Source organism: Felis catus, chromosome C2 (genome assembly GCF_018350175.1).
Source record: "Felis catus isolate Fca126 chromosome C2, F.catus_Fca126_mat1.0, whole genome shotgun sequence".
NCBI classification, from domain to species: domain Eukaryota; kingdom Metazoa; phylum Chordata; class Mammalia; order Carnivora; family Felidae; genus Felis; species Felis catus.
The window spans coordinates 5,751,292-5,823,176 of record NC_058376.1 but is presented as its reverse complement, the minus strand read 5'-3'; the positions used below and the strand labels follow the sequence as shown (position 1 = coordinate 5,823,176).

General features: G+C 45.9%; 1 protein-coding gene across 1 annotated transcript; it reads right to left on the bottom strand.

Moving 5' to 3' along the window:
• Nucleotides 1-21,764: 21,764 nt before the first annotated feature.
• Nucleotides 21,765-45,022, bottom strand: LOC123379855 (Down syndrome cell adhesion molecule-like). Its single transcript, XM_045036596.1, has 4 exons — nucleotides 44,836-45,022; nucleotides 38,436-38,633; nucleotides 36,807-37,109; nucleotides 21,765-24,335 (listed from the first exon to the last, which is right to left on the bottom strand). Exons 2-4 carry the CDS (start codon nucleotides 38,482-38,484, stop codon nucleotides 23,983-23,985), a joined length of 705 nt encoding a protein of 234 aa, XP_044892531.1. The 5' UTR covers nucleotides 38,485-38,633; nucleotides 44,836-45,022; the 3' UTR covers nucleotides 21,765-23,982.
• Between the last annotated feature and the right edge of the window lie 26,863 nt (nucleotides 45,023-71,885).

Sequence of the window (71,885 nt, the reverse complement as noted above, 5' to 3'; positions counted from 1 at the left end):
TGGGTTGGGGAGAGGAAGGGGAGGTGACACAGTAGCTGTGTTCATGATGGAGCCCATGGTCTCCTCTCCCCACCCTGAGGAAAGCCTGTGGGGGAGCAGTGGGTAGAGTTGGTATGGTGAAGTCAGTAGGCTCCTCAGGAAAGGGAGGGAAGCTTCCAGGTGAATCTCCTGACTGGTTGCAGAGGGTCATCCTCAAGTGAACTACACGGTGTCTATGTCCATCATCAGCCTTGAATGGAAACACACTATCTACTTAAACTGTCTTCTCACAGAAATCCCATAAGGCTATTAGGGCTGATGCCCTCAAGGTAAATATGAGGAAACATACCACACATTGTATTTTCTTGTACACTCTCCATCTGTCCTCATACTGAGACAGAGATAACTGCCTCTTGGTTAGGCTGACCTTCGTGGTCTTTCCTCCTGGACACTTAATTCAGCACTAAGTTTAATCTGTTTTTATCCTCTTTTAGCTGTCAAGTGTATTTGTCTTGTTTCCTTCACAAGATGATGAAATATTGGAAGTTGAGGATCATATCTTCTAAGACTTATATTCTCCTTTTAGTTGATTAGAAAATGCTGAAAATTTAGTGGGTACTATAAAAATATTTCTCAATTGACTGGAGAAAGCAGCCCATACTAGTTTTAGAAGCTTGGATTAATTAGGTAATTCCTTTAGCCCTTTTTTATTGGCAACTCTAATGTGCTTGAAAAGATCTGGTTGATGGAACCCTCCAACTCCTTCATTTCATTCTATGGGCAAATGAATGACCTTTGGCAGATCGAACCAAGGGCAGACCCCATTGGTAGGGGAGATTCTCACAGGGGAGATTCCCTGGCCCATATATTCTGAGATCCAGAACCTGCAAGTGGTAGCTGGGGTCTTTTGTTCTGCAACCCCCTTAATCTCTCTGGAAAAGGATCTCTCATCAGTGCCTTATAGAGATGTCCAAGGGAATGGCTGAGAAGAACACAACCATACTATGGAAAATGTATACATAATTTAACAAGCAGGAAATGTAAGCTATGGCATGTGGATAAAACCCTATGCAGTCACAAGAACGGTCTGGTTCTGGTACTGAGCACAAACATGTTCTCCCCAAAGCACTAGCGGAACCCGAGCAACTTTGTCACTGCTCCCCTCTCCACTCCTCTGGTTCTGTGGTGACCCACCCTGCTTCTCTTTCTGGCCTTTCACTGAACTACATTGGATGAGTAGCTACTTGTGTTCTGGCTGATATAAAAATGGCAGCAAAGTCTTCATCTAGCTAAGAATTATGACTTAAGATATTAACTTAAAAATACAGAATTTTCATGAATTACACCCCCACCACCATTTGTGCTAAGGCAGAGGTGCCTTGAAGAAACTGGAAGAGGCACAATCCACCCCCCTCCCCTGCCCCGTGCAGGTTCCTTATAACTGGCTGCCGTTCTAGACAACTCCTTCCCAGGAATGGCTCTTGTTTTCTCCTCATTTTAGTGATTGGGTTCTGTAATCCACTCTGGTTTGGGGGCAAAGGCGAAAGCTGGAATCAGCTAGACGTGGATTCCCATCTCTATGATTGCTTATTAGCAGTGTGTCAACTCATCTTTGGCCAACTCATCTGACCTCACAATGCTTTCACATGATTTCTGCCACTGATCCCTTTGCATATGGGTTCTGAATTAGAGGGCATACGGGTCCTGAATTAGCAAATGTCTCAACCTGCACAGCCCAAGAGTAGGGGAGGGGACCAAGATCGCTCTTGTTTAAGTTTTGTGCCCTCTGATGGTGACTCACATTTGCACAGCAAACCAAAAAGGTTGTGCTGCTCTATCTGATGCACACGTAAGGGTAATACTGATGCCCATGATAGGAAACCCTGACATTTGTACACCCAATATTTTCACATGTACCATTAATTGGATTCTTTTTTATTACTAATGAGTTTTTCTAATTGTATTTCATAACGATTCCACAAAAATATTCTTACGAACATTTATGAACTTATACTTACTCTTCACTAGAGTTTGAAGGAAGGGGGGATGAGGTATCCCAGTGACCTCTCATTGTACTCACGATGCCATGAGCCTTGCCTTTGTGGTGAGTCTGGTGTGAAGAATGACTGGGGCACCTTGAATGACGAGGGCAAAGAGTGCTGAGAAGTTAGAAGGGGAAACTGAAGGCATGGCAGCCTTTGGGAGAGCTTCATCCATCTAAGACCCAAAGTAAAAAGGGAAAAAGAAAGAACATTTAAAAACTCCTCATTAAACTGGAAGCATTTAAACAAAGCAAGTTTCAGTCTTTCACAAATTGCCCATTTGGGTCTCAACCTAAGACCATCCTTTGGAAATATCAACTTGAACAGTTACTTGAAAATCATGAAACATCAGCAGGGAAACTTTAATTAAAAATAGCTGTTGCTTACTACTCTGAGAGAATTTTCCTCTTATGGGACGGTCTTTAAACTGCTTACCGCATCAACTTTGCTCTCATTCTAACGATAAGACTTTAAAACCCCCAGAAAAACAACAGCAACGCGATAGCCTTGACTGATGCGGGGGGCTGTGTCTGTGAATAGTCTCTTCTGCAAAGGAGAGCTGGTCACCCCACGAGGCTGTGCATCTCTGCCAAGTGAGGGGTGGGTGGCATCTCCATAGTGCATCAGCCCTGCTCCCCTGGAACCTTTGATCATACATTCCTCCCTCGATAAAATTGTGAATATCTTTTCTATCAGCTGTGGGCTCTTTGCTAAATAGGCACTGTTTTTCCTCGTTGATGAAGTTGTCAATTCTCTTCAAGGTTGAAGAGAACCCTATGAGTTCATAAATAGACCTAAGCCTAGTTGGCTAATTTCTATCGTCCAAATCCTGAAAATGCTCCTTCAGCAAATAACACCCTACTGTCTTCAAAGAGCCTATAGGGCAGCTTGTTTTACTTGAGTTAACCCTTGCTTTGCCGCGGATCTTATTGCACAGCTCTCCTGCGAAGGGTCCCGGCCGGCAGCTCCAATGCAATCCTTGCCCCTCAGCCCAGGCACCCGTGTGGTGGCCAGGAGGCGAGCTGTGGAGTCTCAAGTTGCTGCAGCTCTCCGTACCTGTGTCAGGTACGTACCTCCGTACCTCCGTACCTCCACAAAATGAAGATTCCTGCCTCATAGGGTTATCAGGAGGATCACATGGAGTAACACCTAGGAAGCGCTTTCTTGGTGCCCGGCACACGCGAAGGACTCAACCTGAAATAGCTGTTTTATGGTTATTTTTAATCCACAAGCCTTTACTGAGACCCTACGATGCACCAGGCACTGGTCTAGACCTCTTGGGATGCCAAGAGGAAATGATGAGTCCCTTGATGTTAGAAGCATACAGTACGAAAGCAGCAAGACAAATACATTGACCATGAGAGTTTGGGGGTGATCCTGACTTCGATGGAGGTTCCCCAGGGTATTTGGGAGCATCTGCCCGGGTGTGGGCTCAGGGGGTGACACCTGCAGGGGATTCTGATGGCTGGGTCAGAGTTGGACATAGCAAAGCATTCCCATGGACAGGAGGAGCTTGAGCAAAGGCCCTAAGGCATGGAGAGGTCTGGAGTCACTGGCTCAGGGTGGGGAGTGGGCAGGTCAGATCAGAGGGACCTCAGGGAGCATGCCCAGGGGGCAATGAAAAGCCACCGAGAAGCTATTTGATGATATTTCTATCTCAGGATGATGGGTTTTCCAGGAATGTGGGGGAGGGACTGGATCCCAGTGGCTTTTTGGGAGCATCACCCCGTGGAGAGAATGAGCACCTCTTGGGTGTGTAGAGAAGGGGCTCCCACAGGGGCAGCTGGGTGCACAGGAGGAGACACAGTGACAGCAGGTTGAGCCTGGAGGGGACAGCACTGGCAGCTACTGAAGGCGGGAGCCGAGGTGACTGGAGGAGAGAAGGGGGGCGCAGGGACACTGGGACTGGCAGGCGGCACGGAGTGAGGGCCACTCCACCTGTGGTGGGGGCTGGGAGCAAGAATACCTCTGATGGGCATGAGATGTGTGGCTGCCTGACATCCCATCTTCTGTTCTTTATGGTCTCTGGCCGTGGGCAAACCACTGTTTGCAAGCCTCAGTTTTCTCACCCTGAAAATGGGGCTAGTAACACCTTCCTCTGGAGCCGTGTGCACATCAAACAAGGGGACAAGTGTGCCCAGCCGGGAGCCCGAGCCTTGGTCCGGAGGTCCAGACCGAACATATGGCAGGTGTCGTCAGAAGAGTCTGAGGCCACGCAAATAAGGAGGGGTCTGATTTGAAGTCTTACCAGGTGGAGTTCTGGTTCCTATGAAGATGGGTGCTGGGCCTCGCACCCAGGAAAAGGATTTGAATGGATCCCAAGGGCGTTCTTATCCTGTCCGAGTCTCAGAACTAGTTGCTATGAAAGTCACCCAGATAAAGCTCAGTGTCTGGGCTCAGGGAGCTGGGAGCCGGGAGCGGGGGGCGGAGCCCAGGGCAGGATCAGAGAAGTCTGGTGGTGACACTGAACCTCACTGCAGCTTTCTTACTTCACCACCTCAGGCAGGTTTCTCACCTTCCCCCAGTCGTGTTTGCTCACCTGGAAAATGGGGATGAGAACGCTTGCTTTGTGGGAGGAGTAGGGGAGACATATGGCTAGAGATTGCAGGCAGGGGAAATGCAAGGTAACCACAAGTAGATCCGCAGCACAGAATCAGGAGCACTGTCGGGGAGGGATGAGGTGTTTTGGAGGTTTCCAGGAGAAGGGTCCCATTTTCAGCTGAGATAATCAGGGGAACCTTCTCCGGAGGAAGGATATGGCACTTCCTCCAGTCTTGGGGGGAAGGGCAGGGATTGTGTGGTGGCTTCACCACCTGGTTGTGACCAAGCGTCAGCTACCTTTCCCAGGATCCAGCTCTGTGCATAGGGTGGAGTTAGGGTGGGCCACAGGGCCTTTGCACAGGTTTTGAAGGTGCAGGTAAAGCTGCAGCCATTATCCTTCAGCCCTTGGGAGGTCAGTGCACAGAGTCCAGGCACGATCATTGCTTGTACACATTGTCCTCATCTGCTGACTCAGCTGTGGTGGCTTCCGTGGAACGGAAGGGGGAGGGCGTGACTCCATGACCAAGAAGGCCAGCTTCCCCTGAAGGGCACCTTGCCACCTGCTCCTGACGTTCAAGGTGCGGATTGGGACACAGCCTATGCTATGTGTGCCCTGCCACCTGGCAAACCACTGGTGGCAGGTTTCAGTTCTCTGCCAGCCCGCAGGATATTCAAACAAGCCAGCCACATCCTCCTGATCCTGCAAAGCCTGCTCCCACAGTCCTGGCTGTGCACCCTGACTGTGGCCCTCGTGTGGCCCTGCATGGAGCGTGGTGTGAGGGTATGTGACCAGCAAGCTGCTGTGGGTCACACCTGTCCAGTGTCAGGTGCTGTGTGTCTGACCATCCCCTAACCACACGGCCTTAGTCCCTCCCTCACCAGTGGGGCCATGCTCAAAACAGATCCACATGGGTGCCCATCTGTGCTCATGGATTATGGTTCCCGCTCGTGGCTTCCCTTGTCCTTGTTGTCTCCCATCAGATACCCATCCTTCCTGCCTCCACTGCCTTCTTTGTGGACCTTAAGCACCAGCATCAGACACAAACCCCAGAGCTTTGCAGGGACCAGTTTCCAGAACCGCACGAGTCAGTGCATGGGTCCTGTAACTGACTTTCTCCCTGGAGGCCCCTTTCTGCACGTAGCGGAAACAAAAATCTCCCTAATTCACAGTAAACACAGTGAAAGTTCAGGTTCCTCTCCTGCTCCGCTGCTTTTCCGGGGGTGGGGAAGGTTCATTCTAGGGACTAAGACGATGGCATCACTGGGCATCTGCAGACACTGGCCTCTGCAACACGTATGTTCCATGGGTGCTGCTTGGTTCTGGCCGCCCCCCGCCCCTCCCCTCAAGACTGTGACCCCTCCTCTGACACTGCCTGCTACTGAATTTGATTCTGCTCCAGTCTATCAGGGGTGGGGGCTCTGTGAGCCTACTTGTGCCCTTGGCCTCAGCATTCCATGCAGATGTGCACAAGGGCCCCCACGTCTCCTCAACTCCCTGGTCCCCATCATATCAGAGGCTTCCTTGCCTCATCCCCGTGGGGCCAGTCCTGAGGTGGGTTCATGGCTCCTTCCCAGAGACCTTGTACACATCTAATTATTTGCATTTCACTGGCTCTTTTCTGGTTTAAAGAGAGTGTTTTTCCCTCTTACGAGAAGAAAGTATTTTTAAAATTGTTTCATTGTTTTCCTTGGGCATAGCTTGGAAAAACCCTCAGATATTAAGAACTTGACAACTTTCTTTTTTTTTTCCAGCTGATCTGATGACTTTGCTTTGGAGCAATGGCAGCCTCTGGTCCCGACTGGAGAAGGCCATGGGGCCAGTGGGGGATGGGGGCCTGTGGGGGATGGGGCCCGTGGGGGATGGGGCCAGTGGGAGATGGGGGCACCCAGCCCTTCAAAATCCCAGATGGAGGACAAGAGAGGTCCAGAGCCTAAGTGTTCCCCCAAATTCATATGTTGATCCCTAACTCCCACCATAATGATATTTGGAGATGGGGTTTTGGGAGGTAATTAGGTTTAGAGGAAGTCATGAATGTGGAGCTCCATGGTGGGATTAGCACCGTTATAAGAAGAGAAACCAGAGGTCCCTTAGCTCCTCGCCCACGTGCACTCACTGAGGAAGGGCCATGCGAGGACACAGCCAGAAGGCAGCCAGACTCAAGCCAGGAAGAGAGGCCTCACCAGGAATCCAGTCTGTGGGCACCTTGGTCTGGACTTCCAGCCTCCAGGACTGTGAGAAACAATGTCTAAGCTATCTGTGGCATTTTATGGCAACCCAAACAGACCAAGACACCGGTGGGGGCCGTGGGTGGGAGAGGATTCATAGGGAGAGTCCATGGACAGCTGCCCCTCTCCAGGAAGTCAGGAAGGCTGGCCCTTGGGAAGGCCATTGGATGCCATGCTCAAAGGCTATTTAGTGACCTTCATGAGAGCATTTTTGGGAGAATGCCAGAAAGAAAACAAGACTGTAAAGGGTAAGGAAGTGAGCAAGGATTGGGAATGTGGGAATGTTGAGTGTCAGCCACTTCTATGAGATCCTAGTAAATAAAAGTGGAGACAGATGACAGAAGCTTTAGGGCCTGCAGGGGACATTCAGGTCCCAGCAGAAGGACAGAAGCCTGTGTTTAGGACAAGGGACACTTGGGTATTTTGGTATACAGAGGAGAAAGAGACAAATAGAGGGAGAGATCTGTACATTTGGAAAGGAGAAAACTATTTTGGAATATTGGCTACAGTTTTTGCTAACTTGGTGATGTTGGACAAGATACTAAATATCTCTGAGCTTCACTTTCCTCATTGTGTAACTTCTAGGAATGGCAAGTTATGTCACAGGCTTGCTTTGAAAAGTTTTACCATTAGTTTAAAATGACTTTGCATAATACACAGGTACTTTTTATATGTAGGCATACATAAATGGTGCTTACTGGTTGTCAGACCCTACTCTCCACATTTAATGTATATGAACTCACTGAGTTGTATGTACTAAATGTCTTTCAGCCTCATTGTCAAAGCAACACTGTGAGGCAATTACTTTTATTATCTCCATATGATGAATGAGGCACAGAGAGGTTAATGGCTCACCCAAGAACACAGAGCTAATGGTTGGCAGAGACACTGGCTCCTTAATCTACGCTCCTAATCATGCAACATTATCGCATGCCAAATGAGTTTTCTGGGTAAAAATTGATTCCATGGTTGATTGGTAGGCTGAACAGAGAAAGAGAAAGAATGATTACTGGAAAACAGTAGCAAAGGAAGAACAAAAGGATGGGATCAATAGCTCAAGTGGAAAGGCTGACCTTTGAAGAATGAAGGGCAAGAAGAAAAAAAGACAAAGCCACAAGGAGATAGTAACATTGTTTGAGCACCTGTATCCAGCCGCTCCTGAAGCTGGTCAGATCTATCTCCCAACAGAATCTTGTTTTTGCTTAAATCAGGATAGGTTTCATGTTCACTTATTTGCACCTGAGGGATGATAACAGATATGTTTGTGGAATTTGGAGTCTGGTGGTGGAGAAGAGAGGTGGGGTGGGCTGTCTTTGCATGGTAGCAACCCATCCCTGTCTAGCTGTCTCCACTGGTCTCCTAGGTTGTCATAACAAGTTATGCCAACTGGGTGGCTTACATCAACAGACATTGATTCTCTCAAAGCTCTGGAGGCCAGAAGTCTGAAATCAAGGTGTTGGTAAGGCCATGTTCCCTGTGAAGGCTCTGGTGGAGAATCTACTATTTGTTTTTGATGGTGTTGGTGATATCTTTGGTGTTCTTTGGTTTATGGATGCATCATCCCAATCTCTGTCTCCAGCAACACGTGGTTGTTTCCCTGTGTGACAATGTCTAAGAACAGTAGTCACGTTGGAGTAGGGCCCATCCTAATGGATTAGACTTCTTAATTGGAGCCTATTTTGAAATAAAGTCACATTTAGGTATCAGGGTTAGGACTTCAACATATTTTGGGGGAGGACACGCTCTGCCCACTGTCCCCTTACACATGGCCATGCATGGCATATGATTATCTTGATATTGTCTCCTCTTTTCTATCTTTCCACAAGCATTCAGGCAAACTCTGTCTCTCGGATCTCAAGGGAAAAGATGATAATGTCTAGAACAAAGGCCAAATTCTTGACTTGGAGTTCCAAAACTGGCTCTTGAAAGTCACTGTAAAAGATAACACTCTAAAAACCAAGGGATTTTTGATTTGTGAGAGCTGGGTTGTGTTGAAAGACAAAAGGATTTGTGAGTTTTGTTAAGGAAGCTTGGAGGGTGGACTACAGAGAGTATAAAATAAGCTGGATTTCTGGAGAAGACACAGAATACAATGCAAAGGCAGCTTTTCAACTACTTGCAAAGGGAAATAAGGATTGAACAAGCAAGGGGCTCAGGAGGCAATAAGGTTACAACAGATCTGTTCGTCGGTGTCTGAGAACATCTCCGTCCACATTCTGACTCTTCCCAGAGGCAATTTTAAATTCTAACGAGGCAAGAATTGTGCACACAGGTTTGAGGAGCCCAATAAGCATAGTCTGGAAACACTGCAAGCCTCCTAGGATGACCTAAGAAGACCTTATGTAGATGACCTAAGGTTGAGGGAGGCATTTAACCAGACAGATCCCAAGGCAATCTCAAGGTTCCACACATTCCAGGGAGGAGCAGACCCCCAGCTGGACCAGAGTGCCTGTTAAGTCAGAACAGGGCAAACACAGTGGCCGTGGCAGGGACCACGGGGCTCAGCACTGTCTGCATAGAATACTGAAGGCCACGAGTGGCAGCTTCACCGAGACTCAGGTTGCAGCAGAGCTGGAGGCCAACCCTCACCCCAGCCAGCCTGTCTTGAACTGGGTGTGTGTGTTCCTCAGGACACAACTGCTCCCAGAACTTAGGTCGCCACAAAGACACAAAGAAGGGGCAGGAAGGAATCCTTCATTTGGATAAGTACTTACCCTCAACAGGCCGAGTCACAAATTGGAAGTGGTCAATTTCCTTGGATTGAGTTTTAATTTTTAAAAAAAAAATTTTTTTTTTCAACGTTTATTTATTTTTGGGACACAGAGAGACAGAGCATGAACGGGGGAGGGGCAGAGAGAGAGGGAGACACAGAATCTGAAACAGGCTCCAGGCTCTGAGCCATCAGCCCAGAGCCTAACGCGGGGCTCGAACTCACTGACCGCGAGATCGTGACCTGGCTGAAGTCGGACGCTTAACCGACTGTGCCACCCAGGCGCCCCTGAGTTTTAATTTTTAATCACCAATTCAAGTGGAGGCTTCATGCAGTTCTGGAGAATCAGGATGGTTACATCTGTACACGTCTGGCTTCTTAGTGTGTGTAAAGTTACGCTGCATAATTTAGTGGCTGAGGACAACGCAAGGTCACGGCCTCACAGTTTCTTGAATGAGGCTTTGGGGCATGAAGTATCTAGGTTCTCTGCTTTGGGGGTCTCACCAAGCTACAGTAAAGGGGTTTAAGGGCCACGGAGACTGAAGTCTCTTGAGAACGCTCTTCGGGAGAAGAAAGTATTTCCAAGCTTGATCGGGTTATTGGTGGAACACATTTCCTCGTAAGTGCAAGACTGAGGGCTGGCTGTTGGTCAGAGGCTGCCCCCCTTGCGGGGGGTCCCCACAGTCTCCTGCTATGCTATCTTGCCCAGGGACAGTTCACAGCGTGACTCCTCTTGAAGGCCAGGAGGAATGTGAAAGCAAGGTGGCTAGCCAGGTGAAGTCTTATGTGATGTAGTCACAGGAGGGACAGTCACCTTTGCCACATTCTGTGGAAAGAGCGTCACAGGGGATGCCCACACTCAGAGGGAGGGGATTCCACAAAGGCATACATATCAGAAGGCAGGGGTCATGGGGGATCACCTAAGGGTCTCTCTGCTATCGTATGTAAACCTTCCAACTTGCTGTATCCGCTTTGTTGGCTGCATATAGCTTTCATTCCAGCATACGAGTCCAACGGTTCTCAGTGAAGTCTTGCCAATTTCATGAAGTTCTATTAAACTTCATAACTTAAGGTTATAGTAGTTACAGAACGTCTCTGTGGAGATTTACATAGAAGCTGTGTAAATGCTGTCCCACTGTTGAAGGATGGGAAAACTCGGGTGAACAAGACCCTAGAGGCTGTGCAGGAAGGAATGGCTTCCAGGTGGGTGTGAGCTGTTGTCATTTCAGACATCACCAGGGTCCAAATGGATGCTTTTCTGAGGTTATTCAAGTGTTACTCAATGTAATTTGGCTGTGAAAAAAAGCTAAAACATTTGAGAAACAAGAACTTGCTTTTATTACTTTTATTATGTCTAATAAATAAGAAATACATGAGAACATGTAGCTATATGACATTAATGACTATTTAAAAAATTTAAACATGCTTCTTGTAGAGTGATGGAACTTTCTTTTGAAGTTGAATCCATACATGCTGTCATTTATAGATATTTGGTAGACACCCTTTAAGAAGTGGCTTTAATTAGCCCCTCTTTGTCTCCCTCCCCTCCCTTTTGGCAGTCTCTCCTTTCTTCTTTAATATCTGTTAATATAATAGCTTTACGAAACAAACTGGCTCAAACAACAGAAGACATGATATAAAATTGAAAAGTCACTGCATAATTAAACATGTAAACATGATTAGACACAATTACATGTGCGCTCTTGGGCTAGGAATTGATTTCAGCACCATGGACATTCACCTAATCAAAAGCTCCTGGCAAAAGTGTTTGCCTTATGCTGATCTAAACAACTATAACAAAGTGACCCTTCTCAGCCTAAATGTTGAAACAGTGTTTGGAAGTGAGAGGGATGCTTGTTGGGACATTCTCCGTTGACAGGTATGACTCAGCACGCATGGTCTTAAATGGGTCAAAGGAATAGCTAACCACAATTGTTAACATTTATTAATAACTTACACAAAGCAGACACTGTTCCAAGCTTTTTAGATGCATGAACTTGTTTCAAACTCATAACATCCCTGAAAGAGGGTTATTTCCCATGCTTTACATATAATGAAATTGAGACACGGAAAGTAACTGCCCAGAGATTACAAGCTTATCCATGGTAGAGCCCAGAATCGAATCCAGTAGTCTGACTATAGATCTTATACTCGATTTTTAAAATATAATTTATCATCAAATTGGTTTCCACCCAGTGCTCATCCCAACAGGTGCCCTCCCCCTCAATGCCCATCACCCTCTTTCCCCTCTCCCCCACCCCCCATCAACCCTCAGTTTGTTCTCAGTTTTTAAGAGTCTTTTATGGTTCGGCTCCCTCCCTGTCTAACCTTTTTTTTTCCTTCCCCTCCCCCATGGACTTCTGTTAAGTTTCTCAAGATCCACATAGGAGTGAAAACATATGGTATCTGTCTTTCTCTGTATGACTCATTTCACTTAGCATAACACTCTCCAGTTCCATCCACATTGCTACAAAAGGCCAGATTTCATTCTTTCTCATTGTCATGTAGTATTCCATTGTGTATATAAACTACAATTTCTTTGTCCATTCATCAGTTGGTGGACATTTAGGCTCTTTCCATCATTTGGCTATTGTTGAAAGTGCTGCTATCAACATTGGGGTCCAAGTGCCCCTATGCATCAGCCCTCCTGTATCCCTCGGGTAAATTCCTAGCAGTGCTATTGCTGGGTCATAGGGTAGGTCTATTTTTAACTTTTTGAGGAACCTTCACACTGTTTTCCAGAGCGGCTGCACCAGTTTGCATTCCCACCAACAGTGCAAGAGGGTTCCCGTGTCTCCACATCCTCGCCAGCGTCTATAGTCTCCTGATTTGTTCATTTTGGCCACTCTGGCGTGAGGTGGTATCTCAGTGTGGTTTTGATTTGTCTTAATCATTATGTTTTAACTTTCCAGCAGTGTTAGTGCATGTACACAGGTCAGCACAAAAGTCTTTGAAATGACGTAAAGAAAAGTAAGACCTCTTTGAGCTGTTTCATTAAGTCTCAATATTAATTTCTTGATGAAAAATCCTGGTGTGGTATGTGTTCAGGGTTCAGTGGTTTCCATCTGTATAATGGGGCAGGTTCTAATGAAGCCCGTTCTCCTGTATTTATTATTTTTGGTCCAAAGATTAGGTCATATTAACTTTGTGTGAAATGGTGGGTTTTTTTGCCCTCTTTTAAAATATTGTGCTCAACTCAACAACCTCTTGCCCCATGTGTTAGCAACACTGGGTCCATCTTAGCAGGGAGGTGGGAGGATGCATCAGCCACAATGTGGGGCATCACAGAATAAGCCTTAAAAGAAAACCAGACTCAGATTTCTGGAAACGGTGTTAAAGGTTCCACATGTATTGCAAGACCTATAAATATCTCATCTTCTATCTTTGAAAACCTTTACTGCTAGTCCAAATGTTAATCCTCATTCGGTTATAAGCCTGGAAAGGATTTTGTCATCAAAGTTAAAAGATAAAAGTTAAAATTGGGTGCCTCCTAGCTGAGTCCAACCCTGCTGAAGAAACCAATGACTTCTCCTCCTTGACTTCAAAGCCCAACCGATTTACCTATTCCCCCAGCCTGTCAATACAGCTGAAAATATCCTTTGCAGAGTCCCTGCTTTAACAGCGTCCTGCTAGTTCTTCATCTGTGAGAAGGCTTGGGTGGGAAAACTTTCTTTCTTTTTAAAAAATTTTATTTGTTGGGGGGCAAGGGCAGAGGGGAGAGAGAAAGGGAGAGGGAGAGGGAGAGGGAGAGGGAGAGGGAGGGAGAGAGAGAGAGAGAGAGAGAGAGAGAGAGAGAGAGAATCTTAAGTAGGCTCCACACTCAGCGTGGAGCCCAAGCCCATGACTGTGAGATCATGACCTGAGCTGAAGTTGGACACTTAACCTACTTGAGCCACCCAGCTGCCCCCAAGAGGTATTAATACTTGTAATGCTATCTATTCATTTATTCATTTATTGCTCAATATTTATTGAGCATGTATTATATACTAGACACTAGGACAGGTACAAGAGTAGGATGAAGTGGGACCTTACATTAGGTAAGCCTCCCTAGAAATAGAACTTGAGATGTGAGTTTATGTTCAAATGATCTGTTAAAATGCTACCAAAAGAAAGCAGAAAAGGAGTGGGGAGGAAAGTTGGAAAAGAGAAGAAGCAAGGGTGTGATACTGGGCAAAGTCCCAGCTTTAGGCTGGTCTGCATGGAGTTCTGGAGGATGAATTGCAGTTGGGATTTTGCTTCATGTTGAGGCAAGGGAGCTGGGTTTCCTTATTCCTGTCTCGTCAGTTACTGGTTAAGCTCTCTCCAGGGATGTCAATTCCTAGACATATTGGCTCTCTGTTCTTGTAGGAAAGACAACCCCAGGAGCTCAAGAGCTGTGCAATGAAGGAGGTGGTGCCTCTAGGAAAGAGGTCCACAGAAGCTGGAGTGTGGGCACCTGGAAAGATTAAGAAGAATTTTGAGGGGTCTGGGTGGGGAACCAACAGGTCCGTTCAGTCCACCCCATGTTCTGCCTAGATCTTTCTTCTCACATTATGTTCAGTCCAACATGTCCTGGCTACTTCCAGATTGTGGTTGGGTTCAATTGTGGAAAACCCTACAAGAGGAGAGTGAGTGGGACAAGATATAGCCACTGTTGCTGTACTTGGTCCCAAAGCAGAATCTGCTGTTCATTATCTCTTTCATCTGTCATCCATTCTAGATAAACTTCACCATCAGGGATCACTTCTACTGTCCCGGGTGGTTTGCTTAGAGAAGTTGCCAAGACCCTCATCCCAGAGAGGAAGGACCCCCTGCGTGGCTGTATCTATTTAAGACTATGGTTGCTGTAACTGCTCATGCACGGTTAAAAATGGGCATGGGAGCACCAGGAGATACCCCAGTGAGTCAACTGCTTGGTGAACATTGGTGAGTGTCTGCACTCATGACATGGAAATCCTACTTCCTCATGATGATCCAGATCAAATACTCCTTCCAGGATGGTAACACCTTTATTTGCCTGCTGATCTGCTGTTAAAGAGAACCCAAAATGACTAGGCAGTAGCTGTAATTTTAAGTTTAATGTTTTACTGTGTCTTCTGCTGGAAACAGCTCTGCTCTGGTAAGTGGGCCCCTACACCCATAGAACCTAAAGTTGTGGGGAGTAAATCATAATTTCCTTGTGAGTTATTGAGAGTCATGTTCAGTAAGGTTACTCCTGCTTCCCAACTTTGGTCTCTGGATCCATGTATTCTACCACTGGGGACTTAGCACCATATGATGGATGTTGGTTTACGATATGTGCTGCATCCCATATGATAGCACCCCAACCTCAGGGAGCGTTGTGTCCATTGTAGCATCTTGGCTACATCTTCAAGATACTATTATCATACTCTATTGTTACTTATAAATATAGTAGGACAGTAGACCCATCATCATGTGCCCAATGTCACACTTTCTTTTCCATAAGTGGTCTCTTTGTTCCACACATTTTGTTATGCAGGACTCCATATTGGTACATTTAACACTCCATGAGATCTCTGATGTTGTGTCCAACCTTGGCACTGGGGCAGGAAAGGAAAAATGATGTACGTGAATCTTGATCATGATTGCTGCCCTTTGAAAACCAGAGAAGAGTAAGGAAGATGTGAAGTAGAGTATAATTTCAGGCAAAATCCTGGGCTCAGACTTGTGTCTCAGGAAGACTGAAGAATAAGGTACAGATCATCATGTTGGTTTCCCTGCTCATAAGCAAAGGAGCTTCAATTCCACACTCCTGTGCCAGTCATTGGATAAGGCCCTTCATCCAGTGGACATCTTAGGCACTTGTCACTCTCTTCACCTGTGTGTAAAATGACTCCAGCAGCCGAAGGGAGTTCTTCCCAAAAGAGTTACATGTATAGGCACTTGAAGCCAGAGGATTGGCACGGAGGATTTGGTAAAAGGGAAGTGAAGAGTTCTAGATGAAGTGAAGCTAGGGAGAGAGAAAAATCCTAAGCAAACCATTATAATTCAGAGTGGTAAGTGTCATAGCAGAGGCAAAGACAGGTGATTCCAGGGTCACTGAACCTAAGTTTTTTTCTTGAGTTTAACAGTGTGATGAGGGATAAAGGACAATTATGCCCCAGGAAGTGACCTCTCAGCTGAGCTCAGAAAGATGGGCAAAGATTATTCAGGCAAGTAGGATAGGGGATATGACGTTCCAGATAGACAAATAGGCATGTGCAAAGTCACAGGGTGATAGAGTTAGTACAAGTGTTGAAAAAACACTGATAGAAACATTGAATGTGTGTAGAGGGGTGGTGGTGGTGGGGGGGACAAAGGGGTATTGATAGAGATGAATTAGTCTAGTCTAGAAAGACTAAACTTGACAAGAACCAGATCATGAATGACCTTATATGGTCTACTGAAGAGCTTGGATATTTTACTTAAGGCAATGGAAAAATCATGGAAAAGTATTAAGCAATAAATTGCTCAATGAGAATTCATGTTAGGAAGACTAGTTTGGCACTGGTATTGAGAATGAGACTGGAAAGGGTATAATATTGGAGATACCAAGACCCAATCCAGGAAGTCATTTTTATAGTCTATGTGAAGAAAGACCTGAGCCAGAGCAGTTGTGGAGAGACTAAGAAGCACAGGGAAAAGTGCAAAAGAATAAGAGACACGATTAGTGACTGCAGAGGTGAAGAAGAGTCCTGGATGGGATGGTAAAGCCATCATTGGGGTGGAGACTCAGGAGGAGGGGAGTCAGGAGCAATGAGATCGTACACAGCCATAAGTGTTAATGTAGGGTGAGGTTGAGCTTTGCATGGGACATCCAAGTGGAGGTGTCCAGGAGAGTGTTGCATGTGGATTGATAGCTTAGGGCAGAAGTTCAGGTTGGAGATATAAAGATTCACCAGAATGTCGATAATAATTGAAGCTATCATTGTAGATGGGCTACTAAAATTGTCCAGGGTGAGAAATAAATGTATAGGAGTGAGGGTGGACATCTGAGAACATGCACATTTGAAAGGACTTATGGAGAATGAGAAGCTTATCAATGAAATTGAGAAGAATTATCCCAAAGAGTAGAAGAACCAGGAACCAGGAAGAAGACAATTTCTCCAGTGCTGCAGAAGAGGTTGACTGAAAGAAGGGTCATGGGATCAAGCCACAGGGAATCCTTATATGTCCTCAAGGAGGTCACCTTCAGGGGAGAGAGTAGATGGGAGGAAAACAGGTGGTATGGGCGTGTGACCATGGTGTACAATTTTTCAAGATGCTTCATTGTGAAAGAGAGTGGGGACAGGACAGTGCCTGCAGTGGTTGGTGGGTGGAAGGAGAGATTTATTTTTTCTTGATGTGAAAGACTTGAATATCATACAAATGTGAGAGGAGACATGAGTGGGGGAGGGAGGTCTTGGAAAGGTGGGAGGGGTGGAGATCCAGCCTACAGATGGACAGATGAGATGTAGGTAGGAGGGGGACACTTTTACTACTGTCCTGGGAGGATAAGAGTAAGGAAGGGTGTAGGCTCCAAAAAGTTTGGGGGTGTGTGCAGAAAAAGGAAGACTTTTTCTTGGTTGTCTGTTTGCTGGGAGTGAGGGCAGGGGAGAGCATTGGGCTTTAGAGAGGGTCCTGAAGGGTTAGACCAACCCAGTGGACCTAGGACGGCATCAGAAGTGCTGGCTTCCCAGGAGCCTCAGCTACAGACGGCTGGTTTACATTTCCAAGACTGAGAAGTGTGATATCTTGGCAAATGTGAGTCACTGGGGCTGCACCCATGAAGGACAGATACCAGCCTTGTTACCAACAGTGGCAACAACAATAAAAGTCAGTTTTCTGCTGACTCTCACACAAGGGTTATCAGCACAAACTTAGAAATCTGTTAAATATGAGGATACAGATTAACTAAAAAAAGTTTTTATTTTGAAGGACTTGGGAGAAGGTCAGTCTCTTCAACACCAGTATGTGAGATTTTATGCAACATGCAGAGAAATCTCTACTACATAAAACCTTTACAAGTGAAAGTTTCAGTGAAACAGGCATGTTCTCTTGCCTCGTGGCCTAGCAGTCCAAATCACATTTTTTTATTTCCCCTTTCCCCCAGAATAAAGAATACACACACAGTAATTAGCTGAATTTAGGAGTTTATTAAAAAGGTTAAAATTTAGGAGTTTATTAAAAAGGGCCAATGTATATTTAGAGCATTCTTTCACATTCTACAAAACAGCTGCACACCTACTTCATAGGCATCATTTGAAAACATCTACCACGTATGGCTGATGCCTGAGCTGGATGTAGGAGTAAAAAAAAAAAAAGAAAAAAGAAAAAAGAATGCAATACAACTCTCACCTCTCACACACACTTCTAAGGAGCTCGGATATTTACCCAATGAGATTGACACCAAGGAGGATCATCCCCTTGTTGAACTGGAAGGGCCTTGAAGAGCTGATCCAATCAGGTCTGTTTGCAGATGTCCAAACCAGATGGCCAAATACGAGATCTCACGGTGAGTTCCTGGACTTGGTGCTAGAGCTGAGCCTCTCTGCACAGTGTTCTTGCTATTTATACCATGTGCCTTGTCAGCCCCAAATCCTCCTGTTACCCGACATCATTAAACACACAACATGTTTCATATTCGGCAGAATGGGCACATAGGGAGGCAAACAGACAAAGACATCTTGATAACAGTCTTTGACAAGAATGGACATTGGAGAGTTTCCAGTTAGCTCCCTAGCCATTAGAACGTCCCCTTGCTGCCTGCTCTGACAGCCTTTGTTGGATGCTTGGTTTGATACAAAAGACTCTTAACTACTAATGAAAACATCAGCTCCTTGATGTTGAAGGTTAACTCTTGCCACATGATTGGGCTGAGTGTCTTCCACCAAGATCCACTAAGCTAAAGATAATGAAAGAAATGGCGGTTTCAATGGAACAGGGGTGTTCTCTTGCCATGGGGCCAAGTGGTCAGAAAAACAGGTAGTGTTGGGCTAACAGTACATCTTTACCTGGCTGGTGCTTTGCTCTGCATATGCAGAGTGCACGTCTTCGGACTGTCATCAGATTCCCTTCCTGGTCAATGGCAGAGCAACCTCCTACCTTGGATGGGAAAATAGACATTGGAGGGTTGCTGATGTGGTGTCTAGGATGTGTCCTACTTGTGTGTCATTGAGTATGGGCACAGTGGTTGATGGAACATTGTGCTCTTACTCAGGTCAAGGTCTTTTTTTCACATTACCTGGGGTTGAGTGCTGGGTCAGCATGCTGGCACCATTACTACTCCATCTTAGAAGTTGAATCTTTGTAAGACACTTAACATTTTAGATCTAGAAACAGAAAGAATCTTTTTAATAGTTTGTTAAATACTTTTCCATGCAGTGTCAAGAAGAGGTCCCCCCTCTTTTTTTGAGGCATTCAGCCCTTAGGGGAACCTCAGAGAATGAGAGACTGAAGCAACGCGAATTAACTCTTTGCAAACAGAACTTTGTGCCCACACACAGCATTGTTGGAAATGGCTGCCTTTCCTCCGATTGCGATGCCCAGGTGGTCATGGTAACGCCCTTGGTGGTGGTTTGGCCTTGGGCCCCCTGCTGTCTCAAGGACACTTCTGAGCACCTTCCCTTCAATACACACATGAATGTAAATCCCAGTTGTTTTTCTCTCCACGGAAGGGTTCTTTGAGGCAGAACACAACCCTCTGTGGGGAGGCACGATGCCAGTGATAATAAACACTGCCTTTTCTTCTTACAGTTGGCTTGAAGTTTCTGGAACACAAAGAGCTTTCCAGCTTTGCCAAGCTTGTCTTGGGAGATGAAACAGGCACTCCTTGCCATGTGCTCAAAGTTACTTTTCCCCAGCCTTTTCCCTTTCTTTCTGAAGGTGAGAGATTGTGAAAAGCAAAACAATTATAACAACAACATTCTCATCAAATTGTAAAAAGTTTGTGAGTCAGTGGATCACACCCAGAAGCCTAACCTGCAAGGGTCCTGCTAGGGAGTTGAGGAGGGGGCTGGTGCTGCCCACATCTGGTTTGCTATTATCAAGACGTGTAGAGAGTCTCAGATTTGTATCACACTTAAAAGCTAATAGCTTGGTCTGCCACAGTTCCATGGCAGAGGACTCCAGTCTCCTAAGTCAGAGACTCAGTGTGGTATTACTCACAGCACAGAGAAGGTCATGAGTGCCACGACCCCATCAGTTCTCTTGTGCCCTCAAGGCCCATGGGGTGATACAGAGGAGCCAGGTAGACTGTGCACACAGTAGGTTTGGGTCACAGTCGAGGAACCATGAAGTTAAGAAGCACCAAACATTCCTTTTCCATTTCAACAAATAATCATAGGATGCCTACAATGGACCAGGTGCTGATCTAGGAATGAAGAACACACTGAGAAAATGGAGCTCTGTCCTTGTGCAGCCGACCTTGTAGGAATAGACAACCATCATAAATAACCAAATTATACGGTAAGTCAGATGAGAAGGGTATGAACCGAGAGCCATAGACAATGTGGCAGCAGGAATGTTGGGAGTGGGCTGAGACGATGAGAAATTGGGGTGAAGACGGTAGAACACCAGGGGACCTGCCTGAGGCCACGCAGGCAGGCAGGGAAGCTTGAGGGTGTGAATGCCTGTGTCTAATGCCTAGGAAACTCCAAACTTAAAAAAAAAAAAAAAGGGTTGCTGGCAAGCCTGTTAAATTTTGCCTCAGAGAAAGACATTGTTTTTATTATCTTGGTCAGCAAACATAACTGCCTCTTGCCCAGAAGGGAGACATATCTCTGTCTTCCAAAGCTATTTGTTATGCAGACATCCTTGAAAATATAGTACAGAACAGAATCCATTAATGTCTCCTCTCAGCAGATATGCACAAATGCAAGGGACTCATGGCAGATTGTCTCTCAACCGTTAATTCCCACTCTCATGCTTGCTGATACTTGAGTGGCCCAGCCAACACTGAGGTCCATCCCATCTTTGGTCCCAGCTTGTGGAGGGAAGAGAGGCTCAGCCAGGATCCCATCCTTCGTTACCACCTAACTCTGTCCTAGCCGCGGCTCGGTAGGCTCAGAAATTCCTTAGGCTACTCAAGAGCTCTACCATCACAAATCTTCTCAAATAAACAACATACAAGAGCAAACAGACACAGTTCTACATAAGCCCGAAGACTCCTTGACTTGTGCCCTTGTTAGGATTGCAACAGTTTGGTTTCTAAGAACTGAAGAAAACTTTTCTTTCGCTCCAGCTTTATTCCTCTGACTCTGTTGTTTGACAGGTCACTTTGAGCCAATGAGTGAAAAAGTAACGTGGGGCTCAGGACCCTTGGATATTAAATTATTGATACTTAATCTTCCCAAGTGATCTTCAGAGAGCTGATGATGCCCTCTGGGCCACATTCTTTAGGTAATAGAGCAACACTTTTGAACACGGACATACCATCAGCTCCCACTGAACCTTCAAGAGTAGGTGATTATAATCAACTAGTTCTTGGATTAGCAATCCTAGTCCACGGAGGCTGTCCACCTTTGCTAGAAATAGATTTACAGAGTTCACAGCTTTTCTGGAAGGCCTCAGTCATTTCCTTAAAAGTCACATGAAGCTTTTGGCCTATGGAGATCAAAGTCCCAGATCAGAAGGGCCTTAACTGAGTGTGATTTCCTGCTTATTTTATGAGCAATTTAAGCAACAGTGTGTTTTCGGTGTCTTAAAGTATTATCATGATTCTCTGTAGCATGGGCACAAACATGGTGGGATGGGAGCTTATCCATCCTGACCTATGATAAGCTTTGTATCATTTTACCCCTTCATCTTTCTTCACCTCCACTTCTACACCTTCTCCTCCTCGTGGAAGGTCATGGCAGATGTGGATGTAAGAAAGTGGGCAGGCAGACACGCGAACCGAATGCAAGCACTAGGATTCGTGTAGATATATGTGTACTAATGCTGTGTGGTTTATTGGCTATGTATTAAGCAAAGGCCTTGTTCACTTTAGGAAGGTGGGCCTTTTTTAGACTGTCAGATGAATGGATGCCTCCGAAGAAACCCAGCCCATTGACCCAATGGCTATTGTCCAGTGACCCTCTAGATATTGGCAAAGGATAAAGAACTTACCTGCGTCCCATTGATCTAAGATAAAGCACTCTGGTTTCAGACTTAGCCTAACAAGATGACCTCTCAAAGACATTATAAATCAGGTTAGAGACAGGCAGAGGTCCAGAGGAAAATTAATTTATCGTCACCCTGGATAATGGCTGTTTTACTACACAGCACCCCTTTTACATCTATAGATCTGGATCTCTTTGTGGCCATTAATTCCAGGCTCCTTCCTGAGAGAGAGAGAGAAGTGGACTTTTTGATACAATGCTTGTGTGTTGAATTCACTTTCACGAACATCGTCAAGGCAGGATTATGAAAGTAATCCATTAGAGAGGCAGTCATGATGCAGAATTTTTATTTTTGCACAGCTTGAGAGAAAATGAAAAAAATGGTAAACTTCTAAGTTTGGGGACTATAGAAGTTTTAAATTGATGAAAGATAGTTTTAATTTTTTCCCAGAAAGTAGCATTTAATTTCCTTTGCATACAAAAGCAGTCTGTGAGGGTCTGTAAGGGTGCAGACAATAAACTGTCAACAGGGATCAAATTCTGAAACTGTGGCAAGAATAAAGAAAGCACACTTCACAAGCACGGAGTCATCTAATGTTTGTTCTGGCAGATGAGCTGTGGACCTGGTCCGCAGGCTAGGTAGGCCAATGTGCCTACCTGGAAAATAAATGGAAGGAGGCAGTGATGGAAAAGAGGGAGGAAAGGAAGGAAGGAGGAGGGGAGAACAGGAAAGACATTTCTGAACATGTCCTCAGATGGTGATAACTGGCACCAGTCTGTGCCGGTGGCCTTAAATAGGAGCCCGTAGAGACTATTAAGAGAGAGAAAGGTACTTGCGTAGTGTGTTACCTGGGCAACTGAGCTGCCATGGGCATTTGATCAAGTTTTCTGATCAATGCCAGACCCCTGTTGTGAAGACCTAAGAGAGTCTGGGATGGGGTGTGGGTGTGGGTGCCGTGGGCGGATGATGTGCACTTTCTAAAGCACACCGTGTGTCATGGGATAAAGAATCAAATTCAGACTACTTAAGAGTGCGTTTTCTGGTAGGATGAGCCACGTGGGAAATAATTTAAACTTGGAGGAAAAAAAAAATTAAACGTTGAATTTCAGAGGAACTTCACTTACTATTGGCTGGTTTTCCTCCGGGTACAGAGGAGTGAATCAGAGGCAACATATTCTAACATGGTCTATTGCAAATTTAGATACCAGTCATGGTGGTGACAGAACAGGTCCCGGAGGGCAGGGTGCATAGAGTTCCCTGGTCCTCTCTTCATTTCTCCAGCAAGCTGGTGCTACCTGTGGGACTCTAGAGGAGGAGACTGCCGACGTTTCTGTACTGGGCCAGATGGTAATATTTTCCACCTTACAGACCATACCATCTCTGTTGTAACCACTCAGCTCTGCCATCATGGCACAAAACAGCCATAGACAAAATGCAAATGGTGCACATGGCGGTGTTCCAGTGACATGTTATTTACAAAAGCAGCAGCGGGCTGCATTTGGCGCGTGGACCATGGTTTGCTGACCCCTGGCGTAGCTAGAGGGCGAAGTGCTGTGGAAAGGCAAGGAAGGAATGGAACATCTGGGAAGCTTAGAACACCTGGCCAGCCCCCGGTTATGGTCGGGACCAGCTGTGTCTTCTGTGCTCTCCTCAGCCATTCCTGAGGAGCTTGGAGTGCTGTTATCTTCTCTGGTTCCTTAGACTGGGCTCCGTCTGGGTCAGTCCTGGTGTTTGCAAACACGAGAGTCAAGAGGAAGGAGGACCCAGCGATCAATAGGAGACAAGAGAGGTAGACACCGAAATAAAGGCAGACAACCTTTCCTTTTTTATTTCGCTTAGACAAAATGCAAAGAGTGTCTCATTAAATTAAAAAATAAACAAAAAGAAAAAAAGAAAATCAAATTGATTCCCCCCCAACCCCTTCACTGACGGCACTCATCCTAATTAACAACAGAAGGAGGTCAAATTGAGGACCCAGTTTCTAATGGGAAAGAAAGGTGTGCAAACGTGACTGAAGTCTCCCCCCCTGCCCCCAAATCAAGGTTCCTTTTAAATTCACAAAGAGGGTAAATTTTTTTTTCCTGTTTTCGTTCTTAAATCTTGTGTGATAGAACTTCCAGTCAGAAGGTTTAATTAGTCCCCCATGCACTTTGTAGAAAATCAGTAAAAATGCAATAGCCTGTGAAGATCATAAAACTGGACTTCTTTCCCAAAAAATCAGATGCCCAGGCAGATGGAGCTCACACTCAGACAGAAAAAAAGCAGGAGAGTCTTTGCACTGTCTGTGGTTTCAGTATTTTCTCTTTTTTTAATATATTTTGGCAATTTTCTTTAATTATAAATATTGGAATTCCGTAAAAAAAAGGTAGCTTTGATTGAATTTTTTAAATTGTATTTACAACTGCTGTCCAGTCATGCTATTTGTTATACCAGGGTGTAGGATTTTGCGTAGGGATTGTTTCCTTTCAAATGGCCCCGAGAGTCAAGCAGGGATTCTTGGGAGCTGCTCATCTTAGCTGCCTGTCCCAGCTCTGCTCCCTCTCGCTGAGGTAATGTGGCCACAGCCCCTTGTTGCCACTGCTGTCCCTCTCTCGTGGAGGACGTGGAGGAGGACGCCTCCATGGGGATCGGTTCAAGGACCGTGGGTCGCTTCAGGGTCCGACTTTTCTGAGGTTCCAAGCACGCTTGCCCTAAACTCAGGTCCCTGCTGGTGCTGGCACCGCTTCGGTTTAACAAAAAGTCCATTCTAAGGTATGGAGGCAAATGTATGAGGTCACCTGGAAGGAAACACAGAGTGGTTAGTTGGCTTCCTCATCTGCTAAGCAGGTGCCTGGTGTCGTTCAGCGTTTAGAGCCGGAGATGTCACTGGACCTCGCCACTGCTTTGCAGGACCACTTGTCAGAGCTCACTACAAAAGCAGGTGGAATTGTCCTGACACCCGTCCCACCAGGCGTCCCACTGGCTTTTCTAGGGCACCTTGGCTTAGGCTCTTAAGTGTCATGCTTCAGCAGGAGAAAGAGAGGTAACGAGATCCTTCAAAATCCCACCATGGAAAGAAAACCATACATCAAAGGCGACAGCGCGCCCCAGGTACAAAGTGTGATACCCTGGACCCCGTGGGTGGTGACTGGAAGCACTGGGGGGAGCACAGGGCTTGAGGAGGGAGGCGGCGATGCCAAGGAAAAGGTAATGCTCATCAGTTAGCCCAGGGCTTCGGGTCTTTCTTTCTCCAGGACGCACACAGACAAGGAGTGTTTGTGCAGCAACCAGCTGGGATGAATGCGGGGGGCTCTTCCCGGCCGTCTGGGGGCCGAGGGGCTCACTGTTTTGGCTCACTTGTAACTTCTCCATGGCACACTGGGTGGGTGGGCAGTTCTGGTTAGAAAGCGGGCTGGGGGTGTGCTGTCCCCGAGCCAGGATGCCAGACGGGAGGATGTTCAGGTGCGGGAGGCATGGTGATGGTCTGAGCTCAGAGGATGTCCATGGAATGTAAGAGGGAATAGAACAGTGAGCTAGAAAAGGGCCCAAGGATCCTGGCTTCTGAATGGAGGGTGGCCTCATGGTGAAAGGGAAGGATGGTGTGGGTGGGTGTTTACACATCTCATTTCCTAAAAGCAGTGACCCATCTTTATTCTTGAGAGTTGAATAAGCCCATTATATTCATTTGCTCCTTTATTTATTTACATGACTATTATTCTTTTGTCATTTCGTTCTCAGACTTAAGAAAACGTGGCATTCCTTTACCCCCAGGGTGACTTGAAAATGTAGGTCAAGAATGCCTCCTGCTGTTTCTGAGATCCAACTGAATGTTGAACCCGTGGCATATTTGCAAAGTGTTGCGACAGATCCGGGAATGGCTGTCTATCCCGCTAAGTCCCCACTGAATGAACAGGACTTATTAAGCCCCTTGCAAAGCAGTAGTTTCTTGGTCCCAGCTGGATTGCAGGGTGCTCAGGTCCTAGATGAGGTAGAACAAATGTGTTTGAAATGAAAAGACAAAGCCCATGATAGCTGCTCTCTGCCTGCAAGGGCTCTCACGTTCGATTTCGTGATCAGAGGGTTGGGGTAGCTGAGAAAGGTGGGGGAGAATTGCAAATCCTTAGTAACAGAAAGAGCCCAGCCCCCACATCTTTGTGTACGAAGGCTGCCCGCGCTCTCCTACTGAAGGTCTGACCACTCTCCGTGGCTATCCAGTATCTCTGAGTGATCCACTTTTCAGGCAAAGCTTTATTAAGTTGTACGATGCTCTAATTAGCCCTTTTGACAGTGTGAATACTGCAAATGAGCTTTCTTAATAATTCATGCCCTTATGAGGAAGAAAGCACCCGAGTAATCGGTGGTGAGCTGTGTTTATTAAAGGCACTTTATGTCCATTAAAATCCCACCCCGCGTGCCAATCCAAGTACCACTAGGGAGACTGAGTTCTCGCACCCTCCCGTCTTCTATGTTCTTCAGATGCCTGCAGATCCGAGAGAACTCATGCACTCATCGCTCCAGCGAGAGACAAGGGGACTGGAAAAGCCGAATATGGGTTGACGATGCTGACAATCTGGACAGGGGCACACCCGCTTTTCTTAGCGTCCTGCCCTCCGCCTGCTCGTTTGCCTGAGCGATTTAGGAGCAGAGGTCTGGAAGACGTTGCCTGCATTTAATCTGGGCTCAGTCTCCTCACTCATAAAATGGGGGTACTCGCAGAATCCACCACACGGAGCTGTGGTGGGGATTTCATTAGATAACGCACGTGAAACGGCTTTACTGTCAGACATCTCCCTTCTCAGAAGGTCTGAAGTTAATGGCCTGGAGACCTGCCAGGGGAGTGAGCTGGGAACTCTTCTTTCTACCTTGGCTTCTGTCTTCAGTGGGTTGGTTAGTGCCCACCCCCTACTCCCTAAGATATGTCCGTGTCCCAGCCCTCAGAATCTGTGAGCGTGACTTTGCTTGGAGAAAGGCTTCGTTTATGTAATTAAGTTAAGGATCTGGAGATGAAGTCATCAGGACTTGGGGTGGGTGCCAAGTTTGGGGACAGGTGTCCTTCTAGGGAAAGGCAGAGGGAGACTGGGGACAAGAGAAGAGGGAGGCGCCATGCGAAGAGGGGAGGAGGGGGGGAGAGGTGCTGCCCCAAGCCAGGGAGCACCTGCAGCCCCCAGCAGCTGGAGGCAGCAAGGAAGCGGTTTTCCCCTGGAGTTCCTGGAGGGAGCACATGTCCGCTGACACCGATTTTGGAATTCTGCCTTCCCAGAACTGTGACAGCACAAATCTGTGTTGTTCTGAGCCGCCCAGTCCGTGGTACTTTGCTATGGCGGCCGCAGGACACTCACACAGATGTCCTTAAATCTTGTCTGGGATGGGCTGGATCTCCTTCAGCGGGGAGCAGAGACTCTTTGAAGGCATCGCTGCTCCACAGCGAGCAGGTCTTTGAGTCCCTCACACTCCAGCCTCCCCAGGTGACCCACCCCCAGCTGCTGTATCTTCTCTAATGTTCTCTGGAGCAATACGCCCTGACGAGAACCCACCAGAACCCTCTGGAGTCGTCCCACACATGTGAGAGGACCAGTGATCCCAGAGAAGCTCAAGTCTACAGTCACCTCCGTCAGGCACGTGTGGCCCTTGGCATCCTTGTGTCAACCCACTGTGGCCACAAACGCGTGGCTTTAGCGCTGTTTCCAGTAAAACCAGTTTCAGTGGGGTTTGCCTCTATTTTCAGGAGGATTCAATCATTTGTTACTTAAACTCCTCTTCTTTGCTTTACTCCGCCTTACCCCTCCTCTTTCCCTCTTTCTCCTTCTCGTTTTGTTTCCCTCATGTGGACCCTCTTCTCCAAGAAGTAAAGAGCAGAGGGAAGGGGTGAAATAGTGCGGGTAGGAGAAGGCAGGGGTGGCAGCGACACACAATGCAGTGACCAGCGCACAGACGGCAAGGAAAGTGGGGTGCGTGCGCATGTGTGTGTGTTATATGTGTGGATGTGTGTGTGCTTGTAACTGTGTGTGTGTGTGTGTGTGTGTGTGTGTGCGTGTGTCTATGTGGGTGCATGGGTCTGTGTGTGCGGGTGGGTGCATATGTGTTTCTGTGTACATGTATGTGTGTATGTGTGTGCATGTGAGTGTAAGTGTGCATGTGTTTATGTGTGTGTGTGTGCATGTGTGTGCATGTGTGTATGCATGTGTTCATGTGATTATGTGTGTGTCTGTGCTCGTGTGTGTGTGTATGCATGTGTGACTGTGTGTGTGTGTGTGTGTGTGTGTGTGTAACACACAGAGGGGAGGAAGCCCTGGGGAGAAGCTGCCACCGAAGGAGAAGTGGAAATGCACAGGAGAAGGGACAGGTAGAAGGACCCGGGCTCACATACTGGTGGCTGGAAGGGAAAGGATATGGGGGCCCCAAAGCCGCCTTCCACGTCTTCCTTCTGCCCTACTTCCATAACGGCCTACACTTCTAGCACTTTCCTAGTTAGCTAGATCCTGTTAGCTACTTTCCCAAACCCAGCATGAATGCAAACACGGTGACGGGGGAAGAGTCCCAAATGGAACTTTGGGGCACACTCTGCCCACTGATTTTTGTGGGTTTTAATTCATGCATTTGTGTGTTGTGAGCAGTCTCCCCACTGTGCCCTGCTCCTCAGGCCTGGCCCTTGTGTCGGAGACGTGGGGTGAGGGTGGGGGTGGAGGGGTCCGGACACCTGGGAAAAGGTGCTCTGAGGGGCTGAGCTTAGGGGCTCAGGTGCCGGACCGGACCACAGTCAGAGGGGTTGACACGGGTGGTCAGGGTGGGGTGAATGGGGGGAACGGGGCTGAGAGAGCGGAGAGAGAGAGAGATGGAGAGATCAGAGAGTGATCAGAGAGAGACAGAGACAGAGATGGAGAGACAGAGGCGGAATGAGCGATGGAAACACACACACACACACACACACACACACACACACACACACACACAGAGGGAAGCAGAGGGAAGAAACACGAGACAGAGAACTTGGGCAGGGGATGAAAATGGGAGACAAAGAGCCATAGCAGATGGGATGCAGCACAGGAGTGGAGGAGGACACGGCCACATGGGTCCCCAGTGTGCAGATCACAGGTGAGGGTGTGGCCCTGTCCCCTCTCCTGGCCATACTCACCTACCTCGGGGCCTCTGCATACTTCCTCAGCCTGCAAACTCCAGATCACAGGCTGTCCCTCCTGTGCCCCTGAGACATCCACCTCCAGGGACTAGGGGGGAGGGGGTGGCGCAGCCATTGGTCAATGTTATGCCTTATTGTTGACATAACGGTCCATTCCTCATTTTCCTGTCACTGCCCCTGGGACCTTCGGCGCCACTAGTCTCTCTGAAAGTTCACACTGAACGAGTGGCATTGATTTCTCCCTCTGTCCCTAACCACCTTGCTTACTGATGCCAGTCGTGAACCAGCACAGACCCTCTGATGGCCCTATACCTCCCAGCAGGTGCATGGCATACTCAGAGCTTGCCATCACCCCCAAGGGGGCTTCCAGCCATGGTTGGCCCAGCCTTGCAAAAACAGCTCTCGTGAACCTGTGTCACTTATCTGAAGCCAGGAGACGCTCCCTCCTATCGGGAAAGCAAAACTTCCCGAACTTTCTCAGGATACTCAGACGCACACACAGTTTGAATGCACTTCAGCTTTGGAAGAAGGATGGCAAAATCGATATGGAAAAAGAGCAAGAATGCATTGATTCAGAAAATCTATAATGATGTGCCTTCCATGAATCTATTCTTGGGTGATGCTTCCAGCCATTTGGCATACCCCACACTAGGGAAGGAAACGTCTAGAGTTTAGACCAGTGGTTCTCAGCAAAGAGTGATTCTACCCCTCAGGAAGCAGGAGGTCATGTCTGAAGACTATTTGGATGTCACAGTTGGGAGGTGGCTGCTACTGGCCTTTACTGCACACAGGCTCAGGATGCTGCTTAAAACCCTACAAAGCACAGGACAACCCCTCCCCTTCACCCCCCCCCCCCCCCAAAAAAAAACTGACCCTGCTTCCAGTGCTCATTGAGCTGTTGAGAAACCATAGTTTAAAGGGGCCAAAGTTCACAATTCCAAGTGGACCCTCATTTTTCTTTAATTTTATCTGAAAACCATTTAACTCAATCAGAATAAGGGATTTCACTGCTCAGCTTCTACTGGTCCACAAGGAGTTATGGCCTCGGTTCTTGGGAGAGAGCGAGGGACGGTTCCCATGCAACAGTGGCCACGGGGTCTGCCTCCAACGTGGCCCGATGCAGTGGGAGATTAGGATGGGGTAAGAGCATGAGCTAGCAACTTCTGGGTTTCACGCAAAATTCTTGCCTTTGCCTCGAAACGGTGCTGTGACCCTTTGGTGTTTGCATCTTATCTGTAGTCAAGAGAAGGGGGCACGGTGAGTTCTAAGGGCATCTTTAAGCCTTCCTTATGCTCTTCACTATCTCACCGGTGGACACTAGGTAAGCACATCTGTATCAGGAATCCGGGGTAAGTATGAAACAAACAAATGCATTTTGGGGAGGCTATGATTCCAATTCACACTGCAATAGCCCTCTTCCCCCTCCATGCACCTAAGACTGCACGCGGATGCTTTCACAACAAATTCTTTGGGAATGAAGGTGAACCGGAGTCCCGGAGGGCTTGGCTGTCCTCTGGGGCCAAATACAAAGGAACTTTCATCAATTTCTAACAAGGCTTCACCTCTATGCTTGGATGGGGCTGGGTATTGATGCAAAGGTAAGAAGCAAAGAATGCTTCCAGCACTTTCACTAAGAACCACACAGATCAGGCTTGTAATGATGCTACAACATCAAAGAGCTACTCACAAAGGGTGAGCTTGGAGTCTGCCCACTCCGGAGCCAAACGAGATCTGACACTTTTTGAGTTTAATATTAATGCTGAAGCAAGGTAATGAAAACTTGTAAATGAACCTCTCTTGGTAAATGAATCTTCGCTCCCAAAAGGCAAGCAGGAAAACCCCTAAATAAATAATGCGAGACCGATAGCGGAGGCCCGTGTGTGCTGATTCTGTTACCATTCTTGGCTTGTACTTAGGAGGCTTCATGCATTTTTAAGAGCTCATCAATACCGTGATCTTCCTACTCACTGGTGAACTTTAAAAACTACACTGAGGTATGAAGCGGGGCTTTGAGTTTGTTGCTGCTTACGATTCCTCTGAAATCAAGTAGTTCTGAATAAAAAACAGGATCAGAAGACCTGCCCCAGCATTTGGGCAAGGCCAGGACCACTGAGCAGGGTGTTTGGAGCACCCGGTGAGGAGGGGGCCGTGAGATTCAAGGAAGCTCCAGCTCCCACAAAAGATCCACAAGGACCCACACGCTGGGGACTACTGAGAGGGTGGCCCGGTTGGAGTCTTAGACCTGCTCCACCAGGGGGCTGGCAGACCCGTGTGCCCTGAATCATCCCACAGGAGGACTGAGTTAATCCGGACGTGAGAGGATTCTAGGCAGAGGAAATAGACATTTGTGGAGTTCAGGAGCCCAGAAAGCAGGGGTCTTGATGGGTGAGGAAGACGGGACTGGCTTCTCAAAGCCCCACGAGTCTTTATCCTGAGAGCAATGGGCCACCACACAAGGGATTTCAACATGAGAGGACTGACTGTATCACTTGAATTTAAAGCTTGTTGCTTCCAAGTTTGGGATAGAAGATACGTTAGAAGTTGGGGCCAGCTGTGTCCACACAGGACTTTGCTGTCTTCTTACATTTTTGTATATTCCCAGCACCTTTGAGTTGCTCCTGGCTTGTCATGGCATCTCACTTGTGTGTGTGTGTGTGTGTGTGTGGGGGGGGGGTGTCCCTGTCTTCCATAGGCTGGACTTGGACCTTGTTTCTTGGATCTCCTCATTTATCTGCCTTGTGTCTTCAGGTTTCTTTGCTGTTTATTATACTACGTGCTATTCTGATAAAATCAGGAGACTGTGGGAAGTGTTGGTTTAATATGTTAACACTTTTATGTCTTAGGATAATACCCGGTGCGGTATCTTTTTATAGAGAAGATATCCAATAAATATGGGTTGCATAAATGAGTGTAAAACATTTGTGTCTTTCTGGAGATGCCAGACTTGCACTGTGGCAAAACTTTTTGCCTGTCATCCATGGCACTGGAATCTAGAACCTTCGTTCTGGCCGCTCAGCAGGACACAGGTGGGCCTCCTGCCTCTCCCTCACACGTTGTCAGGCACGGGTCTCCTCCTTACCTTGCACTACCTGTGGGCTGGCTCCTAAGCAACCCAAGCTCAATCCCAATAAGCCAGCCAAGAAAAACTGAGCTAAAGGGCTCGGAGTCCGAGAACAGGCAGTCAGAACAAAAGAATGCACACTTAGGAACTGGAGGACAGATACGACGGCAGCACCTACGATAAACACGCGAGAGCCCTCGGAAGGATGGGAAAGCCTGGGCACCTGGAACTAGTGAAAGGGAGGAGGCCGGTGCAAAAGGCGAGCCCCTCAGAACAAGTCCACCATCACTTCCTGTGTTCTGGAGACGTCACACTAAAATAACAAGTCAGTCCTTAAGAAGACAAAATCACAGATGCGCATCAAAGACATCGGTTTCCCAGCAGGGAGCCAGGAAGAGCTCCTTGGAATATTTAGGTCTATCCAGGGCAAGGGCGTACAGCAGTATTCAGAGGTGTTGCTAATGGCCCCAGGGTCCTTCTAACTATAAATACTATGGGAGCATTCGAGAGTTTGTCAGCTCAAAGTCTTGTTCCACGAGGTGAATGTGAAACTCATTGCAGTCTCCTGCCTTTGCACTTCCCTCTGCCTGGACCGCTGTCCCTTTATGGTGTCTGTCAGGCTTTCTTTGCCCCAGCCACCATTTAGATCTCAGCTCACGTCTCACTGCTCCCAGAAGCCTTCCTTGACCATTCTCCCCAACTCCTGACCCCTGCCAGGCTTTGTCCCTTTCCCCAGTTACTTCCCTTCCCAGAACTCCCCACCATCTGAAGCTGTATTATTTGCTTACTTGAATAGTGTCTGTCTCCACCTCTAGGAATGCAAGTTGCCTTAAGACAGGGTGTTTGTGGGTTTCGTCTATCATCGTATCTCCAGCTCTGGAAGTGGGGCCAGTTACTGAGTGAGCACTCAAAAAATACATGCTGACGGGAAAAAGGAGGCTGAGAGGCCGGGAGAGAAGGGTCAGGGACATCTCTAGAAGGATGGAGGCCAGAACCACGCACGTGTGCAGGGTGTGTGAGCGTGTGGGAATATCAGAGATACTTGCACTTGAAAGGAGACCCTTTCCATAGCTCTTAGAATAACATTCGTGATCGAAACTTGAAAATCTAATTTTAACGAGTGCAAAAAAGAGAACGATGCAAGTCTGAGGCACGGGGCCCCAGCTGCTCAACCCAGAGGGATTAGGGGAGGTGGGAGGCAGAGCTGCTTGAGAGGAACTGTGTGGCACCCTGGGTCAGGAGGAGGGAGTCTGCACCAGGTGACCTGCCCCGAGCAGAGCCACGTCCTCAGAGGGCGAGGGAGATGGAGGTAGAATGAGGCTGAAGAGGGGGATTTGGGGCAGTGAAGCTCTTTCTGGGGTGTAATTCTGATTCAAGAGCCAGCACGAGAACCACATGGGCTTCGGAGGGGAGACAGCACGATCTCAGTAGCTGAGAGCAGGAAGAGAAACCTTCTTTGGAGGTCGCCAAGGGAGCAGAGGATGGCTTGCCCTTCAGTTAAGCACCTCTCGCCCATGCTCTTCTCTTTGCATAAATGCACACATCCAGGAGGGCATAGATGGATCCGAACACTGAAGCCCCCCAAACTGCTTCATGTAACTGGTTGTTCAGAGAACCAACAAGTCAACAGCAGGCAGTGGCCACTTCCGGCTGGTAAACCTCAAGTGCATTCATCACGGGAGGGGCTGATGGGTATATATTTAAGCCTGGGGTCCCAGAGTGTGAGAGCAGAGATCTCAGTGGACCAACCCTTCTCCAGATGCTCCCGAGGCCAAGATGCATTAGGTGGCCCATGCGAACCTTTAAATGGATTTTAGTAGCTTCGTGCAATGGCATTTCTTGATGGCATGAGGATAAATCTCATGAATAAAGGAGGAGCAGTAATTCAAGAACATTAGAAACTGGCTCAGGATGCTACCCGAACCCAAGAACAGCTACTGTAATCAAAGTATTGGAAGTTGCCTTGACCAAGAGGGAAAGAAACTGTTAAACTTTCCAGCTGTTTCTCAGAGGAAGATAGAGTTTGGCTTGTCTTTTGTTTTTAAAGACGGAAATAACCATCCCTTATTGCAGAAAATAAAACAATAGCACAACTGGCATTTTACATAAAATATAAACATCCTAAAAATTCAGTAAATGCAGAGTTCAAGTACTATTGAACATCGAAAGCTAGATTCTGATGTTTGCCATGTGTGAGAGCCTTCACATTGCATGGGGGGCTCCCCTTCTGTGGAAGAGACTTCCTTTCCACTTGTCAAGAGCAAGAACAGAAAATAAATCACTTTATTTAAAGTTAGGCTGGAAGAGGGGGTGGACTGAAATGTTCTTTTTACTAACAAGTTCTAATAATTGTAATATCTTAGCCAATTGGTGAGTTTTGTCATCATAACAGCTATGTGATTATCACAGAGATCTGCATTCATTCCATATCTTTAAGCACCTACCATAGGTGTCACATACAGGGGTGGGAGCATATATTCAGTGCCATTAAGTCATTCAAGATATTTCTGACTATGTGGCCAGATTATCTGCTACACACTGGGAGAGAAGTTTGGAGGCAATTAAGACATGTCTTCTGTCTTCCTGGAGCCAGGATCTGGCCAAGGTGATTTAACTTGACCCTGACTTGATTTGCATTTAAAAGCTTTGGGTCCCAAGAAGACACGAAGGTGAGGGGAAAGATGGGCAGAGACTGGGCAGGCTTTGCTGACACTGACTGATACCATCTAGAACCACGGGAACACAGGTAGGAATGAGGTTTGAAAGCACTCAAGGAACTGATGATTTTGAGGCAGCCTCCAGTCAGCAGAGCGATAAATTGTAACCTTGGGGTTGGTGCCTGGTGTTGAATGTAGTCTCCTTATAAAGACACAACTGAAAGGCTTTCCTAAAAGCCTGAGAAATATTTAATAATAATACAGTCATCTAGGGTGGACAAAGCAAAGTTTGTGGACATGAGGACTTGTGCTGACTTGAAACATTACTCCTACCTAAAGTTATAAACTCATTTTAGTCTAAAGAGCATTTTAAGACTCTACTACCTGACCTCGTTGTGATCTTTCGATTGTTCTGATGGATCCAAGCAACAATGTCATAACAGAAGTGCAAACTTTTTTGAACTTCTGTTCAAACAAGACATCAAAAAGAAACCCAAGCCTTTAATTAATTCAAAGCTTGCGCATATAGGAGCATCATGTCACCCAGGAGCTCTTGTACGCAAGGGAATATGGTTGCCGATGGAAGCGTCGCGTAGTAACTGGGTGATATGCAAATAAGGCGGATGCTTTTGAGGACCTCAGTGGCCACGGAAGGGAGACCAACAAAAGAGGGAGGGAGGAGAGGAGCCAGCCGCACATCTGGAGACCACACTGGAGTCACCACGAGAACCCCTCAACAAAGCAACAAGAGAAACAACTGCTAAGTAACCACTTTACCCAAATTATGCCACACGCGTCTTACACAAACCCCATACGGTAGGCACCCATGTCAATGCCCATTTTATAGAGACAGCAACTGAAGGCTACCAAGGTTAAACATGTCCAGAGGCACATTTTCTCCTCTCCTATCTTCCTCACTCTCAGGCTTTACAGCCATAAAGAGCTTATGTTTTTATCGCATTTGCCTTGCAAATAAATGCCAACAACGAAAAATGCTGGAAATAAAAACACCCACAAATCACAGCTCATCTTCTCCCTGAGGAGGTAGACAGAATGAAAATAAATGAAGCCATCATTCTTTATTGTAAGCTGGCATGAATCTTGACTCAGTTTGGAAGATTAGTTGCTGGCTAGACAATTCTTATTTTTATATATTTTTATGCATTTATAAGGCTCATTTCAGCTGGGCTATATGCCATAAAACCCAAGGGAATTGCAGTAATTTAAAAGTGAAGATAAATTTTTGAAATAGGACTAGTAGAGAGGTTCAGAAAATGGGAAAAGGAGAAATAAAACTGGATTCAACAAGAATGGAGAGGCCGTCCACAAAGGAAAGTCTACAGGCAGCTATTTCAGGGTGAAGAAGAAAAAGGGATTCTTCAGATGACGAGTACAACTGGCTGCCATGGCCGGATTCCATCTAAAGATGTGTCTATTTGCCCCGTATAATGGTTTGCAAGTATCTGGCCCAACACTTGAAAACTGTGGGTCTCCGTATAAAACCAAGCTTTCTGGCTTCTCTTGAGAAAGTCACTCATACTAACCCCCCATTTCCACTGGGGATTAGTTGGCAGGAACACGCTGGAGTCTCTTCCCTCTAGATAGCCTGTGAACTCTTAAATTTTCCGCCTGCACCATTCCCCTTTCCCCTTGCTCTCCATTCTCTTCACTTATGTACATGATCTGTCGGGCCCTGTAGGCCTTAGGGCTCAGAGCTGCCATCCACACACCCAGACCCCTCTCATGTGCTCAAGACAAAGACTGAACCAGTGGCTGACCAAACCCTAGCCAGTTACTGTCACTTTGGGTAACTCAATGAAACCAAGGCCCAAGCACCGGCCCCCTGGTAAGACCTCTCTCCCTCTGAAAGCCTTAAGTACAGCAGCTTTACAACACAAGCCCCCTGTGTTTCAGCCTCCTCTCCTCACATAGTGGGATCTCCTTCTCTCCCATCGGGGCTCCTTGGGCTTTCTGACTGCTTGAACAACAGAACATGGTGGAAATGATGTGTCATTTTCCAGGCCCCGCCTTAAGAGACCAGCTACGTCCACTGTTTGCCTGTTGGGACACTTGCTTTAGAGCCGAGCTGCCATGATACGAAGAAGCCCAAGCCACCTGGTGGAGAATCCTACACATGGCCATTTGGGAAGGGTTCCTCCAGACCTAAGTGAGCCTGCCCAGCTGACACCACTGGAACAGAGATGGGCTGCCCCACCAAGCCCTGACTACATTTCAGATTTGTACACAAAATGAGCGATGGTCGCTGTTGCAAACCAAAAACTCTGGGGTTGTTCATTACACGGCAACCTACAAACGGAGCATTGAGTCCAAACACCAGGATGGGCTTTCATAGCAGATGAGAGCGAATCAGGAAGACAAGTCTCCTAAACAGTGGTCTGTGCATTTCTTTTCTCACCTGGCCGATGTGCCTTTGGAACCGCCATGTTCATCACTCGACCTCCATCCTGAGGTTTGGGGGGGGATGCAGTGAACCTGCAGATCCCCGATTCTGAAGGGGTGCTGGAGGTCAGACTGTCCGTGTACTCGTTTGTCCCTGCCGTCAACTGTTCAGATGATGTGTCTGATATGAAGCACTCTGTGATGGTGAACTTGGCGTGCCTCAGTTGCTCTTCCATCTTGGCGTGCTCGTAGGCCCTGGCCAGTTCTTCATAAGTGGAGGAGGCACTTTCTGTGGAGACCATGCTGCTTCGCGCTCGATCTATAGCATAAAAAGAGAGAACGAGACGGATAAATTATTGCTTTACGGTCGCATCGACTGGATGGACTTCTCTGGCTTGTGGCTGTTTCTCCCAGATCATGGTACACGCCGGCAGGGTCCTGGGCCATTGACCGAGAACTGCGTCGGTCACTGTGGGGCCTGTGTTTTACGTCTCAGTAAAGTGGGTTCAGGAAGCTTTGTTTCTGCTCAATCGCGTTAGTCAGATGCTCCCAGCATGGGACATGCTCGTCAATCAGCAATGCTTAAAAAATTCTGCGTTTAGTTAAGATGATTGGGAGTGTCGTGTAAATGAATGGCCGTGTCCACCCCCTGCTCTGACTTGCGGATCACTCTGTTCCGCAGGGACTTTAATTGACACGAATGATTTGAGCTCTGCAGTTCAGCTTGCGAGGGAGACACGGCAGTGGTTAGAAACGAAGCCGTGATTCTGCACGAAACTGGCCAGTGGGAAGAATGGCCCCTGATCCCTTGGACTCATCCTTTGTGACTACCACCCTTTGTGGGGCCCAGGAAACCCCCAGGACAAAAGGAGGCGCATCTTGGCCAGAAGAATCTGTATTTTACACACGAAAAAGTTTTGAATCACCTCTGTGCAACTCTGAGACTCTTCTAAGAGAAATAACAGCCATAAAAATAAATGCACAGGGTAACACTCCACCTTTGGAACATTATTTTTGAAGTATATCAGCCAGAACAAAAGAAAATGAGTATTCAAATTTCCTACAGCTATTAGGTTTAGATATAATTTCTTTTCTAGAGTTAAGGTTGGGGGCTGGGGCAACCGAGCGCTATTCTTAGGTCCTGTCTTCTCTCAGAAGTGAAATCTTGGTGGTTGATGGCACAGACTGGATGACTTACCTTATAATCAACCCCTGTTGAATTGTCAAAAGGATCAGCCCATGTTCCCTATAGAGGGTGCCATGACCTTGCCATGACACCTCCAGTGCAACGTCTTAAACCGAGAGACGGTAGCGGGTCATGTGCCCTCAGAGTATATTCAGAAACTAATGCAACAGTCTGGGTGAGCATTTTAAAGTATCTGTGTTTCTCTCAGTGGGGTAGGAACTAAAAGGAGAGGACAGCATGAGTCTGAGATTCAGGACATCTGAGATGCCCGTTGGTTTTGTCCTGCAGAAATCACCAGGCCCTGGATATCATCAGTGCTGCATGGTTGTATTAATACTGGTTAAAAAACAGCCTAACAATTTGAAAGTGGCCTTGAAAGAGCATAAGGAGGAGCCTGTGAAGGCTATCTGAGGGCTGTGCCCATCCCCAGGGTTGAGGAGGAGGCGTGCAGACCCCTACCTGTGTCTTGTGAAGGGCTGACACTGTAACTGTCACTCTCCTTGTCCATTGATCCCGCAGCCCTGGGCGTCGGCAGCCTCCAGTCTGTGGTGAGGGTGTGTGCTGAAATGGTGGGGTGGGGTCTGTTGAGGGTCCACTGGCTGGCATACCGGTTTCTTGCTGTGGGTCCTGCCTTGGCATTCCTCCTGGTGGTAGGATCTGTGAAGAGGTCAAGAATGATGTATGTCTTAGTCTCTAGGAGTATGATCAGTTGTGATCAAAGTGTTGAGGGTGGTTCTTCCCCTGCCCCCCCCCCCCCGCCTTAAGACGCCCCTGTAAGACTCATGCATCCTGGAAGCCTTTCCTTCTGTTTTTGTCTAGAGGATTCATTTCTTTTCTGGTCTGAGACATTTATGTGATACTTAAGCACTCTAAAAAGTCCTGTGGGGTAAAGAATGTTAGATTTGGACTCAGGAATTATGGATTCAAACCTTTCTCTTGGCCCTTAATGTTTTCGTGGCTCAACGCACATCACTTAAACTTCCAGAGAATAGCCACCATCTTCCATGCATGGCCAAATATGCTCTAACGTGGTCTGTTTTTTAATGGTTCTCCTACCATAAGGTGTTGTTATGGGTTGACTCATGTCCCCTCAAAAGGTATGTCCGCATCCTAACCCCTAGTACCTCAGAATGTGACCTTACTTGGAAATAGGGTCACTGTAGATGTCATTAGTCAAGATAAAGTCAGACTGTACCCGGGTAGTCCTTTAATCTAACAGGACTAGTGTCCTTATAAGAACAGGAGAGGAGAATGCCACGGAAAAATGGAAGTAGAGATTGAGGTGCTGGGGCTACAAGCCAAGGAATGCCAAAGACTGTCAGCAGCAACTACCAGAAACTAGGAAGAGGCAAGGAAGGATCTTTCTTGACAGGTTTCAGAAGGAGCATGTTGACATCTTGAATTTGGACTTCTGGCTCCCAGAAGACAATAGATTTCTGTTCTTTTAAGCCACCCAGTTTGTGGTATGTTGTTACAGCAGCTCCAGGCATCTCCTGTGTTATTGTGGTTTTCTATTTACTCATTGCCTTGATCAGGGCTGTTTTACTCATCAACTAAATTTCAAGTTCCTAGACCGAGATGGTGATACCCTCTTGTCCTAATACTCACTTAGTCTTTTGCATATGGTAACATATGTCTTCAATGGAATTGAACTTTGTCAAAGACGTGGGTCATTCAATGTGGAGAACACGTGGTTAATGGGTATCTGGATTTCATATGTCTGCCTTCCTCAAAACCAGAGATTTACATATACAGAGGCTGGCACCAGATTGGTTTCATTTTCTCTAAATCTGGAACCAAAGACAGCAGGTCAATGAGTGGACAGAGTTCTTAGTTCAGCTCTTTGGGGGGACACTGGAGTGGACAAGCAACACTGTCTTTTCTAGAACCCTGTGGAATAGGGAATAGAGAGGCTCAGTTACCTTTTCTTGGGCTCTGGCCTATAGGCAACATAAGGTCCTAGATGGGCCTTTTACACCACTGAATTCTCTGCTTCTAAAAAAGGAATTTTATGCAGTTATATTTCAAAATGTCCTGGAGACTTCTAAACACAACAGTCTATATTTACTGCTCAACCTTAATGAGGCAGTGTCAGAAGATCAACGCCGAGGGGGCCATTCTTTGGCATTGTTACAGTGACTTACTTATGTGTTTTCATGGGCCTGGAAGTTTCTTCAGGGTAGGGGTAAGGATGTTCATCCTTGGGTCCATTCACAGAGCCCATGATGATCTCCAGTACACATAGGCCCCTGGATGGATACACTCAGCCCAGGGTCACTTTATGGATGAGGCAATGGAAGCTCAGAGAGGAAAAGTGACACAGCTATTAAGTGGTAAAAAATGGAGCCCAAGACTCCATGTTTTGGTTCAGAGATTGCCCATCACTTGACCACACATGTCCTCATGCTGGACATCTAAGTGTCTAATACAGTGTCTGTCATGACACTGGCTTGTGTGTAATGCCATGTTGGATCATGGGAGGCAGACAATTGAATGTAGTGAAATGACTTTCTTTTTAAATGGAAGATTTTCTTCTTGTTGGAAAATTATAGTTATTGGGCTTTGAACCTAATCCATCATTCTACAATGCTGGAGAGAAGCATTAAGATGGCAGCCAAATCGATATATTTTAAGATTTCCTGGGTCATCAAAATGCTTCGTCTTGGTGCATATTCTTTGGGGCATTGATTTTAAGACACATTTCATCACTTACTTGCAAAATTCCACAGAAGACTTTATTGGAAGATTTTTTTTTTTTGCCTTGATTAGAATGTAAATGTGTTATGCTCGAGCTCCAAGCTCCCTGGACAGCAAGGTATGAATGATAATTGCATTTTCTCCACTGAAATGCTAGGAGAGAGGTCCTCAAAGAGACAGAAAAACATTCTCACGGGTAGGAGGCTAAATATCTTCCAGGTACTATGGACTTCATAAGTAGAGCTTCGATAAATGGGGCTTGTTATTTAAATGCTAATGAATCTTTTCCAGAAAATTACCCAGTCCCTTACATAAGATTTGAGGATTCACATTTTTATTCCTCTTTCAGTTTCTTGCAAAGACAGCCGTGGATCAGATTTACTCCTGGCATGGATGCTTGGGCGGGGGCGGGGATGTCAGTTTGATCTTCTCACTTCAAGGACGAAATCTCCTCACTCCCATCCCTCTCCCCCTGACGTGTTTCCTCCCACCAAGCCTGCCTACCTATAGTGGGGCAGGACCTTACCCCTTTCTCACTGAGATCTCCCTATGTGGAAAATTCCCTGGTCAAGTTATGCATGTCAGTCTCTATTCAAAGCTAGAACTCTTTTTAAGTTAATTTTGTTCATTATCCTTTTTTTTTTTTTCTTCTAGATGAGGACAGTTTTACCAATGGCCTGATAATGTTGGGAATATAGGTCATGGTATTACTTTCCTTGAACCACAGCTTGTAGTTCTGTCCTGCTCTAAGCAAGCCTCCTAGAGGCAAAATGATCTCAGTTGGTAGAATATTGAGGTAGTTGACACATTTTTTAAAAATAATCAGGTTTTGGGAGCTGTTTTGTACCTCAATTGAACTCTTCTGTATGATAACTCCTATGATAGCAGCTAAAATAAAAATCTGACTTGGATTCCACTTGCTAACCTTCTTTGTAGGTCTTACCAGCTAAGCTACTAAGGAAATACACATTGAGATTTACTGTCCTTGCATGGAAAGCATTTTATTTGGCTCCCCAACATTCTAATATAAATAAAACTTAGTGATGAGCCATCATGCTTGCTAAACAGCTAACAAATTAGAAGGTAAGTGATACAAATAACTCTTGGCTTTTGAACACTGGGTCTAAACCTAAATTAAGCTTTTCTGCCCATTGAATCAAATTATTTTAATCATCCTGAATTCAGGATAAGAGAGGATTTGGGGGATAATAGGGTTATAAAACATGTCATGTGTACTGTGATCTAGGTATTAATCTGTTTTTATTCCTTGCTATTCCCAGTCCTATCTTGTAGGTGCTGTGGGCTCAGCTTCACATGGTGATGACGCTGTGGAGGCCTGAACATTCCCATTGCGTAACGAACAAGTATTTATCAAGGGCTCATTACACATGGCACACTCCTCACCCCATCAGGTATTTTCCTGCAGGACGATGTCTAGTACCATTCCGGGTGATGGCTGGAGTGTGCATGTGCTTTCAAAGTCTAAACAAAAAAAGATTCCATCCATGTTGTAAACTCTTCTTATGTAGATATGGAAGTCTACTCAGTCCGTGGATATCCCCTGGGAATCATGGTCTCCACTCAACAGCAACACGGAGCAGTTGAGGAGGAGCTTTGGAGTTAGGTGGTCTGCCTTTGACTCAGTTTTACTACTCGCTGGCTGTGAGCTCATCAGGCATGCCCACTTCCCTCATCTCTGAGAGTGGGGTTATCATCTCACCCACCCACAGGGCTGTTGTGAGACATGGTGGTGATGGGGCCTTGTAGATCTTGGGGCCTGGCCTACGATTCCTGAGTGCCAAACACTTGGTAAGGATTGGAACACATTCTGTTTGTTGGGAAGAGGGTGGAGGGACATTTGGTAGGCTGATCAGGAAGGCTTGAAACTCAATTTAGAGAAGGTTTGGCAGAAAAAAAAAATACCCATTAAACATCATAAAGCCAGATGCTGGAGAGTTCCCCATGCTTCAGAAAAGAGCTGAAAAGTAGAGCTGGTGAGGACAGGAGCTCCCACTCATTCCTGGTCTAGGCCTTTCATGCACCAAGGGCGCTTGTACATGCTCTCGGCCCAGATGGGTGGATGGTGAACCAAGGGATGACTTCCAGGTTAATATGACCCAAAAACCTGGACCAAGTCGAACACATATCATTTCACGTGTCTTTGTATCCTTGCACATCTTTTGAGTAAGAAAGTTAATTTAAGTTCTCCTGTGATGATCTCATCGGTAAGTCTCCACAAAGTGAGCTGGAGAGAGACTGTGTACATATTTACAAACATCTGATCATCTAGCAAACAGACACTTAGCCGGTTAGATGTCTCAGGACATCTTAGGAAATGGATCTCCTCAGGATCTCCAGGAAATGGAGAACAAAGAAAGGGGCCAAATGGACTTCCCGAGTCCTGTTTATTTAAAATGCTGAACATCCTTTCCTTTCCACCCTTTCTACTCGGATTTCAGAACTTGGCAGTTGGTTGATATTTAAATCTATTTATTGAGTGCCTACCATGTGTCAGACCCTGTGGCTGGAGTTGGGGGGTGGGTTGCGGACACAGACACGGACACCATCAGACCCCCACTTTCAAGTGTACCCTCATCCACAGGAGTGACAGGGACGCAAACAGAGCTGCAGATACAGCCAGGGCATCTGTTTTCACCGGCTGGAGAGCTCAACAGTCAATTGTTGTGATTTCTCCTATCCTCATAATGAATCTTTGTTGCAACTCTGGAAAACTAAACAAAATGCCTAGAAACACAACTTCTACCATGCAGCCATTATAATGTGCAGACAACATATTGTAGATGCTCTACTTATAACTAAAGAATTCCCACAATGGTGACACAGTCCTAGCATAATTAGAACCGAGTAATAGTGTCTTTTGCAGTCGAGGAAATAGATCATAAATCGGCCTCTGCAAATGTGCCGAACTGCAGTGTGCAGAGACTGCCGCACGGGATCTGAGATGACACAGGTGAACCACCGGGCACAGGTGACAAGCTCTGGGGTGCAGGACACAAGCAGTAGACCGGGCTTCACAGAGCTCCCAGCTTCAGACTTCTGCTGGGGCTCATCTGCTGGGGGGCCAGTCACCCACTGTTTCCACTTCGAAATGGGAAGTGGGAGGCTCTTAGGGCCTCGTAATGTGGTTCCAGAGGGAACATTTAATGAAAAAATGATCCCTAGTAGAGAATGTGGTGCAGATGCTAAATGAATAGTTCTGTGTTTTTCTTTTGAACTAGAGACTGATGCATGACGTTGAGTAGATTTGCTTAATGTTTGTAAACATTACTGGATGAAGCTCGTCACAAACGAAAGAAGCATCGTTCTGTAAGCTGTGGATGCTTCAGTGTGATGTGATCATCAGACTGAACTCTGCCAACTCATCCCAACACTCGCAGAGTGGAGTGCAAACTCATGAGGCTGGACCAGGAGGCCTGGCGACCAGGCTGGCTCTTTCCTCTGGCTCCTCCCCATTGCCCATGGCATTCCAGTGATGCTGCTGCCCCAACATGCCTTAGGAGCCATTGCCTCTTGTTTCCCCTGCCTGGCAGGCCAGCTCCGGGCCTGGACTCAGATTTTCAACTCCATGACGGATCTTCCCAGAGTTGGATCTGAAGTAGCCCCTCCCATCATCCCCAAACGGCCCCCCCTCCCCCCACTCACCATCATGTCCTAGTCCTAGTCCTTATAGGTAAATGAAAAATGCTTGAGTTCCCTGATTAATGTCCCATTCCTCTACTGAGATGAAATGAATGCCTTTTTGCATCTTATGATGTACCCCCATCACTGGGCCATATGGAAAGTAAAACCCTAATAAATATTTTTGAGTCTGAATGCAGGAATCCTTAACATTCCCCAACTATGCTTACAGCATTATAGGTATGAGACACTCGGACACTCCCCTTCCACGTGCCTCTGGCCCTGCCACTTGCCTCTTGCTGGTTATCGCTTCTGCTTATGACCAACATTCACACCTCTGTTGATATTTTGAATGTCACTGAATCAATGTTTCCATTAGTTGGGGAGGTGGTGGTGGTGATCATGCAGTTGGGATGCTCCCAGTGCTTTAGTGTGACTGTTTCCTTCCTATTACGACTGGCCTTTGTGCATTCCTCTGCTAGTTGAACACTGAAAGGAAGGTGGGGAAGCTTGCTTATTTTACCTGGCAGAAAGAAGTCACGGGCTATGAGAGTGGGAAGCTTGAGAGGTCCTGTCCCCCTGTGCTAAGTGGCAGGGACCCATGTCTAACACTTGGAGAAGTATTTTTCTGTGAGGGCTCCAGACAATCAGCATCAGAATGACCCAGAATGTCTGTTACAATGCAGATTCCTGGGCCCCACCCTAGACCAAGTGGATCAGAATCTTTGGAGATGGAGTTCTGGAATGGGTATTTTGAACAGGCACTCTGGGTGATTCTGATGCACACGAAAGGTTGGGAACCACTATCTGGGCATCAGTCATGTTTTCTCTGCCTCTTGCCTATTTTCCTGCCAATGTCTCCATTAGCTTCCACGCTGACTGGGCTGAGGGAATTCTGAGGTCAAGGAGCCTTCCATTTCAGTCCCCCTGGGTCTGTAATTCTTCCCTCACTGAATAGCAATAAGTGTCTCAGAAATCCATCAGTGCCGTGTCCTGAAGCATCCAGAAGCTGGACCAGGCAGATCATGATGGGAAAGCCAACAGCCGGAGAGAGGGTCAAGGACTATGAAGCACTTTCTAAAGCAAAGCTCTCACTCACACACCCCCAAGCAAAGTTAATTCCCACTCATGGCCCATTCATGTCTTCAGCGTGTGCTGATGTCATCAAGGAAGGAAGGGGTGAGGCTAGACGAAAGGGGGAAACAGAAGATTTCTTCAGCCTGTAGTTGAGGACAGTTTTTGAAATGAATTTCAGTAACAGCTGAACTGTTTTCTTGCATATTACAAAGTTATTTAGGAATCACCTGGTTTGCTTCATGACATCAGTACATTTCACAAATGCTTTACAAGTCAGAATGTATGAATAACAGCTTTTAACATTACATTATTTATTTTCCTAATTATAACACTCCGAGAATGTAAATTTTTGCAGCGCGATTAGAGATTAAAAGTTAGACATCAAAGCTTCCAAAAGATAATAATCGGGACATCAATTTCTCAGTCTCTTAAAGAGATTTAGAAACAATTTCAATTATGAAGGAATAAGAATGTCTAATTAATAAGCTCTAGATACATATTAGGGTATTTAATTTCATTGCAGTAATTAATTCCTGTATATTATGAATGCAGATATTAATAACTAAGTTAAATATAATCCCCGGATTTGCCAGAACTACAGTTTTTCTCAAATAGTGTGTTCAGGGGCGCCTGGGTGGCGCATTCGGTTAGGCGTCCGACTTCAGCCAGGTCACGATCTCGTGGTCCGTGAGTTCGAGCCCCGCGTCGGGCTCTGGGCTGATGGCTCAGAGCCTGGAGCCTGTTTCCGATTCTGTGTCTCCCTCTCTCTCTGCCCCTCCCCCGTTCATGCTCTGTCTCTCTCTGTCCCAAATAAATAAATAAACATTGAAAAAAAAATTCAAATAGTGTGTTCAGGAGAAAACATAAACTCCAGGGATGGACGGATCCTCAGTGAAACCCTGGCTTCCCTACACATTGTGTGTACAATGTCAGGCTGTTTACCTAACTGCTCTGAGAGTCCATGTTCTTATCTGTAACATAGCGGCTATCGTATCTATTCATATCTGTTCTAAGTAGGCACCTTGCAGGGCTGTCTTACAGATAACACACTTGCCATAACCTGCTTATCCTAATCCTGGCGCAGAGTGGATACTCACTGATGTTAATTACTTTTCCCCGTTCCCGTGTCGTCCAAATAAAAAAAAAAAATTACCTTGACCTGAAATTTCTGGCACTTTGATAGTGAATCGACACCAAGGGTTATTGGCCTCCAGTGACACAGTTTGAACGCCAGCTTAGATCAAACAGTAAAAACTCCCATGTCCCAATAGAGATATTATCATACGTATTTGTTTCGTACGCACAGGGCCAACGAGCCCTGCTTTCGTTGGACAGGGACAGAGCGTCAGCATCTTCTCAGCATCGGTACCACCCACACAGTTTGTATTGTCGGACCACTTACTCGTTCCCGGCCGCGCGTCCGACACATCCACGAGGGGCCCGGTGGCCTGTGACACTGACTGATAGTGCACTGTGTGTGTCACCGTCAGAGACTTCTGTTTGGCCGCCTCCCCAAAGTCAGCATCCGTTAACAGGACCGTGGAGCGATCGTCTGCAGAACAGCAGGAACACAGGAAACCAGACATGTTTACCCCTTTAGACGGCTCCCTTGTCTTCTCTCCCCTAGCTCCTTGTGTGATTGTTCATGGCAACAATTATCACCTCATCTAAAGGAGCAGAAACAACCCCCAAATTCAAGCACCGTATTGGAATCACTGTCGAATGCTAAATATAGATTATCTTTAGGAGCTGGCTTTCGAAGCGTGAATGAAAGAGGGTGACCACAGAGAAGGGTCTTCTTACCAAACAAACGCTCATTTGGGGAGGCTTGCCGGAGCCACCTGTTTGACAGAGTTTGGGATTTATGTGTTTGCCAAAAGCTCACCTGAGATGTCACCAGAGATGGTGGCACCACCAGTGATGAGGTTGCCATCAAAAACAAGCCCTGTTTTCAGTACTGGAAAAACACTGCTGAGGCTGTCTACACTCGGGTGGCTCTCACGCCGAACCTGGCCAATGTTTGGGGTTGGGGTGAGGGGAGGGGAAGACAAGGGCTGGTCTTCAGAGTTTATGGATTCCTCTGTTTTAAAGGTTCTGAGCTACGTTCCTTTTCTTCCCACCTCTTCTGAGCTTTAATTACCCTAGAATATCCTTTAATTGGCTTTTCAGAATGACTCACTTGTCAGATTTCCAAGCCCAATTGGCATTTGAAGGTTAGACAAGGAGGAGCCCGGGTTCAGATGAGTCTGGAGCATTCTAGGGCTTGGAAAGGAAGCAGTTGGTTGAGCTGCGTGTCATTATTCGGTTGCCTCAACATTTTTCATTATTTTGTTGTGATACTTTTCACACTTTCTTAAGAGCTTTTTTACTCCAAGGGAAACTTCCCTTAGGATATATGGATATATTCATACATTTTCAAGCACCGCAGCCCGGGATGCTGTTCATATGAGTTTATCAGTCAGCTGGGACCACGCTAGAGCGTGCCTTGACACAGAGCGGTGACGTGGACGTCATAAACAACACAGCTAGACTTCTGTGCCCAAAAAAGGCTCTGAACAGAATGAACCTTGCAAAATCCAATTACTCAGGCTCTGGCAGAAGAGGAAAGCCTCTTGAAGTTAGAATAAAATTTGTTGGCAGGGAAATAGAGGAAACCTTGCCAGGATGTCTGCTGGCATCACAGCGTGTGATACAGCATGGGTTGGTCCTGCGGCAGGAGCCTGGGCTCGGCGTGGGGGTCGTGCCACAGACTTCACCCGGCCCTCAACTGAGGTGGCCTTTCTACAGAAATAGGTTCCTACAATTGGACCCGGCATCAGAAGCCTGACAGCTACATTCATTTTTCATTAATAACACTGACATGTTATGGTCTCTAACATGGAGCCCTGCTAAGAGCCCTGCAGATTATCTGCGGGGATAAGTTACAAACTTCTAATGGGAAATTTCAGGTGCCTGTCAGTTTGTGAGGTTAACCATTCATTCTGGCTAGAAATTAATGGCACTTTTGTATTGGATGCTGGTAGTTAGACCCCGGCGTGTTTTAAAGCATCACATTTCTACTTCCCGATAATTAGCAAGTGCCATCCACCAACTGTCAGGCATCACCAGGAGATAAATGACTCTTGGCGATAGATGATCCCCTGAAGACTATGACACATCTCTGGCTAAAGGTTGGTAGTACAGCTTTCCAGTAGCCATGGAAACAGACCCAGAGGCAGGTTGCCCAGTCTGCCCCTTTGCAAACTTCGCTCTGTTTGCAAATGGTGGGCAGACCCTTCTCTGGTGTTAGGCCAGTAACGACTACCTATCTATTTTAACCACCATGGGTACAATGATTGACAAGTCTGATGAGGAACATTTACCAAATGTTGTAAGTATATTATAAGGTCAAAGGAAGTACATTTTGATTTTTGAACTCACGTTTCAAAGGAAATTTTGGTTTCAATGCCAACCTATTGAGTTCAATAAAAGAGATTTCAGCTCTACTACTGAAAAGTAAAGATTATCAAAAACAAGGCAGGGTGCTTTGTCCTGATGTGAGCTAGCTAATAAAATCTCGGGTATTTTAGGATGAGTAGTGGTTCCTCATACAACATGGGTGGTACTTAACTGAATTTGGTTGATCGAGGGCCACACTGGACTTGACCAACCTTCCCCAAGTGCTATGATGCCTGGACCAAACTTAAATCCAACAAGAGCATCCCAGGCCTTAGAATTGAGGAGCCTGTAAGTCTATTAGAACATAATCAAGCAGGGAGGGGGTAAGGAATAGCATAGATGTTCTGCCCATCTGGCCATTTACCACTGTTTTTCTGGCAGGAGCTTCCTAGACTAGGTTCCAGGAGTTGGGTAGTCTTAGCCAAACCACAGGATAGAGTTGCCCTGGGACCAAGTGCCAGTGAACACGGTCCAGAACAAACAGAGCGAAGTTTGCAAAGGGGCAGACTGGGTGACCTGCCTCTGGGTCTGTTTCCATGGCTACTGGAAAGCTGAGTGATACTTTAAAGGTGAGGGGTTCTGGGAAGTAGCTTGTTGATATGGAAGTAGGTGGTGACAGTTACAGGAGGCGAAGCTGGTGGCTGGGTGCGGGTTCTACTCCTGTCTATGTGACCTGGAAGCTATAGAAACTCTCGATGCCCCAGTTATAAAGGAGTGCCTTTCTCCTATGTTGACTGAGGGTTAAATGAGATTACATCCATAAAGTGCTTTTACAAGTATGTGACATTAGAGAGGCCTCAGTAGATGTTAGCTATTCATCTGATCATCCTTGCAGTGGAAATACAGAGTCTCTGATTCTGGAGTAAATAGCACTGTGTTGGAAGGCAGTGTGGGATGGCAGACTTCGAATGGAAAGGGCTGGAAGAAGTCAAGACAGCAGGGTTCTGAGAAAACCAGCCACAAAACTCTCCAGGTGTCTGTTTTGCGATTGTGACACGGGGACCTGGGAATTTCCCAAAGCACTGTGAAGGAACCCATTCCAGGGTGTCTACGGGGTGCTGAGGGACAGAGAAAAGACAGTCTGTACAAAGACCATTGTGTGTTAAGTGCTAAGTAGAGTTTGGACATTTTCTTTAATGGAGGCCTTATTGGAGCAGATTTCCTGAGTGGATTTCCAAGATGGGGCTTTCGTGCATGGCCCTTCTAGGTTTATTTGTTTGCAGGTGTTTGTTCTTTGGAGAGGCACCAATAGGGGCGCCTGGGTGGCACAGTCGGTTAAGCGTCCGACTTCAGCCGGGTCACGATCTCGCGGTCTGTGAGTTCGAGCCCCACGTCAGGCTCTGGGCTGATGGCTCAGAGCCTGGAGCCTGTTTCCGATTCTGTGTCTCCCTCTCTCTCTGCCCCTCCCCCGTTCATGCTCTGTCTCTCTCTGTCCCAAAAATAAATAAACGCTGGAGAGGCACCAATAGTCTCCCCAAGAAAGATCCAACACGGATCAAAGTTGGGGAACTCCTGTTTTAGGTGACCTCTGAGGTATGTGTAAGTTCCTTTCTCCCAACCCCCATTTGCTGGTATTTATTATTCTCCTCAGTAACAATGAACTGTCTTCTAACTTTGCTCACGTGGCCCTCAAGACATTCCCGTAACTTACAGGATTTTGGCTGAGAGGGCATGGCCATAGAAGCCACACTGTGTGAAACCACAGACAGGGCACCTTACCGATGGTCTCCATTGTGTCTCTCTCTTCGATCAAAAGCTGAGCCCTGGGTATGTCAATGTGCATCCTCAAGGTTTGTTGTTGCTTGCTCAAGGTATCCGAAGTCCGGGTATTCTTACTGGGAATACAAGACAGAGGGTGCCTTAACAGAGTTACATGATGCCAACCTGTGCTTGTACATCAACTGAAAAAAGCCAGGAAGGACAAGGGGAAAAGGAGAAAGAAAAAAAAAAAAGATTTCTTCCTTCATTCAAATAATATTTATTAAGTTTCAGCAATTGGTTGTGAGGTTCAGAAGGTGAAAATTGTCAATAGGCATTGGTTCCATATTGATGGAACCTTCAGAATTTCCCCTCTCTCGTGTAAAGCTAAGTAAAAAAAAAAATGATTTTTAAACCAGCAGCATTTTTATTTGTCACACATGAGATATTCCAGTGATGGCAACAGAGGAAGCATTTGTGCTCGCTGCTCATTGGGTAGGGGATCTACTAATGGATTTGTATTTATATATGGTGTCGTTTTATTTTTGTTCTAGTAACAAATCATAAACCTTGTTGGCTTCTCTGGCACTAGTTTATCCTAACTGATATCACGTTTTAAAATTAAAAAAAACCCCCAAACTACTGTAAGAATTTGTGTACCAGAAAATTACTCTTAGAGCAAGCTGTCTTCTAGAAGTAAATGTAAAAAGGTACTAAAATGGCATGGTATAATCAAATTCAGTTACAGCCTACAATAAAAAAAAATAAAAAACAAAAAACACTGCATGTTTCACAAAAACGCAAAAAAGTCAATAAAGGCTTTAATTAGAAATCTAGGGGTGCCTGGGTGCCTTAGTCGGTCAAGCATCTGACTTTGGCTCAGGTCATGATCTCGTGGTCCGTGAGTTCGAGCCCTGCGTTGGACTCTGTGCTGACAGCTCAGAGCCTGGAGTCGGACTCGGATTCTGTGTCTCCCTCTCTCTCTGCCCCTTCCCTGCTCACGCTGTCTCTCTCTGTCTCTCAAAAATAAATAAACGTTAAAAAAGGAGAAATCTACATGATAGGAGTGATTGTTCAGTTTCTACAGAATTGTAAGAATTGAGAAGATTTTAAAATAATGCACAGTTGACCCTTGAACATCATGGGTTTGAACTGCATGGGTCCCCTTACGGGTGGATTTTTCTCAAGAAATACAGTCCAGGACTGTAATATTTTCTCTTCCTTTCTATTTTCTTAATAACATTTTCTTTTCTCTGGTTTACTTTATCATAAGAATGTAGTATATCATACGTATAACATACAAAATATGTGTTAATTGATTGTTTATGTTATCGCTCAGGCTTTTGGTCAACAGTAGGCTATTAGTACTTAAGTTTTGGGGAAATCAAAAGTTCTATGTGGATTTTTGACTGTGTGTAGGGGGGCCAGTGCCCTTAAACCCTGCATTGTCCAGGGTCAACTGCATATTAGAACACCCTCTAAGGAGCAGCAGTCACTCAGAATAATTCATCATGATAAACTACGGCATCCATAAATCTAGTTCAATAATTGCCAAAATCTACTTTGAGAGAGATTTCTGGAGCCTACTTCACTTAATGCTTTATTTTTGTGTTAGTTGCTTTTAGTAGATTATAATAAAGGGGGAACCATACTACATCTTAAATGCTTTTCTTCCCAACTAAGCATTCACCAGGAACCCCAGATCCTTTTTTGTTGATGAGGACTCATCCACCCTTGAACCCTGTGGCTGAAGGAATATTAATACTCTGAAGGTCAAGTTCACCCAACACCCCCTGAAGACATCTGCATGTTGAAGTCTGTGTTAATATTCTGAATATTTTATAATGGCTTTTCCTTCATTTGAGTATAAACAAAACAACCTACAAAAGCAACAGCTTCTGAAAGGTGCACCTTCCTTATTGAGGACTTGATCTTGAACCAGATTTCTTGCTCTGCAGATGAGTAAGTGGGTTATGTAGCTAGATCATGCTAATTACGCAGAGCCCAAATTCAAACGTGTGGCCTGAATTTTTCACATGGTCTATATACTTTTTAAAATTATTTACTTAACTACGTTTTCACTGTGTGTGTGTGTGTGTGTGTGTGTGTGTGTGTGTGTGTGTGTTTTAAAGCAAAGATTCACATACTTAGTATAAGATGAAGAACATATTGGTGACTTGGGGGCTGTAGTTATGTCATGTTTAGGCAAGCTCTATTTCCACAAAAACAGATGGGAAACTACTCCTCTGTGAGTATCCGGAAGGTCTGTTTAGAAACTCCACCAGGGACTTGAGCTTGTCCTTGCACCAGAAATAGAAACGTGAGCTAGTTCCTTCTGCTCATCATGAATAGTTATGAGGCAGCCAGCGGCTGTTCCATTAAACACTACGAACCGAAGCACAGACCCTACTTAACAATAAGGGGTCCACTGTCAGACTGTCACAGGAAGCTGGCTACGTGACTGCTGTGCACTACGGCAGTTGGCCCAAGGACTTAGAATATGGTTCAAGTTTATGAGCAAAGACAATCTAAGCTGGAGATAAACTTCCCCTCCGTCTTGAAGGAGCACATGCTGTCAAGCCCTGCAGTGGGAAGGCAAGAGGATGGCCCAACAAGCCTTGAGATTCAGGAGCTAATTGTTCTTCTCTCCTTTTGCTGTTCCCTTCGCTTGGAGGAAACGTCCCCTACCCGGATCCCAACAGCCACGTGGCTGGCTCCCTCCCTTGCTTCAGGGCTTGGTGGCAGCCAGGTTTGCCCAGCTATGGGCTCTGCTGACACTTTCCGCCTCCCCATCCTTCGTTTAATTTTGTTTCCTCAACACTTACTACTGTCGAGCATACATTTAATTGACTTATTTGTGATCTGTCTCTCCCACTGGAATATGAGCTCCACAAGGGATATTTCCTTCTCTTCTGTACCCTTTTAATCCCTGGGATTTAGGACAGTATGTGGCAGAAGGAGGTGCTCAATAAATATTTGTTGACGCTTGTTGAATAAACCAGGTTGTTTTGGGGGTACAGTGGGACCGGAGTGATATGTCCCAGAGGCAGTAATATTCTTCGCATTCTACAGGTTTATTAGGTCTCACCTTAATACGACTGCCATATTTTATAGTCTATTGCTATAGGAAAGTTGATTCTCCAAAATTACAATAATTGGTCATTAAAACAGCAACAAACTTTCAAAAAAAAAGGCTACTAGAAGAAACCTCCTTTGTGACCTAGAGAAAAGATTATGAATGTTTTCATTGCGGAAACAAAACTGCACATTTTGTATGATGTGGGGTCATGCTAAATTTTTGTTAGTTGTTATTGAAATATAATCTTCCACCATCCACTTGCTATCTAGTTGTCAGATTAAAATGACAGAGAGCTGACCCTGGTTCACAGAGGATGGTATTTCTGGCTTAGCCAATGAACTACTCATAGCTGTTACAACTCTTTAAAGTTAGTATTTCCTTAAGATTTATGGGGAATAAAAAACAAATGAGGGAAGCTGCACATCACCCGCCTTCCCAAATATCATATGAAGCTTTCTTTAAGTTTAGAATAACTGTAGGGATCTCAGGGCCATACCTCATTATAATAGTTGAGTGGGTGATGATTGTTACTCTGTGCATAAAAATATGAACATTAAAAAAGCAACATTTATTTAAATTCTCAGTTTGAACCTTTCTCCACCCTTTTCCACTTACAGCTAGCTCTTAAAAATACTGGTCTTTAGGGGGGCCTGGGTGGCTCAGTCGGTTAAGCGTCCGACTTCGGCTCAGGTCATGATCTCGCGGTACGTGAGTTTGAGCCCCGCGTCGGGCTCTGTGCTAACAGCTCAGAGCCTGGAGCCTGTTTCGGATTCTGTGTCTCCCTCTCTCTCTGCCCCTCCCCCATTCATGCTCTGTCTCTCCCTGTCTCAAAAATAAATTAAAAATAAAATACTGGTCTTTGGATATTAGCCATGTATTGGCTAATGCCTTAGACCGGGCTAGTCTTATCTCTTAGAAGTCTGGTATTTTTCTTTAATTTTTTTTTTTTTTTTTTGCCTAATCACAAAAAAAGGAAACTTCTTTCTTTCTGGCCAGGGTAGGTGAAGTCTCTCTTCTCTCTCTCTCTCTGTGGGGCGATTTGCTTGGGTGAAATAGATGAGTGTCCAGAAGCACAAAGCCCAGTGATGGGAGAGGACACCCTGTGGGAGACACCCCAGCACCAGCTTATAGGTGTCTGTCCTACAGTCACATATGCCTTTCTGGCCCTAGGACAGCTAATCCCACTAAAGCACACAGATACTTTTTTTGCGGAACATGGTCAGATAATACGTTACCTTCACCAAGATCACATAATGATGGAGCTGGGAGCGATTTCAAATTGTTATTTCTAGATGAGGAGAGTAGGGTAGATAACTTGCCCAAGATCACAAACCAGCTGGTGGTAACACGGGGCTACAGCGTAGGCTTGTGTTTCGTGTTCTTCTGCACCAGCCGGCTCAGTCCTCAACTTCCATGCGAGCAGCGGTGAGGATCCAAGACAGGACCTCGGTAGCTTCCTCTGTACCAATGGCTAGGACCTGCCTGGATTTTCCAGACTACATTCTCAACATGGTTGGCCCTCAGATCTCCAGGTAGATCACAACACATTTGTTGCTTGGCCCCACTAACCTGCCAAACTCAGACTGAACTGATTAAAAGCCCTGCTTTTACTTCTAAATAAATCCCATAAAACCCTGCCTATTTGAGGAGCTTGGAAATTCTCTTCCTTTTCAATCACTGTACCCTTGGGAGGAAAACCCCCTCAACTACCTTCAGTGGGAGTAACTGGTAGTTTTGATGTTCCTAATTTCATGTTGGCAACTGTCAGCCTCAAATACCACTACTCATGCCTGCTTTCCTCAACAGGTGGTTTTTCAACCACCATGATTGGCCTATGAATCAAGAAGATGCTTTTTGATGTCTTGCTTGGAGCTAATAAGAAGGGGGAAGGATGCATTCTAGGACCTCAGAAAAAAGATACCATCTCATTCCAACCAAACAAATGTTGAGCATGTCAGAAGTCACAGGTTCCAATATCATGGGATTCAGACAGAGGCATGATCTCCGGTTGGAGAGTGGCTGGAGGAAGTGGCCCAAAGCTCTCTGAGGGGGCTGTGGGACCCAGGCTGGGGTATAAACCAGTGAAGTAGACTGGGATGGGGAGGGGGATGGTGACCTGTTACACTGAGCAGAAGTCATGTCCAGTCTAAAGGGAGCACTTCATGTGGCTCCAGACAGCCATTATCTCTGAGCTATACCCAGTACGGCCAGAGCATTTTCAAGAGAAGTCAGAAAGCTACAATTTCATATGAAATCTTTTGATTTCCAAATGTCATCAATTAACCCACGTTTTTAAGTCTACATTGGGAAATTTACTTTATTTGGCGGATAAGTCATTATAAACCTTATGACTCTGTCTGGTTTTTTGTTTTCCAGATGTTTTGTCAGATTTCCTCTGCACAAGTGCATATGTGTCTGGATGCCTTCCATGTGACCACAAAAATGTCCCAGACTTGCTTAGCAAACAAGTACACACTTTCATTAGAGCATGAAGTCATGGCATTTCATATAGGTTTTCATCATCTTTGTTGGCAAATGGCATCCATGTTTATTTACTTGCTCACACCAAATATTTCCGAGTAAGCCTGAGTCCTCCATATCTTTACCTACAATTCACATGGTTTTAAAACACAGTATGGACAGGGCGCCTGGGTGGCTCAGTCGGTTGAATGTCTGACTGTTGGTTTCAGCTCAGGTCATGATCCCAGGGTCGTGGGATCGAGCCCCATGTCTGGCTCCTTGCTGAGGGGGAAGCCTGCTTGAGATTCTCTCTCTTTCCCTCTGCTCCTCTCCCCCACTCATGTGCTCTCTCTCTCTCTCTAAAAGAAAAATTAAAAACCAAAACTAAAACACAGCATGGCCAAACAGACATATCTGTGGAACATGTAATCCATGGCCCAATGGTAGTCAATCTCTGTCTTAGGTCTTCAAAGATACTAGTGATATGGGCTATTGGTTCTTTGTGAATAACAAAAGAATTTTATATGCAAAGATGGTGAAGGAAGTAAAATCCACCTATGGTGAGGTGGGGAGTAGGAGAGACCCCATACCCCATCCTCTTTTTCTCCCACAGTAAATATCCTAAAATGGCAACACCATTGGGATCCCTGACATTGTTATTATCTGATTTCCAGACTCTGGTTATCCTTTTTCACTTTTGGTTTAATCATTATCATATAAAAGACTTAAATGCAAATACTGGGGTGTCTTCTACAGGGGTGAACGTTCACTTACTCATTCAACTACCACTAGTCATTCATCAACTAGTCTTTCATTGTACTTCTAATATGAGATTGGTGTACGAGGCTATGACCTCAAGACCAGATGTTGACTAGATATTTGCAGAAGTTGGTGATTGGTGCTCTAGTGGAGTGGTGCTCAAGGAGCCATGGGAGCTGACGGCAAGAAGGATCTTTCTTGACCATCCCAATTCCTTGGAAGCACACATCACATTTCCTTTTTTGGTTTTCTTTCCCCTTGGCTAACTCTGTTAGGAAGAAGCCTCAGCCTCAAAGGTGGTATATTTGGGTGAAAGCAAAACCAAAGCCATTTACTTCTAATGTGCCTTTTTATTCCCAGTATAACGGGAAACATTCCACTGGTTCAGTCTGGTCAACAGGAAAACTACCTGTGCCGTGTATAAAAGTACTATAATATTTGATATCTACATGTCTCCTGTTAGGCATAACATGGATATTTTGGTACACAGAATGGACTTTATATGTCACAAACAAAATGTGCCACCAATTTCAGACAATTATTTTAAAAACCATTAAAGCAACTTGGAAATTATTATTTTGAACTTGATATCTGAGAATGCTAGGTTTTGTTCTTACCTCATGAGCATTTCAGCCAAACTCTTTGCATCTGGGGAAAGAAAGTTAATATTAGTACATGATAAATAACTCACTGACATTCACTTAGGCATTTATGACAAATTTTCTACAGAATCAGATGACAATAGCCATTTTAAAATGTAATTGTATACGTATCACTACTAAGAACCAAAAGTTTAATGGCTTCCTTATTTATTCTACATGACAGATTATATATATAGTATGTTACATATATAATATATATTACAAAAATATATATATATTACAGAAAGTATAACACTCTGGGGCCATGAAAATTCTCAGACACCTGTTAAAGGTCTTCTTACGGTGAATTTATTTGCCACATTTTGAAAACCCAATTTTATTTTCAGTAGTCAGAAAACTAAGTTTGAAAATAATTTATGGAGCAAAAATTATATTCTTTTTGTAGCAAAATACCAAAATTTGAAAACTTAGGACACCATAGATCACTTTAAAGAGGCATTATTATAGAGCTGTGAGTCCCTTAGATTGATCAAATAATTGTATAAAGGGCATATCACTACATCTAGAAACTCAGATGTTTATTTCAAACTCCAAAGTAAAAATTTTCTTTATTTTTTTGTCTCTGAGGACATTGCTTGCCAAGACCTGGTTCCCACTCCTGACAAAAGCAATTCTGCCTAAAAATGATGTAGAAAAAAAAATTCTACATTTTTGGTGGCATTGCTTTGAAATTCTCATTTCTCTTAAAATATAATTTGTTTTTCTTTTTACACATTTTGTCCTGGCAAAAATGAGTGTTTCCCTTCTTAGAATACAAAAACCTTCTTCGTGCTTTATTATTTTTTTTTCATTGCTTTCTATAACGTCTTGATGTTAAATGTAGCGTTCAATGAATAGAACTTTCCGGAAATGGATGCAGCTATGTGACTGGCTGTATAGTGGAGAAAATACATATGTTGGAACACTTTTATCTCATCTTTTATCTTTTGGGGGCTGACATTTAAGTGCAATCACCGTCACGTTGGGAAGCAGCGTGGTATTACCAAGGGGCGTGGACAGTCACAGGGGTAACCACACGTGGGCTGGCACCCCCGGAAATCAAAGCTCAGTTCTTAAAGTCAGCTATGCCAGTTCCCACTGGAAACCTCACAAGGGGACCCTGGTTTTATGCACAGATGGGTTCATTCTGGAAAAGGAAGCAGCTCCAGCTCCCTTCTACTCTTGCCCATATGGTGAAGCCAAGAAAGCAAAACAGCATTTAACTTCCTAGTTCGTGTCTTTCTCTGCGGAGACCAAGCAAATACGAGTTTCTTCTCTTCCTGAATGGCTTAACACTTGCAAAGTCAATATATATATAATGTCAGAAGTGCGGGATTAATGAGCTCTATGTAACAGCCAAGCAGTGGCTAGCTCAACAGTGTAAAAGAGAAGGGGAAATTTCAAGGAGTATGCTTTGTACTTCGGCTCATGACTGGAAGGTAACTCAGTCTCCAACGTCTTCGGACTGGACCGGGTGTCCTTGTTTTGCTCATCGTCATCATTTGCTTTCTGTTCCTGAAGTCAGTGCAGTTTTCTGTCCCGTGACTTTTTCATACCCATGTGCAAGGAACTGCAGCATCCGGCCAAGTGGGAACAGAGCTCCCCTCAAATACCGACAAGCTCTGACTGCAAGTTCCCCTCATCTAAAATTAGCAGGCATCTTCGCTGGGGTTCAGCTGGTCCACAACTGCAGGTGCCGTGAGGCATTTTGGCCCACGCTTCCCTGTGCTTATCATCTTAGAGCAGATCCATTTCTCTTTCTGCCTAGCTGCTATGTCCTCCTCCTGATTTCATCTGAAATTGTGGGGAAAACGACATTAATTGAAATTCACTTCTTGTGTGAGTTCACCTTTGAGAACCGCTGGTGGAGTTTTATGCCCAGTGATGGGGTCTGGACAGCACAGGTGGCATCAGCGACTGTCCAGGAATGTCTTCTGGGAGTGGGCATGGGGTGGGCTGCAGTCATAACGGAGCACTAGGCATCTGCACTGTGCCAGTCTCTGCCTGGGGACTATGATGCCCTCCTTCAGAAACCAGGAAACAGACCCAGAACATGTTCAGTAATTTGTGGCAGCTGAGCAGGAATCCATAACCAATGTCATAACCACACTTATTTTCCATCACTATCCTTCAGGTTCTTTATGCATAGAGCGGGATCTGTGTCATATCCTAAGGGACGCACAGAGGAAGAGACACCTAGTGTCAGCTGACTGAGGGGGATGGTAAGCTGGGGGACATGAGGTGAGGCCGTTCAAGGCAGATTTGGGATCAAGTTTGAGAGAGATGTCGGGGCTGAGTTGGGGTTCAGGGTCTTCTTCATATAGGTGTAGGGACAGTGCAAGGAGATGATGAAACCTTTTGTTTAGTGGTGAGGAGAGAATCTGGGACAAATGAAGAACGTTTTTAAAATCATGAAATCATAGAATCTTAAGAGCATTAAAGACTCTCCAAGTCAGTCCCCCAGTAGATGTTTGCCTCCCTCCCACAGTATCTTGGGCAGATGTTAAAATGTGCCCGGCCACTAGGTGCTCCAGAGAGGGGTTGATGCTGTCACTGCTTGTACAGCGCCCTACCTCCTGCTCTCAGTTCTGACCCACTGTCTAGTTTGTTGATCTGTCACCCTCAACATGGCCCCAGGGGACCTTTATTTTTCCCTATCTTCTCAGTTCGAATCTCATCACTCATCTGCAGCCCACTCCCTGGCCTTGCCACCTTCAGTGTCGCCAGTCTTCTAAGCGACATCCACCCAAAGGGTGATGGATTGGGAACACACCCCCTTACGGTGTCACACCTGTGCTTTGAAACTCTCCAAGGGACCTCCCTGCCAGTAGGACTCAGCGCAGAGCAAGAACCTTCGCACGCTGATGCTAAGCTGTTTTCCCTGCTCTGCTGCCCCTTGCATCTGGCCTCCAGCACTCTCTCTGAGGCTCTCCCTCTTGCATTCACCGTAGACGCCATGACTTGGTCTGCAGACCCCATGACTTGGCTCCTGTAAGGCGTCCTCTGTCGTAGCACCACATGCAGATGTGACTTGCCCTGTGCACCCTCCCAAGCCCCCCAGGTGAAGTTGGTGCTTTGCTTTTCTGGACTTCATGCACCTCTGCACCACGGCCAATGCAGCCTTTGCCGCCTTCACACGGTGGCTTCCTGTTCTCCATGTGCTGAGTCATTTTCCTCTCCGGGCTCAGCCCAGTCCCTGCTAGACGGTGCGTCCACACAAGCTTTCCCTGAGGATACGCTTAATTGTGGGAAACATCTTCCTGCTCTTGTGTTGAACTCCCTTGATGTAATTTCTGCCTGGATACAATGACGACACCTGGAGCCATTCCATTCAAAAGCCACGTGAATATCTCCGTGCAGCTGCATGCCATCTGTCTCTTTTCCAAGTTGAAGTTTCTCATTTCCTCAATCCCTCCTCAGATGGCATAATTTCTACGTGATCCTCTACCTGGGACTCTCCTCTGTGAAAGACCTGTGCTTTCTTATTGTCCTTTATTAAGTGAGGCAGAGCACAGACACTGCTTATGTTTTGATATTCTCTTTCTCACACACCCGGGAGAACACAATGCTCATTATGTGTGTTGCAAATGAATGTTTACAACTTACAGAGAAGACTTTACAATTCTCCCCACTACATTTTATCTCTGGTTCCAGCCTTTCAAAATCTCTTAACATTTGGATTCTTCCCGTTAATACACTAGCTTTCTCTCTGGGAGAGTTGCCACATCAAAAATGGGCTCAGCCTGGTACTCCCTTATGCCCTGGCCAAATGCAAATGGGGTTTGTCTGGGCCTCGGCTGATCCCCATAATTTCTGATTGTGCACAAACCCTCCTTTCTACAACCTGCTTTATTTCAGTCTATAATTTCTAGACTTTGTTGTTTTTGCGAAGAGGTATGGAGTATGACTATTTTCCAACACCTCTAATTTCGATGGTTCAAAGATTATTCACAAAGATTTGGGGATTATGTCTGGAAATTTTTGTCCAGAACCCCAAGACATCATCCTTTGGGGTCTAAGGACCAGTGCCACGTGATACCCTTCCTAATATTTCCAGTGGGACAAAATCTTTCCTTTCAGTGTATTTTCATAGCATTTACTGGTGTCCACGGTATGTGGCTGATGATTCAGAATTTGTGTAATAGTTTGTTGTAAACATGGCTTCCTCCTTGTCAGCAAGAGATCAGAACTATTATTTTATGCAGTAACCCCTCTTTTGCCCCCATAATACTAGAATATAGATTTTGAAAGAAAAAATCAATTTAAATAATCAGGGGCTCTGATTACTTTCTCAAGCACCTTCTATCCTCCCATCCTCCCTTCCTTCCTTTCCTCCTTCCTTCCTTCCTTCCCTCCCCTTTTTTCTCTCCCAGTCTTTCTTTCCCTCCCTGCCTCTCCCCTCCTATCCCCTTCCCTGTTCCCTCTCCCTCTTTCCGTCCTTTCCTTCCGTTTTTATAATTCTTGTTCCACGTTTTATGGTTTGAATAGCACTCCTCCTGGTGCACATCAAAGCGAAGCAGACGCTGAGTCGTTCTTTCTACCTGCCATCTGTTAACATGAGAACATCATCTCAAGCCTTGTTCTCTTGCTAAACAGCCTCTTGTGTTGCCTGTCACATTTCCCCCCCCCCCCAACAAATTTCAGCTCAATCTGAGATTTAGACTTTGTGACACCTTGCCTAAAGCCCTTTGCTACTCCTACATATCTATCCTTGGCTCTGTGTTTCCCTCTTACTCTTCTGGGTTGGGGCATGGAGAAATATGAAATATCATCAGGATGGTCTAATGATACTGAAACACAGAAGAAAGGGGCTCTAAAAAATAAGATTTGGTAACACTCTGAACGTGCAAAGAAGGCTAGCAAATGGTAGCTGGAAGGAGAATTTGGTGATCAGAAGGTAACTGGTCATCTGCCTTCAGGAGAGCATTTGGAAGGTGGGGGTGGAAGTGAGACCGTGAGGATTCAGGAGCTAGTGAGAGGTGATGCGTCTGAGTATAGAATCCCCTTTCAATAATCCAGTGAGGAAAAGCAGTAGAGAGAAGGGCATCAGGTAGAAGATGTGCAAACAAGAAAGAACATATATTTTTAAATATGGGGGAAGCTGGAAAGATAGTGAATATAGAGATAGAAAATGGATAAGTGAAATATTTTCAATAGGAAAAAATAAAATTATACAGTAGCTGTTGATTCTGTGTTAATGTATCTTTCTGACCTCAGGCTTCACTGATAACTCTTTCAAAGCCAACAATATTGATGCCAAGAAATTTCATGGCAAGAGAGCCGGGGTTAAGCAGCGGTGATCTGGGCGCTCTCGCTAGCTCTCGCTCTCAGTCCTGATATGTGATTTTGGACAAGTTCCTTTGTCACGTCGGCAAAACAGGGCATAATAATGTCAAGCTTATACTTAAGCTGTTTGCACTGCTGTGGAGAGACTAATACAAGGCATTTACAGAGGAGGAGGAAGGCAAAAAAGTGGAAAATACGAGTCCTCTGTTGATGCATGCACAATTCGGTTGGCTCTTGGGAAGAAGCGCCCCCGCTAGGTTACGAATATCACGGCGTGGTCTCGCCCAGTTCCCTTGATCTTTTTGCAGACCACCGTTCCCACCGTGGGTCCGTGTGCCGCACGGAGGTTCTCATCCACTGGACAACACCACGAACGGTGAGTCAGGAGGGTTCACGGCAAGCATCAAGTGTGGCAGCTGTACCCAGGGAGGGTCTGAGTTGCCTCCTGGTTTGTGTGCCCAGATGTTTTCTTATACAAGAGAAATCCCACTCATAGCTACATGACCACACTTCTCATTTGTGAAGTTCTAGTTCGGCAAAATGGGACAAGCTCAGGTTCATGCTTCCGTGGGACAGTCCCTTGCACGCACCCACAAAAGCAAAAAACCAGCTTGGGAGCATCAGATTTTACCCAGCTTTACTATCTATCAAAAGTTCTTACTTGCAGGCTCCCTCACAACAATCTCCGCCCTTCTGTGGCATTGAAATGGGTCTCATAAGGTAGCTATTTTTGTAAGGGCTATGAGCCTGCATTTATGTTTTTACCAGATGACGAACAGGACTTCCAACCCTTGGCATGCTATGAAAGCTGACACAAAAGTCATGGCTAACTAAATATCCAAAAAAACAAAGCCATATATACTTGCAATCTGAGAAAAATGTAAGTACAAATATGGACCAAGTAAACCACCCAGGCGGGGCACAGCTCCAGGGCTGAGGCTACTGTCTCTCTCCTGACTGCTCCCTCTCTGTCCCTCACTCCATGGGCTGCCCTTGGCTTGGCCCTGCTGCCATCCCAACGTTCCTTTGCTCCCCACTCTCTGATACAGAGGCCTCTTTTTACTCGATTCTCCTGTGGCAAATTTGGTGTTTTGAAAGAATAGTTTTATTAAGAAATTAAGGTAAAAAAAAAAGAAAAAAAGAAAGGAAGGAAGGAAGCTAGGAAGGAAGGAAGGAAGGAAGGAAGGAAGGAAGGAAGGGGAGAGGGGAGGGAGGGAGGAAGGAAGGAAAGAAGGAAGGGAGGAAGGGAGGAAGGAAGGAAGGAAGGAAGGAAGGAAGGCAGGCCAGAGGAAGGGAAGGAGGGAGGGAGGGAAGGAGGGAAGAAGGGAGGGAAGGGAAGGGAAGGGAAGGGAAGGGAAGGGAAGGGAAGGGGAGGGAGGGAGGGAGGAAGGAAGGAAGGAAAGTAGGTAGGAAGCAAGCAAAGCATAGGAATAAAGTTTCAGAGCACATGCTTCTGATCCCAAATAAACTGCAATTTGGGCATTTATTAGCTTGGTGATGACGTCTCTTTACTGCTCTTCCTTTAGATTATTAAAATTCAAGCTGACTTTTGTTCTTACAAAGGAGGAGAGTTCGAGCTCATTTGCAGAACAGATGAATGGAATGTCAGACCTCAGAAAATGATGACAATTCCTCATGCCCATCCCACCCCCCACCTTAAACTGTGCCCGTGTAGAACCATGAGGCCAAATTCTCTCTGGGAATGGCCTTCTGGAACTGATCTGTTTTTATAATATTAACCCATTTTAAAGCATGCTTAAAATAACTATGCTTCTGTTCAAAGGAAGAAAGGCATTTTGCCACAGAAGCATGGTCAAATTTGATATCCACTGTTTTTTTTTTTTTTTTTTTTAATCTACAGCTTATTTGAAGTCCCAGAAGTAGCTCTTAGACTTGGCCTGTGGGTTGACCCGCACTGGCTGGTGTCAACATAACTTTGCCCCTTTTTGGGTAGACTCACACTAAAGGAGGTTTTTAGTGATATGGAGTCGATTACTTGATGTGGGAATCTCATTTTTACAAGGTTAGGGCTTCTGGGATCATGGGCCCAGCCAGGAATTTGTTCTGTAATCTTGCACTTGGAAAGACTTAGAAGTGGGGAAAAAATTAGGGTATGATTACATGCAAAAATGTGGCTTCTGGACTCCTGGATGAGGTTACAGGTTTTTAAAAAATGTGGCACTTGTAGACAATTTAGACTTAGGAGGTCGCTATGCTCTAAAATTGGGAAAGTTCTCAGGTAAGAAAAAATATGGGTTGGCTCAATTACTTGTATCCCATCTCCCTCCTTCCCTTCCTTCTTTCCTCCCTCCCTCCCTCCCTCCCTCCCTCCCTCCCTCCCTCCCTCCCTCCCTTCTCTCCCTCCATCTCCTTTCCTTTCCTTTCCTTTCCTTTCCTTTCCTTTCCTTTCCTTTCCTTTCCTTCCCTTCCCTTCCCTTCCCTTCCCTTCCCTGCCCTGCCCTGCCCTTTCCTTTCCTTCCTTCACTTTTACATAAAGAACATTACGTTATATTCACCTAACTAGGTTGCTTGTCTACATGGTAAAGCGTACTTTGCTTATAAACTTTTAGTAGTTTCTAAAAATCAAACAAGGTCAACAATATGGAGGTGACCCTAAATAGTAACCCCCTAGAGTGTTCATTAAATCACAATATTTTTCTGTAATCTAAATTTTATTTCCAGTTTTGATGTTGATTGGTGGTTGCTCAAGCAACATCGACATATTATTAGAAGTGCCCTTATTTGGGGGCAGTAAAAATATTTTATGAAGCAACTCTTCTGTTGAATCTGTGAATATATTTGAACTCACTCTAATCCAGGCACAGGACCTGTGCCTTATGTGGGTCAGGTTGTAAGTGGGCAATTCTACTAATGAGCTCTGTTTAATAGGTAGGCACCTACTACTTTCAGCTCTGGCTATAGTTTTCCTCTATGACTGAACTGGAAACATTTCACGTTATTAATTAACATTTCAGGAGCCCTGCCGGGCCGAAAGACAGATATTTTGGGGACAAGACCTGGCCTTTCACTAACAACTGCCCACCCCCTCCCCTATAACCCATGACACTTACTCTGTCCTTTTATGCTACACTTTTCACAGTTACAGGCAGATGTCTGTCTCTTGAAAGCCTTTACTCGCTGCCACTAGGGTGTCAGCTCCTACAGTTCTGGGATGGGGTTTTAGTCATCTTTTTTCCATCTGGGACCTGGGCAAACCCTTGTGATCAAACGGAAGTAATTAAAAAGAACATTTTACGTTGGTTTGAAAAGCAGTGACACCCAGCACGTGGTAGATAATGGTTCAAGAATGGTTTGTTGAATTCGATTTCCTTCTGTGCGTCCACATTAAAACTTGCCGTGACGCAGCAGGTAGAAGTGGGTGCCCAAGCCCTCTGCGTTCTTGCTGCCCTCTTGTCTGACTCTGGATCAGGAAGGCTTTACGAAGCGTGTACAAAATGCAAGATTGCAGTGACTTTTGTATTACGGCAGTCTACTTCTCTGAAACTCCTGTCTTCTCGGCATCTTGCATAAACACAGTCTCTTTGCCACGGCACTTATCTTCTTCCTGCTGAAACCTTTGTGTTGGCTCTGTTTTTTTTCTCAGGCATAAAGAAAACAAAACCGTTCCCGGGTAGTGAAAGGCTGTGCTCTCTCATGTGATGCATTGCTTTCTCTACCAAGATCCGCCACAAAATACTGGTGTCTAGAGGTAGGGATGCCAACAATAAAAATGCCAGTCCCTGGATATTTTCTGGCAGGAGCCCTTGCAAAACAATTACTAAATTACAAGGCATTGTGAAGAAGGAAAATAAAGGAAGCATGGGCCTGCCATCAGTCCAGCCCCATGCTTTGGGAAGAGTCAGCAGCGCCCTTAGCATCTTTGGAGACTGGGGTGCTTAAATTACAAGCAGCATAGGGTAAATTGAACTGCGCAAGAAGGAGAACACAATGGGGCCGGGGGAGAGTGGAACGATAAATTTGGCGGAGGGTCATAGAATGCTGGGAAGGAGTGCATTCATGTTTAATGCATTTGCTGCGGAACCCTCGTGGTCAAATAGAAATGACTAATCCAAAAATTTTACTGTGGGTCTTATAAGATGCGCCATGAACAATTCATAGCCTTCGAAATGCAGCTAGTTGGATTTGGCTGTCGAAACGCGACAAGGACAGACCTTTGCCAGTCTGTCAGTTATTGACTCCTCGATAACACTGTCCCCGAAGTCCAGAGTGTGGGATTCTGTTTTCTGTGACAGGGTTATAGAAACATCCTTTCGGTATCTTAGTGATGAGCACTTGTGAAAAGAATCCAACACAGTTCCCTTTATCCTGGATTTCTCCAAATGTTAAGCAATACGTTGCTCTTAGAGAGCTCTTAGATGGCCTCCCGGTCTCTCCCCAGTTGGGATTAATTGCTCCCTCTTTTGTGCTTACGTAGGATTTGTTTGAAGCCCGATTTTAGCATTCGTGACATTTTTGTTCTTTTCCTGGTAGATGCTCATATGTCTGCCTCCTACGCTAAACCCAAAGTTCAGAAGGCTCTTTCTCTTCATCTTGATACATCAAGGCATCAAGCACAGTGCTCGGGATGTGGGGTTTACTAAGGTAAGCCTGCAAAATTAAGTAGGTGGTTAACGCCATTTAGAAAAGATATTTCCATGAGATCGACGGTTCATCTGAAATTTTATGGGGCTACAGGAGATTTAAGTGGAAGGGTTATTAATGTGTACCCATGGAGTGCAACGTATTTCAGATATTTTAATTTGTCGGCAAGGTGGAAGCAACTTGAGGGGAAAATGTGTTAGGGTCACATAAAGAGGGATGCTTTGCATAAGCGCAGACTGGAGAAAATACTACCACATTCTGCTGCTCTAATTGGATTATGGTCAACTGGAGCGCTTACGGAAGAGGTCAACGTTTTCCGTGCGCATCAGCGCTGCCTGGGGACGTCACAGATACGTACTGGGGACGGTGCTACTTGTTCCGCAGACGTGTCTTTGAGGAGCATGCAGGAGGCTGCGTGACATCACTCCACCCTGGACTGACATGAATATGAGAACATCGTGTCCCCGCATTTTATATAAAAAAAAGTGGCCTGCTTACATACCCTGACAGGTGAAAAGCCAAGGACTCAGATGCTCTTCCTGTAGGGGGCTGCATGTTTGAAAGGGCTCGCTGTCCTCACACTGCAGGGCAAGGAAGGACGGGCCCTCGGCCAGAAGCTGGAAATAGCTTCATCACCAGGACCTCCCGGAGCGGGACAGAGGAATAATGGGACCAGCCTGCTGACAATGGCTCTCGTCTGGCCTAGGCTCTTGTTTTCCATGGCTTTTTTGTTTTGTTTTGTTTTGTTTTTTTGTTTTTTTAGTTAGAGTGAAACTCTTACGCTGGGCTTCAGCTCAAATTTCTAATTTGGGAGTGTGTGTCTTTTGCCTCACAATGCTTTACCACAAGCCCTCAATTTCCGCTTCCCAGCAATAAAACAGTTCTCACTGCCACAGCACATGCGATAGGGCTTTTTGAAAAGGAAGCCATAACTGACGGCATCGTTGGAATGGGCTGAGAATGAAAGCACGCAGAGTTGCAAAACCATGAGAAAATATATATATATATATTTTTTTTTTGGCCTCCTGATGTCTAGGATTTAGGAGACCGGGGTGTGGCTGACCCTTGCTCAGTTTCTGATCGTGCGAGTGGTGACACGTGTGCAGCTGTCCTCCAAGGCTCTGCGGTCCTGCTGAAGGCACGTCACAGAGTCAGGCAGCTGGGGGACCTTCGCCGGGTTGCTGCCAGGCTGGCTGTCCAGCGACGGTGCGTGCGGGTGACCGCGGGGCCTCCACTCACCTCTCAGCCTCTTCAGCCTCTGCTCCCGCCGCCTCCTCCGCACCACCAGCAGGAGCACAAACAGAAGCAAGATCCCCACCAGGATACAGGAGATGGTCACCAGCATCTTGAGCCCCTCATTGGTCGTCAGCCCTTCTTCGCTTTGGACAACCGACTTAGTGAGTGGAGGGATTGTACCTGAAAGCAGGGCCATGGTGTTAGATGGCTATTAATGAAGACAGCATGGAGGAGGTTTTAGGGATGACGGTTACAAGAGGCGCGCTGTGTGATCCAGGGGTGTCCAGGGTGATGAGAGATGAGAGGAACTCTTTATCTAGGTCCTTGCTGATTTGTTTACTTTCTCACGCCCCTCCTCTGCCCAACTTTCAACTTATGCGGCAGCACATCAACTCGGGATCTGCACAAAGGGTGAGGCGCGTTTCTTTGAAAGGGACTTCATTTTGCAACGTACTGCTGGGCGCAGGCCCTTGAAGACCACACTGTCCGGGCGAGGGGCTTTAAAAAGCCACATGCATCTACCTGGAATTGTCACCCTCAGGGCAACTGATGGAGGCTGTTTGAAAAGCTGCACATCAAAGAAGGAACAATAGGTCTGGCAAGTGGACAGGAGTCTGAAGGGAGACTGTACCAGCCACACTGGCTTAAAGAAGCTAAACATCCCTTTCTGTGGGGCTCTTCCCTTGCTTTTTATCATAGGCTTAAGACCAACTCTACTTTAGAAGCTCTCCTTTTAGGGTACAAGAGCTGTGGAAAAAGAGGAAGCATCCAGGTCCCCAAAGCAAGCTCCTTGATGATCAGGCATTATGATACAGTGTCATGAAATTTAAGTTACTTAGAATTATAAGGAAACGCCTAAGTAGACTGAACTCTGAGTTATTTCAAGCTGCTTTCTACGTAGAGCCTGAATACAATGGGTGCAGAGATTCAAACATACATCCTCACTTCATGGGGCATGCATTCTGGCACCTTCCATTATGTAAGACTCTCCAGCCCACTGTATTTTCCAGGTAAACCAAGGGCCAGGAAGTCAGGGGCTTAGGAAAAAATAATGCAAAGATAATGCAATTCGTCCCTCCACACCAATGGTCTTCAGCCTGCATTTCGTAAGTAGAGCAGGGATAACAGAATCCCAGTCCCCTATGCTATCTGCCGAGGCCAAGAAAAGGGTTCTTCCAACTGTGCAGTGTTTTTAGCTGGAATCCTGAGTCTGGGATACTCAGAACCCATGTAAGAGGATGCAGTGAAGATGGTCTGCAAAAGCAAGATAGCAGAAGGACACGTGCTACCGTTTGACTAAGGAAATGGCAGAAGAAAGAGTCAAAGAAAGAAAGGGAAGCATCTGAGGTCTGACTGGCACGGGTGTGAGGCTAATTGCCCACGTCCATTTCTCCAAAGATCAAAGGAAAACCTTCAGCCAGATATGACAAAAGAGATGTCGAAGCTATAGATCCATGGGATCAGTTCAAAGAAATCCATAATCCTTTTCAAGGAAAATATAAGTATGTATTTTTGTTTCCTACTGCGATAAAATTATTTCAGATTTCAGAAAATCAAATGTAGCTCGCAGGACTTTTGCGTGATTGTAATCTAAGACCTCGGATAAAATGAGAGCATTGCTTTTTTTTTTAATTTTTTTTTTAGAAGACAAGCATTTAAAATCTGCACATTGCTTTGTAAGTTTGAATCATAGTTTCCAATTCTGCATGTGAGTGGTTTCTAATTCAAAGATTGGCGTGACCATATCGCCAATGTGCACGCCGAGGCCCGGTGCTCTGGCATGTGCACAGATTACAGAGAAGCGATGTGCCGGCATGTGATTATCTTAAGTCAATTACTGTAAGCCAATAATAAGAAGTACGCTTACTTAAGCGTAAATACTTACTTATTTTACTTACACGCTAAAATAAGAAGTATGCTTACCGCCCCAAAATGTACCTGCTAGCAGAGGGCTTTGGGGGAACTCTTAAATACAAAGCAAGGTGTTTGGTACGCGAAAGTCCTTTATTTTGTAAGATCAAAGACTTAAACCATGTTGGAAGAGAAAGCCGATAGGAAGGGCTGCTCTCTGCCTGTGGGTGATGCTTGGAGACGGGACACCCTTGAACGACATCCCTTGCCTATAACTGAGGGCTGGTGTAACCAATGCCAGGAAAGCTTCCACCGCAGGGCCTTCTTACGTGCATGGTCTGGACTCCGGCTGAGGGGGACTTTGTGGAGAGACGGCCCCGGAAAGGAGACTTGGGGATAGGTTTACAGTGTTCCAGAGCAGGAAGAACTCGTTCTGGGCCATCTAGCACAGTCCACAGAAAACGGGCAAATGAGGATCCTAGCCCACGTCACCTTGTCGGCTTCCTTTGGTTGCTTCTGAGGGTCTGTGGGTTCACGGACACTCTACTTAGGGCAGGATAGCCTCCACCCCAAAGAGGTTCTTGCTAGAGCTTTAATTAAGCAAGATCCCAAGTACACATGAGCAGAGGAGGGGACACCCTTTAGCCTGCCTAGTGATGAATAAAGCTTTGGGGTATTTGCTCCAGTATAGACTTTCTGGGCTAAGCCATCCAGCTCTGTGGTCTGACCTAATCAGTGGTGTTGGCCAGAAGGCTCAGAGGGGCGAGGGGGATGCTAAGCCAGGAGCTCCAAGCACCCTGATGAACTGTGGTGGGTCTTGTGATTGAGCTCCTAACTTACTCACTGCTTTTTCCTGAGTGAAAGTCACCACAAAGCTGCAGAAATCAGCACCCATATGCTGCTATTTAAGACTTTCTAAAGTTCCCTAACCACAGAGCAATCAATGACACACTACCTTTCAGCTTCACGGGGCTGGGCATTTGTTCAGATATCAGTAAATGGCCTTTGATACTAGTTGTAGGAAAAAGAAAAGGATAAAAACTTGTATCAGTTATTTTTGATTGACTAAACATCACAAGACACCTCGCCTGGTTTTCAGAAAGGCCATGCGAATTGCATGTGTGTGTATGTGTGCAGGGGGGCGGGACACACACTAATATCTTACGACACTATTCTATTTTCATCAGTGCCTCCATTTCCATTCAGGGCCTGACATAAGCTCCTTTACCATGAAAACTGTTTCTGCGCATGCAATTTAAGGGCTAAATGAGAGCAAAGACGAAGTTATGTGGGTTGGGATGGGGTGGGGGAGGGGTGAGGAGACAACAAAGGCAGCGTTAGCTCACGGTCATCGACAAAGGCAGAGAACCACGTGTTGGGTAAGTGAACGTTAAGAATCCTTCAGCCCGAAGACAAATCACTCCTGCACCAAGATGCCCTAAGGAG

Excerpts from the sequence above, each read along its gene's own strand:
- LOC123379855 (XM_045036596.1), bottom strand. The coding sequence starts at position 38,484 with ATGGACAAGGAGAGTGACAGTTACAGTGTCAGCCCTTCACAAGACACA. Across the intron at positions 37,110-38,435 it reads CAGCCCTTCACAAGACACAG|ATCGAGCGCGAAGCAGCATG; the intron begins GTAGGGGTCTGC and ends TTTATGCTATAG. Across the intron at positions 24,336-36,806 it reads TCCAAAGGCACATCGGCCAG|GTGACCTCATACATTTGCCT; the intron begins GTGAGAAAAGAA and ends GTTTCCTTCCAG.